The sequence below is a fragment of the Bidens hawaiensis genome, unplaced genomic scaffold, assembly GCF_021521415.1.
Source record: "Bidens hawaiensis isolate Kalapana, Puna unplaced genomic scaffold, B.hawaiensis_p1.1 tig00045298_1, whole genome shotgun sequence".
In the NCBI taxonomy this organism is placed as follows: domain Eukaryota; kingdom Viridiplantae; phylum Streptophyta; class Magnoliopsida; order Asterales; family Asteraceae; genus Bidens; species Bidens hawaiensis.
The window spans coordinates 1-72,089 of NW_027498043.1; the positions used below are offsets into that span (position 1 = coordinate 1).

At 35.0% G+C, this 72,089-nt stretch overlaps 4 protein-coding genes and 1 pseudogene across 4 annotated transcripts; 4 read left to right on the forward strand and 1 right to left on the reverse strand.

Annotated features, from left to right (window-relative positions):
- The first annotated feature begins 22 nt into the window (after nucleotides 1-22).
- Nucleotides 23-1,259, forward strand: LOC143595523 (small ribosomal subunit protein bS16m/bS16c-like; annotated as a pseudogene).
- A 13,203-nt stretch (nucleotides 1,260-14,462) lies between these two features.
- Nucleotides 14,463-18,124, forward strand: LOC143595524 (phosphoserine phosphatase, chloroplastic-like). The gene is made up of 7 exons (XM_077074509.1): nucleotides 14,463-14,478; nucleotides 16,780-17,008; nucleotides 17,101-17,233; nucleotides 17,316-17,423; nucleotides 17,514-17,607; nucleotides 17,676-17,879; nucleotides 17,975-18,124. The coding sequence occupies exons 2-7, from the start codon at nucleotides 16,789-16,791 to the stop codon at nucleotides 18,098-18,100; spliced, it is 885 nt and encodes a 294-aa protein (XP_076930624.1). The 5' UTR covers nucleotides 14,463-14,478; nucleotides 16,780-16,788; the 3' UTR covers nucleotides 18,101-18,124.
- A 984-nt stretch (nucleotides 18,125-19,108) lies between these two features.
- LOC143595527 (uncharacterized) lies at nucleotides 19,109-20,643 on the forward strand. The gene is made up of 3 exons (XM_077074513.1): nucleotides 19,109-19,924; nucleotides 20,059-20,384; nucleotides 20,481-20,643. Exons 1-3 carry the CDS (start codon nucleotides 19,109-19,111, stop codon nucleotides 20,641-20,643), a joined length of 1,305 nt encoding a protein of 434 aa, XP_076930628.1.
- Nucleotides 20,644-21,756: 1,113 nt separating this feature from the next.
- LOC143595525 (uncharacterized) lies at nucleotides 21,757-23,625 on the reverse strand. The gene is made up of 5 exons (XM_077074511.1): nucleotides 23,484-23,625; nucleotides 23,323-23,391; nucleotides 23,071-23,177; nucleotides 22,188-22,548; nucleotides 21,757-22,076 (listed from the first exon to the last, which is right to left on the reverse strand). Exons 1-5 carry the CDS (start codon nucleotides 23,623-23,625, stop codon nucleotides 21,967-21,969), a joined length of 789 nt encoding a protein of 262 aa, XP_076930626.1. The 3' UTR covers nucleotides 21,757-21,966.
- A 3,218-nt stretch (nucleotides 23,626-26,843) lies between these two features.
- On the forward strand, nucleotides 26,844-28,099 carry LOC143595526 (presenilin-like protein At2g29900). Its single transcript, XM_077074512.1, has one exon. It carries the CDS (start codon nucleotides 26,894-26,896, stop codon nucleotides 28,091-28,093), a length of 1,200 nt encoding a protein of 399 aa, XP_076930627.1. The 5' UTR covers nucleotides 26,844-26,893; the 3' UTR covers nucleotides 28,094-28,099.
- Nucleotides 28,100-72,089: the final 43,990 nt, after the last annotated feature.

The window sequence follows — 72,089 nt, forward strand, 5'->3', positions numbered from 1 at the left end:
AGAAAACAGGCGGGGGGTGCAAATGGTGGTGAGGCTGAGATTAGCGAGATTAGGATGCCGGAACCGGCCGTTTTTACCGGGTTATGGCCGCCGATAGCCGGTCACCCAGAGGACGGAAAACACATAGAAGTTTTGGGCTATTATAACCCTTTGCCAGGTAAATTGATTTGTGGTTGTAATATTAAGTCTGTGTTTGATCTATATATATATATATATATATATATGCGACTAATTGTTGGTTGGTTAATATAGGTCAAGATGGTGGTAAAAGAATGGGGCTTAATTTTGAAAGAGGTGAAGTAAGTTGTTTGATTCACACTATTAATATTGATTTGAATGTGATTTGAATGATCTGATACTGTTAGCTTTGCTGTTAATAATTTATGTTGTAGTGTTGTTCATGTTCATTGCTTGTTCTGTTTTGCATATGCATAGCTAGGGCTGTAAACGAACCAAACGCTCAGCTAACAGTTCGCGAACTGTTCAGTGAGAAGTTCGTTTAATAAATGAATGAACATGAACAAGAAAATTTGTTTGATTAGTTAAACAAACGAACATGAACAGAGCCCCCGTTTGGTGAATAATATGAAGATGGTCAACAATAGTTGATGGAAAATGAAGAAAGTAATTGCCTTTATGGAGCAATTAAATTAAATAATTCTTACAGTAAGTTGATAATCCAAGTAAGAAACACTTTAGCATAATCCATCAGGTACAGGCTGACTCTAAGGTCAAATTCATAAATTTCCATCTGTGAAGTCACACGTGTTTTTTTTAGAAAATTCTTGAAAAATTATTATTAAGATAAACTTGTGTAACGAAAATGCCAAAGGACAGGGAAATCATGGTGTTTAAAATTGTTTTGAATAAATATGGATTTGATATTTAAAAAGTTATTTTGACGCCTCTTTTATGTGTTACATTTGTTTTCATTTCTATACAGATATTGGCTCTCAGTTGGTGCACAACCATCGGATCCAGTTCAACGTCTTTTGTTTAGAGCTGGGCTGCTACCACCACCACCAATGGTTGCAATGGGTCAGAAAGGAGGGCCTCGTGACACCCGCCCAGTTGACCCGTTGACTGGACGGGTCATGATCCCCGAGCAACCAGCCAAACCTAGTAATGAATCAGTGGATGCTTAAGAAAATAAACTGCCAACTTTCCCAACTGTCGTTTTTGATGCATGCTGCTTTCGCTTTTGGGTTGGTTATATGGTTATGTTCAGAACTGTTTGCAAGGTTAGAAGAGAAAATTGAGATGGTCGAGTTGTATACCGATGGTTCAATGGGATAGTTGTGTATGGTTGAAGTATGTTTTGTATGTTAATTGGTTTTAACTATGGTTGATGTTTTTTTGCTTAAAAACTATGTTTTGTATGTGAATTGGTTTGATCAATGCATATTTTTGGTTGGAAATTTATGCATCTTTTTATATGTTTTTTGTTTTTTAATAAATATTTGTTATGAAAAAAAATACTTGTGCTAATGATAAAGTTGATATAATTCTCTGTTTATTTCCTATGTACCAAACAAGAGAAATGATTCTCAGCTATATTTCTCTACTGAAATCTCTGTACTACCAAACAGAACAGTCAATTCTCATTCTCCAGACCAATTCCCTTTCTCTGCAATTCCATTTCTCTATTCCATTTCTCTGCAATTCCATTCTCTGTACCAAACACCCCCTTAGTGGAAGTGGTGTATATGGACAACTCTAAACCACATATTGGGTTTTTTTTGAGTTTTTATAACTTGATAGGGTTTTCAATTTATACATACCCTATATATATATATATAAACATTGATAACTAAACGGTTTATTCGTATCAACTTATCGCCGTCACAGCCTGGGACCGACAATGTTACCCGACCGACTTTTACTGACCTTTTTGTTTTGGTTCCAGTACCATAACGAACGTAACGAGAACTGACTGAATATGCCTCATATAGATTAAAAGAGAGGTCTGATGCCGCTAAATCCTCATTGGGCCACTTGGCAGCACCTTATTGGTCAATGACATTCTTTTTCCGTTTTTTTTTTTTACTTTTAGTTCCGGTACCGTAGCGAACATAACAAAGCTTACCAAACGTCAGTTTTGATTTATTTTTTTAGTTTGTTTTAATTTTAGTACTGTAACGAAAGTTACAGAAACCGACCAAATTCGCGTAGACTCACCGCTTCAATGCCAGGATCGCGTAAACTCACCATCTCAACATCTAGGATCGACAACGCTCGGATTTTACCAACGTTTAGGTTCTACCAATGCCCGAGTTTACGGACCGAAACCACCTCATTCGTCGAACTCAATTTTTATATTTTTTTTTCCGTTTTTTAGATACGGTACTTTAACGAGCGTAACCGGAAACCGACCAAATTCGTGTTGAGTTACCGCCTCAATGTCAGAGACCAACAACGCTTGAGTTTACCACCGCCCTGGCTTACCAGCCAAATAAACGTCGTTTTAAACATTTTTTTATATGTTAATTTAGCGAATCTATATTTGGGTTTTAACGCTTATGTTTACCAACATTGTTGATGTTCGGTTTATTTGTACATGTTTTAGTTCGTTAACTTTGTTGTTTTATTCGTTTAGAGTAGGAACTTTGGTACTTCATACGTGTTTATTGTGTTTTAGGTCATAGGTACTTAACGCCTTAATTTGGACCTATACGAGCACAGGATGAAGACCCGTGATGTTCAACACGCGAATCGAGACACAAAACGGATCTGCTGAGTGAAGCCACCCCTCGCGCTACGCAATGGGTGTGGAAGGCAGGGCATCCCGCTATGCGATGCCCATTAAAATATTTAAAAAGGTTGACTTTTGGTCCATCGCGCTACGCGATAGACCAGGGAGGGAGACCATCGCGCTACGCAATGGTCCCCACAGTCGGGAAAGTTAGGTTTTGATTTTATATCACGTTTTGACGACCCTAAACGCTATCATTCAGTTTTAGAGAATGAGAGAAGCCTACCATCACTTCCAATCATCTCAAGGCCTTATATATGTTCCATAACATCATAATCGAAGACCGAAAGATGCCGAGACGCGGCTAGACCCTTCGAGTCATACCCGGGATATATAGTTTGTAATCTTTCAGTTTATTTCTCATGTACTAGAAGAACTAATTGTAGTTGTCTTTGTTTTAATCTATGAGTATTGATGTTTAGTATGTTTGTACATTCAGTTGGTTTAGGTTTTTGTCGATCAGAATGATTAGTTTGTCGGTTGCTATAATAATTGCTCGTATGACTGTTTTGACCAGTTAATTGTTAAAAAGCACACTGGTAGGGACCGTTTGATAACCAATGCCGTGTGTTAGCGATCGTGGATGCCTAAGGTTTAACCGGTTAGTCAGTTTGTAGTTGACACAAGATAGTTAATCTGTTAAGTTGCATGAGATTGCTGTTAGTTTGCTTACTTGAATTCTCGGGTGTGATTTGCTTGTTTTTATTGATTTAATCTTTGTTTACTTGTTGATATAATATTAAACCCATATCTTTTGCTAGTGTGATCAGCACTTTTAATTGAACTACTCCATAATGTTAGGATCAATTTCACCGCACACTGACGACATACTCCTTGTGGTTCGACACCCTACTTACCCTAGCTTACTTAGGTGATTAGGAACACTGATTTACTTGTTTATATAAAAACATGTACACATTCCTTGTAACTAGGGGTGTTCACGGTCCGGTTTTCACGGTTTTTGGGTCAAACTGCGAACCGAACCGTTAGTAACGGTTTTTGATTCTTGTAAACCAAAACCAAACCGTTGAACTTTTAAACCAAACCAAAAAAAAACCGTTAGTTACGGTTTGGTTTCACGGTTTGGGCATGTTGGGCTTTAAATAATTTGCAAAAGTCTGTTATTTAATTACAATTCGTCCATAATGACGATTAAACACAAGCCATCCGAAAACATGAAAATACATCAAGATAACTAGACAAATATATCAAAATAACTAGTTTTCATAATAGTTATGTGACATAGTAGTCCAATACATAAAAAAGGTGCCCATAGGTGTAACATCCTAAAATTTATAATGTTGAATAAAGAAAGTTACGTTTAGTGATTTCCGCGTTATTAATTAATTAATATCGAGTAAAGAACGGATCATGGATTTAGATTAATTGAGATGGGTTAAATGAGAATGGGCTTTAGGTCCATGGGCTTTAAGGGATATAAATATTCCCTAAACCAACCTAAAACCCTAAACCCTCATTTCATTTCCATCATAATCTCTACACACTCCAAAACACACACACACCACACACCGCCATATACGGCCGGCGGCCGAGGGAGAGAAACGAGCAAGATCCGAGAGAGAGTAAACGATTAGTTGTGATTAAACAAGTTAAACGAGATCCAAACGAGCACAAAAGGTATGTTCTTGACCTTTAAAGTTTATGTTTTATTGAATGTCCTTAAGCTTAAAGATCAAAGCTTTATAGTATATACGGGATATATATACGAACGAAATGGTTAGGGAACGTTAGTGGGTGATGTCGAACCATAACAAGGGTATTAAAATCGCCAAAATTCTTGATAAAAACCAAACCCGTAGCTGAACTGGGCAACTTCGCCTGCGAACTGGGCAACTTCGCCTGCAAACTGATAACTTCGCCTGCAAACTGGTAACTTCGCCTTCAAAGCTTAACTTCGCCTTCAAAGCTTAACTTCGCCTACGGCCAAGTTCGCCTAGCTGGTAACTTCGCCTAAAGCTAAGTTCGCCTAAGGTTTAACTTCGCCTAAAGCTAAGTTCGCCTAAGGTTTAACTTCGCCTAAAGCTAAGTTCGCATAAGGTTTAACTTCGCCTAAAGCTAAGTTCGCCTAAGGTTTAACTTCGCCTAAAGTCAAGTTCGATTAGAAAATAAATTAAAAACCTAATGGAAAATGTGTTAAGACAGTTAATATAAATAAAATTTTTCCAAGCTGACCTGGCAGCTCGACCCCAGCCAGGGGCTCTGCCCCTTGGACCCTGCTAGGGGCTGCCGCCCCTAGACCCCGCTGCCAGGGGCGCTGCCCCCGGACCCCCGTTCGTTGTGGGTTGTATAAAGATAGAAATACAACATGAGTAGTAGTAGTTAATTGATACATGTAAATATTATACAGTTAGCCGTGCACAGCTCAAGAAGGGAATAACGATTAACGGAGAGCGTAACAGGATTCAGGTGAGTTTCTATCCCCATTCCTTGTTATGTTTTCGGGGCTGTGTGCATACTCGATGTGTTGTTAATACATTTATCCTAAGTGATAAGTGTATGCCATATGTGATATATGTGATGGATATGAATGATTGCTTGTCGGTACGCGAACGATCTTCGGATATTGCGCGTACTGTCAGGTTAAAAATAAAGGTACGAATATTATATATCGAAGATGTATGAACATTACAAATGAATACTTGTCGGGGCGTGAACGATCTTCGGATATTGCACGTATCGACAAGAGGTATGGTTGTTAAATGAATGATGTAAAGAACGCCTAGAGTGTTCTTATGCTATAATGTAATTATTGTATATGTGAAGTATGTGTATACAGGTACACGAATGGTATGTGAGTTCTACGTTCGACATAGTAAGTTAGGATGACAAATCCCTCTAGCTTTTGTCGGACATAGACTCGGCTTGTGATGGCGTAGTTAAGGACTGCGGGCCTTATACGTAATGTAGATGATAGATGTAAACGTAGATAGGGACGGTGGGCCTTATACGTGTTACAGATAATAGACGACAACGTAGTTAAGGACTGCGGGCCTTATACGTAAAGTAGATGATAGATGTAAACGTAGATAGGGACGGTGGGCCTTATACGTGTTACAGATAATAGACGACAACGTAGTTAAGGACTGCGGACCTTATACGTATTATAGATAGGCATCAGCATAGGAAAGGACTGTGGACCTTATACGTGCTGTATTTGTATTGTGGTAGCATAGGGGAGGATTGCGGACCTCGTACGTGCTATGGTTTAGGTTGCAACATAGGGAAGGACTGTGGACCTTGTACGTGTTGTGGATGTAGGATGGTATAGGGAAGGACTGCGGACCTTGCACGTACCATAAATGGTGAACATAGGTAAGGACTGCGGACCTTTTACGTGTTCACGACCTTGAGTACAGGTATAGACGGCGGACTATGAACGTACTCTCGGTAGACTGAGGTTAGTGATTGTAGATATGTATGTATGTATGGTAGTAAGTATGTATGTAGAACAGAAGGGTAACTAGTTAGGTATGGATATGTATCTTCGGATATGTATGTATGTGTATGTATTGCATGGCGTCCGATTAACTAGAACTCACTCAGCGTAGCTGACTTTTAGTATGCACGCAGGTGAGTAGAATGAGACAACTAGCTTGAGTGGGCACATGGTGGGCGAATAGGAGAATGACATTTGAAGACTCAAGATATTTTAATGTAATTGACGTTTATTTTGAAAGACAAGAATGTTTAATTAAGGCAAGTTTTGGATTGTTGTAACGTTTCATGAAAGTTTTTATATTCCGCTAAAGTTGTAATGAACTCTGATCTGTAAGAACTGTGTTTATGAGTAAATCCGACGCTAAAGTAAGGCTACCGGGTTCGGGGCCTTACAATAGGCATCAAGATAAATGTATTGGCTGCTATCCAAAAAGAATTGTCATCATTTTTACCATATAAAAACAAACCAAAGTTATGCAATAAAAATGTATAGAAATACATGAAAACCAAGTTACCTATCAATCAATATGATCCAGACCGTGAACTTGATTAAGGGTTTAATATTTTATTGAAAAAGTCTATAGACAGATAAGTTACTGTGTTTGGGATTTGGGCTTAGCCCATATTTCAATTACTAATTTGTTATTAATATTAATAATTTAACATGTAATACTCTACCAGTTTATTTAACTTAAATTGATACATATAAAATTAAATTTATAAAATTACTATAATTAAATTTATGGTCCGGTCCGGTTTTATCCGGTTGGTTTTCTATACAAACCGTAAACCAAACCGTTCGCTACGGTTTGGAATTATTGAAACCGACCGACCGAAACTTGAAAAAAAAACCAACCGTGAAACCAATCCGATGACCGATTTGGACGGTCTTACGGTTTCAAACCGAACCACGAACACCCCTACTTGTAACCGTGATAAAGCTTCCATACATCTTGAGGATAGTTGTTAACTTTTACCAATTTTTTTTTCTAATTTTATCACTTACATTCATAGTCACTTTCATTTCCATGTATATCAAACTAGTTTATCCGGTGCAAGCTGGGGCAGCTGGCAAAACGCTAGTGTTGAAACGGACGTTGGTAAAACCTGAGCATTACGACGATGAGTCGACATGAATTCGGTCAGTACGGGCTGCGTTCGTTACGATATAGACACCATTGGTAAAATTTGAGGGTTAAAACTAAAAAAATTAATTCATCAAATTAACATATAAAAACATTAACATATAATAAAACAAAACATTTAGACGATGCTTATTTGGTTGGCAAACCCGGGCAATGGTAAAACCCAAGCGTTATCGGTCCTGAGCATTAAGACTTAACCTAAATTCGGTCGGTTTTGATTACGTACCTTTCGGTACCGAAACTAAAAAATGAGAAAAAAAATATAAAACTTGAGGTGGACCAACGATCAATTGGGGGGGGGGGGGGGTTATTCGGTCGGTAGTGTTGTCGGTCGTGGGCTTTAAATAAGGCCTCGAGTCTGCGTGAACTCGGTCGGTTCCTTTTAAATTTGTTATGGTCCCGAAACTAAAAAGGAAAAAAAAGTTGATGTTTGGTCGATTTCCATTACATTTATTATAGTAACTGAACATAAAAAAATCACTGATCAATGTGGTGTCGTCAAGTGACCAGCCCAATAGGCCACTTGCGGCACCAAACTTCTTAATTATATATTGCAATAACTAGCAATATTATAGTTTTAAGGATGCTATATAAATTATAAAGTATGTATTTTAAGGCTTTTATTTTTTTTTACATTTCAAAAAAGAATAGTTAAACATGAATTTCGAGGATTTCCAAAATAGGTATTTAAACAAAGTCCTAGCTTCAGAGCTTTTGATTTTGTTATGTTTGTTATGTTTTCAACTCTATATGAAGATAATTTTGTGTGTACTCATCGAAAATTATTATTGTTATTACTATTTTTATTGGTAAAGTTTCAGTTTAAAACGGAAAAAAGGAAATTCACAGGTCAAACAATATATTAAAAAAAATGGTGTATTTAATATAAACATGACAATTAAATTTTGGGTAATAAATAAAAAGTGATTGCATTTAATGTAAAGTTTTTATTATTAAGTATAATAATTAATGCATGGTAGTGTTAGAATATTTATAGACTATGGTACAAATAAAACACTTTTAAAAGTATACAAAGATTCAGACTTCTAGGTCTACAATTTATCTTTGTTGGCTACAACATTTTAGCTACCGATCCATATGGCCTCCAACCAAACGGTAAATTGTTTCTCTGTTTAGTAGTTTCCTATGTTACATTTTTTATGTAAACCTTTGATTGTTAATTCGTAAATTGTGGTTGTACTAGCTCACCAGATTTTCTAAGTTACATTATTTTGGATCTTGTTTATTTTAATTTAGGTTATGTGATTAATACTTTTTTTTAATTTACATACATTATCAAAAACCTGTACAAACCCTATAATTGTTTGCTTTTGCTAGACAAATCTATTTTATGTTGTGCTTGGCTTAATTATAAATATTGAAACAAACAATAATCATTTTTTTAGCAGTTTTGATATTAATCTGGCTGTTTTTATTTTACTTACGTTACGTAATCTTGTTTTAACACACCCGACGATGCATGGATTGATATATAACTTGCTTCATATGCGCCATCTTATTTATTGTGGTGGTCGATCTATGAAAGATGTAGAGATGAAGGTCGAGGGTGGCGAAGATGTCATATAAGATATCAAAACTGTTTTCAGTCGAAAAAACTCGTATGTGACAAATTGGAACGCTTTAAGAGTATTTATTTCGTGTAACAAGAAAAACCAATATCATAATATTAACTAATAAATGTTTTAAACTTTGTTCTAACATATTATTCATTGATTTATTAGTCATCTAGTTATAAAACTATTAATTTTTACTTATTATATATATATATATGTATGTATATCGCTTATTGTTTTCCCACCCTTTCTCTAACCACGTTTCGATTAAAATATGGCAACGGCAACTAAGATGGAGAAGGTCATAATCAAATATGACATATCATACAACATTATGCATCCAAACGACATACATTGTTATAAGTTGAACCGCACATAGTAAATCCTTAATTTCTAATGCTTTTTATGTAATCACCATTAAGTAGCTAACTGCAAATGCGAGCTCAAATCTTAGACACTTTAACTAGCTAATACAAGCTTTGCTTACACATTAGACCACGTCTTCTGTGATTCATGATGTTGTGATCTTATATAATCAGTGTATACACTATAGACAGTTTATTGGGACATTCTAATATGTATCTAGTTTTATAATGACATGCCATTGTATTTGTTTTAGTTGTTACATGCTTTGTTTTATAACAAAAATGCATATGCTATTGTCAACACATGTAAGATTTGTTTTAACTGTCACATGAATATCCAAATTTGAACTTATTGTTTTGGTAGGACAAAGTTTGTGAAATATGCGGTGATATTGGTGTCGTTGAAGCTATAATAACCTGTTGTGAATGTGAATGTCCACCTACTCGCCAACATATGTAAGATTTCTTTGTTTCTCTCTTCTATGTGCTTTCGCCTACCACACTACATATTTTGTGGTTTGTAATTACATTGCATCCAAATACAACATTAACGTGTCAAATGATAACTGTAGAAGAAGCTTAGTGAGAAGTATGAATAATATTGTTTTGAGAAATAAATATTCCACCACACTTCCTAGGAACCTCATATTCGCCTTTAGCAACATGCCATCTCATTTTCGGTGGTAGAAAAAAAATCTTAAATAAGATAGCATACAATTTACAACTGGATTATGATTTTCCCGAAGAAGCAAACATGTTATTAATCAGACGAGGTATTGCACGACTGTTAATTACAAGGAAGTAGAGTGAAGCTAACTCTTGGATCATTCCTAATTTGTTACAAAGAAAGATATGCATTACACGTGAAGGAAAAAAAAATCAATGATATAATTTGAGAACGTGAAGCATGTTGTGTTGAACGGTAATCTCAAAACGAGTTAAAGGAGTTAAGTGCAAGTTTAGTTTAGTTAATTAGTATTTTAATTGTTGGGAGTTAGAGATAAAGTTTGTTTTATTATGTGTTTCAATATTATTATATTATTAGGAGTTAAGAGTTGGAGTAGGAAGCAAGTTAATGTTAGTATAAATATAGCTGTAAAGTCATATTATTTTGTGTGGTTTTCGTTCTTTAAAGTATTGAAAGAGTCGTAGTGAGTTATCAAAAAAATATCAGTATTGTTCGTGTTGCTCGATCCAATTAAGTCCAACAAAAGCACTTGAAAAGTTCAGCATAGGAGATGATAGGTTAGAGATGGTCTTAGAGACTTATCATTCATATCATTACATAAGCAGCTTAGGATCAAATTCTCATATGTAACAACCTTAAATCTTAGTTTAACACTTACAATTAGCAGCCAACAACATAGAACTGATTTTGATAGACTAGCAACGTTTTATGTGACCTTTGAACCCACATAGCGTTCTACCTGTTGGATCTTATAGGATCGTCGCACACATATCACATGAATATTGTTAAGAAATTATAATATCGTTAATACCATGACGCAATTAATGATTTTGATTTAGAGAGAATATCTAGTGAGTAAACTTGTAGTTACACATAGCCTTGCATTGCAACTTATTTAAGAAGTAGTTAAAGCATAAACACATGCATTAAACTCCAGTTGTCATTACTCTTGTTCTTGCTTGACAAAAATAATATTTTTTCCACAGTTCCACATTCATCTTCCATGGCCTCCATCATCTTTAGTTAAGTCTCAGTTGCCATGGTTTAGTGTAACATGTCAAATTACATATGCTCGCAATATGAAGCATCTAAGTAACACTTTTTTTGATGCTGACCATAACTTTTCATTCTAAAATATCGACATGCCTTGAATTGATCGATTGGCATGCAACGTTTGATATTTAAAATCTCCCTCTCTTTTCAGGTACTGCATGAAAGATCTCATGATGGAAGCACCACTGTTTTGGTCCTGCGAAGAATGTTTGCTTAAAAAGCTGCCTGTTAAAAAGAGAAGTAATTTACTAACATATATGCATCTTCTTTTTAATACTTCTGTTTTGCCATTTGTGCATGATTCATGAAGTTTTAGTGACTATAATAATATGCATAATATGATTTTGTCTGCTGTTGTTCTAATTTTCTTTTCAAACTAGTTCTCAAGAAGCTAGAAAATAAGGAAGACTTGGAGCAACAGGAGAAGAGATGAAAGAGTGTATCAAGTCCCTAAAGAGTATGGAATTTTAAGATAATTTTAATTTTTCATGTTCTTATTGGTGTGTCTTTTGTGTTGAATATTGATACTATCTGGTTACTAGATACCATTTTGTATTTCTAGTTGTTGTTTTGGATTTTACTCTTTAATTTGTTCTACTTTAGTATTTTGATTGAATTTAGGCGGTAATGAACTTAAAAAATTTATATGCTTTAGTAAATTTATTTCTAACACTTAGAGGTGGGCAAAACACCCGGTTCCAGACCCGACCCGTGGGTATGGATCAGGTTTCGATTCCTAAAAAAAATCATACCTGACCCAGACCCGCTGTAACCGGTTAGACCTCTGCCCGGTCAAAAGCCCAACCATACTTGGAATCGGTTCTTACCTGACCCGGTTCTTGACTTTTGTTATTCATACTCGGAACTTGTTCCTACTCGGTTCCGATTTCTACAAATACATGATTTGTCCACCTCTACAATTACAAATAACTTAAAAGGTTTGGCTTACAAAATTTAGTGTAAGCTACATTTTTCTCCTTGTGCTTTAGTTGCCTTTGTCAATTTCATGACTTTCATCTATTTTTCTTTTCTGCCCCATATATATGTGGTTTAATTATTTTTGTTCACTTTGGTCCAACTCACTACCGTCGTTAGTTATGTTTTTGTTAAGTTAGAGATTTCACGTGGTGGGCCTTTGATGTTGCTGTATAGTGTGACTGTTCACGAGCCGAGCCAAACCGAGCGAAGGCTTGCTCGTTGCTTGGCTCGTTTACAACTGAACCGAACCGAACAGCTAAAAATTCAAACCGAGCAAAAAACGAAACGAGCCAAAATCGAACCAAGCATTTTTTGATCGAACATCGAGCGATTTCGAGCATTTTTTATTTCCTTTCACTTTAAAATTTTCAATAAGAAACAAGTTTGAAGACTGTAAATACTATATTTTGTAAACAAATTAGTAATTTTTAAAAACACGTATAGCAGGTTGTGAATTTTTAGGAGAAAGAAGTTTGAAGTGAGATATAATGAACATGTAAACAAACTTTTAGTATTCTGAAAACTTGAATCGAACTAATAAGGCTATAAAATTGACGGAATAGGAAAAATTTTAAAGGGTTTAAAAAATTGTATACTTATATTTTATGTGTTTTGTCTATATATTTATATATTTGTTCATATATAATTATACATAAAATAAATTACAAAATTTTCGAGCCGAACCGAACCGAGCAGACCTTTGCTCGTTGCTTGGCTTGTTATGTTTATCAACAGGGTTACTTTGGTCATTTAACAAAAAAAGTTAACTAAAAAATGTATAATGTTAATAATCAGGACTTGAGTGATTAACCATTGCAAATACTTAACCCAAAAACTTGTTCTAATTTTCGTTCTTTATGTTGATATCAGCTTACACGAATAGTCGTTAACTATGAAAATTACATAAACCACCTTTTGCATTTAGGGTTTTGTATGAATTTCGTTTATTCCACTGGTTAAAATCCATGATAACTACACCTGCTATAAAAAAAATAATAAAATAAAACATAGTAATTCTAACCTGTTTCGACTCCAAATAGACCTTCAATCATACACTACCGGAGTACGCATCAACACGAAATTAGAAATCATAAACCTTAGGGGCCCGTTCGTTTCATAGAATTCGTGGGAATTCAAAGGAATGAGAATTAAAATCCGATGACATGGTGTGTTCGTTTCGTTGGAATTGGAATCTTAATTTTTTTTGATGCATTCGGTTGTCAAGGAATTGGGATCCTAAATCCTTCCAAGATGTGAAGGATTTCAAATGAATTCGTTGGAATCTTTTCTCGAGGGTTTTTTTTCTTTTTTTTTTGTTTTTTAACGAGAACAACGAATAAAATAGTTTGGTTTTTTTACTTTTTTTGTTTTCGATTTATATTTTGAGTTATAATTTTTTAATTATTATTTTTGAATATTTTTTTGAGGGGTTTTTTATCTTAATAGAAAACCCCTAAAAAAATCATAACACGAAATATAAATAAAAAATAAAAAATCTAAAAAAACTAAAATGTTTCCGCCGTTATTCTCGTTAAAAAAAAACTTTATTCCAATTCCTTTGTCAAACGAACACACCAAGAATGGAATTGGATTTCAATTCCTTCAAATTCCAAATCCTATTGGAATGTTCGGATTCTAAATCATATTCCCTGCAATTCCAAATCTTATGCAAATTCCAATTCCAATTCCTTTCCATTTCGTAAAACGAACGCGCCCTAAAGGTATTTTGAGCACTTGCTGAGCAACCCAACCAAATTCGTATGCCACCTAATAAAATATGCAAACCAAATGGCCAGGTTACACCTTCACAATCGGTTTCCCACACTCGAATCTCCTACTAGATTCGCCGCAACCGTGTAGCCGATGAAACCGAGCAACCCGTGGGCTTACACGATGAACACCCCTCGGTACCCTAATACTTATTATTACCTTACGTACGACATTTGTTAAAATTTGGAAGGCTTTGGCCGGTTTTAGGTTTGCACTCAAATTGGTGACGAGGAGAGCGCAGGCTAGGCTTAAATTGGCCGGTTGTGGGTTTGAGCTAAAATTTATCTCTACATATATCACGGCATGTAATTGTAATATTTGGTCCACTATTAATAAGAAAAACTCAAGCTGCAGCCCGTAAATATAGGTTCCCTGCTATGATCGATCCACGTTAAAATTCTCATTTCGTTGACATTTTCGTTTCTGTGTGCTTATCGGTAACAACATTTTATATCATCATTAATTAATTAATATTAATATCACATGATATTTACTTCACCAACCAGGCCCTGCGGTCGGTGAGATCCAACAAATTCTCAAACTTTAAATACCAAAAAGATTAACATTTGAATCTTATGCAATTATAATAATAATCTTGGCGTTATATCAGAGCCTCAAAGATTCTACAAGTCTTTTAACTTTACAACGATTCTTTAGCACACAATTTCTTACTGAAACATCTTCAAATTTTCAGGTAAAGAGTTTTCTGTTCTCAAGCTTTGATTTTGATTCTTAGGGTATTGGTTTCAAGTTATATATTGTGTGCCCACCAAGTGTTTGATGAAATGACTGTGTATCCAAAATGGTCTTTAATAATGATCAAATGTGCATTAACACCCATTTAGGGATATGGCTTCTTATTCTAGCCAACTTGGGCATTACTGTGTGTGAATCGTGTGCTGTGTGTGGGTGTTTCTTTATATAATTACTTTTTTTTATATTGTTGTTTGTATTTCAAAGTTGTTAGTTTGAGTCTTCTAGTTTTCCACAATTGGTTGGTGTATTTTGAGCCATGAATCGGTCGGTCATCCTCTGCTCTTCCTCGTCTCTCTCTAGTTTGAGGCTGCGTCGGTTTGCTGCACTTTTTCTTCATCAGCTTGAGGTTTGAGTTTAATAAGTCGACATATTTTTGTTTCTTAGGTTTGATTTTGGTTTCTTTTTGTATCTTTCCACGGCTGCTATAATTAGCCAGAACATGAACACTTTTGTTTAATTAAATTTAACAACTCAAATAAGATATCTACAAATTATGTTTTTATCCCCTTAATTTATGCATTATATTTGCACAAATTGTGTGAAACGGTGCTGATTTCAACATCAGGGATAATCTTGAGGCATGCTAGTTTGTTCAGTTGAATTTCTCATTGGGTCTTAATTTGCTTGTTTCTAAGGTCCAACTTAGTATTATGGAATTTTTTTGACGTTATAATGTTGTTTTCATTCTATATTCCCAGTCACAAAATCCTTCTATTGAGGCTAAAAAATGAGCCCAGGTTTTGAAGTATTTTAGGAATCTGAGGTTGTGTCATGGGACTTCTTGCCTGAATTCTGCTTTTTGACTAATGTTAAGTATTTTAGGAATCTGAGGTTGTGTAATGTGAGTTCTGCTTCTTGTCATTGTGAATTATTTTTGGAATCTGAGTTTGTGATGAATGTAAAAGGGTTGACTTGAAGCAAATTAAACATTTTTTTAAAAACAGCCCGTTTTTAAAAGCGCTATTGAAACTTAGATCTAGGAGAGGTCAAAGGAATTACATTCAACATTTTGTTATTCAAGTTTTGGAATTACATTTGAATCTTGCCTATTTTAGAGCTTTCGGTGCTAATTAGATGATATTAAATGTTATATAAAAGCTTTTATTTATTTTAATTGAAGAATAATTTTTTTTTCATATCTATAATATATTTTTAATTTTTTGGTTTACGTGTGCTGTTTTTTTGTCAGACTCTCTCTTTTTTTGTGCCTTGCACCTAGGCCCTAGGCGAGGCCTATATGCCTTGAGTGAGCCTATCGCATTTAATAACTATGGGTGTATACAAAAATCAGGTGGCAACTTTACGGTGTAACTGCTTTTCAAAAAAAAAAAAAAAAAACTTTAGGGTGTAACTATTTATGAATCATAGTATTTAGTAGTTAGCTTCTGACTTATATAGTATGTTCAAATGTCCAACAGATGTTTGAAAAGATCATCCTAATGTATGCTTATCACAAACTATTTCATTCTATTTTGTGCCCTTTTCGGATGAAATTTACTCATTTAAGAGCTTGAATGGCAGATTCTCTAGCAGATAAACTTCTATCCACTACTACTTTACTTTCGCCAGTGAGATAGAGCAGGTGTGTAGGACTGAAGGAGGCCTCCCTTACATAATTTCGTAGTGAGTACACATGTACTGTTATTTCAATAGGAGTGATACTTGTACTAGTATTCTGCTTTAGGTAATTAGGTTATTCAATTGTAGTATGGTACATACGCCTCGGATATCCCTCCAAGCACCTGCCCCATACACTTTTCAATGTCTGTCAGACTGTATTTGATAAGACCTAGTTAGTTTTGCTTTACTCTTTGCAGTAATAATAATTCCTGCCAAAAACTGATAGCAAAATTGTTATTTTTGTCAGATAACTGTTAGTAACAATAAGTTATCTGGTTGATTTTGTTTTGTGCAATATATGACTTTCCGTAGAAGTACATAGAATAGAACATGAAATGGATTTCCTTTACATGCATCGGACCAAAGCGTGAAAGAGATACTACACAGTACAAGTTCTTGCCAAAGACTTAAGTATTATGTTGAATTTCAGTTATAATTAAATCCTTTAAGTTAATCGTTGTGCATCGCCTATGATGTTAAATTTTAGTGGAAAATTTTGCCGCGTAAAGATAATTTAAGTTATTAATGATGTTGCAATAAGATTATTCAGCTTGTATTATGATGTTACATTTAACAGTTATTTGTTTGGGGTTAAAATGGTAATTTTTCTTGATGATAGGTAAATTTGATGGAAGGGCTGATCAGTTCCCGAACAATTCCTATTCGTGGTTACGGTACCCAGGGAAACACAGCTCTCTTCCCAACACATACATCAAACAGAAGAAGAGTGTTTTATGGTCCAATCAAGATGATGGCACCTACCAACTCATCCAACTCAAAAGCTGGTTCTGTTAAGCCATTAACAGCCTCATCATTGGGCCGATTAGACAACACATTACCTTCAAAAGGTATTTCATATTTTCATATAACACTTTTCCTTATTTAAATTGAAAAAAAATCGAATAAATATGTTTTAACTGGATTCTTGTTAAACATTCAGAGGTTCTTGATTTATGGCAAAAGGCTGATGCTGTATGCTTTGATGTGGATAGTACCGTGTGTGTGGATGAAGGCATTGATGAACTTGCTGAATTTTGTGGAGCTGGAAAAGCTGTTGCTGAGTGGACTGCCAGGTGTGCTCAGTATCAAGATCGATTTTCTCATTTCTGTTTTCAGTTTGTTTTTATATTAACTAATATAATTGTGTGTGGGTAGAGCAATGGGTGGTTCGGTCCCTTTTGAGGAAGCATTAGCTGCCCGACTTGATCTTTTCAAACCTTCATTATCAACCATCCAAGACTTCCTTGAAAAGAGGCCCCCAAGGTATGCTGCTGTTTTGTTAATGCCTGCATAACGGTTGACTTTAAGTTGAAATTTTTTTTATTATTATTATTTTAAATTTGATTTTCGTAGACTTTCTCCTGGCATAAATGAGTTGGTTCAGAAGCTAAAGGAAAGTGGTAAGACTGTTTATTTGATATCAGGAGGTTTTCGCCAAATGATCAACGTAAGTTATAGAGAATTAGTAGTTATTTAAGAAAATTGGCATTTGTTGACTTATTGACTTGTTTGTAGCCAGTGGCATCAATCCTTGGGGTACCAACTGGAAATATATTTGCTAATCAACTATTATTCCATAATTCTGGTGAATTTGCTGGATTTGATGTAAACGAACCGACTTCAAGAAGTGGAGGGAAACCAGCTGCAGTTGAATTAATAAGAAAGGTTCGTGGATACAAGACAGTTGTAATGATAGGTGATGGTGCTACTGATCGCGAGGTAATGATAATAAAATCACTTGTTGTAGAAGGATTGTTTTGTTCGTAGACCCAAGTGGTTGACTTGCAAAAATACATTTTTTTGTTTTTGTGTAGGCTCGAAAACCAGGCTGCGCTGACCTGTTTATCTGCTATGGTGGTGTCCAGCTTCGGGAGCCCGTTGCTGAAAAAGCGGACTGGCTTGTGTTTAACTTCAAAGACTTGATAAACTCTTTGGAATAACAAGCACTATTCTCTAATTTTTTTGGAAGGATTATTCATGAGTGCGTTTCTTATTGTTAAATGTACATCATGCTTTTATTTAAATGAATTAAATTAGTCCTTTTATTTTGAAATTTACAATAATAAAAAAAAAAAGAGTGTTGATTGTTTCTATTTTGGTAGGTTTCCTGTAATTTTGCTTTTCTTGAAATGAACAATTATGAATTTTATTTTATTTAATGTTCTAACTTAATTTACAACTATACAAAAGGAGGTTAAATTATTATTTATAGTCCACACGTTTAAATACCAAAAATAAGTAATTTATAGTAAATAAAAGATCAATATCCTTTTTTTTTCTATAAATATTAGTTCGTAATTATTAAAAGTTTTTAGTGAAATTGACTGGCTTTAATTTTTTTTATTTTGTCCTCACACAAGTAATATTTCAAATTGAAATACTTTTTTATATTATTATGAAATTATTTGTTGCATTTAACATAGTAAGTATTTTAAATTAAAAAAAAAGATTATCATGAAGAAAGTTCTTCTAAAGTTACTACATGCTTCAAGAAAACCTAGAGTGGTATATTGTAACAAAAATATATATAAATTTTATAAACAAAACATAATTCACCTTTAATCTGAGGTAATTTTTTTCTTATATGTAAGAATAACAGAATTGATAATTAATTTTTAAAAACATGAGGTAGTTTCAAATAAATTTGGAAATAGCTAAAAAGTCGAAATCATGTCTCATCATTTCAATCAAACATAGAAAACCCCTAGAATAATTTCAGGGTGACAAATACAAAAGGATCCACTCAAATCCAGTCATCTTGTGTTCTTTTGCATCTGTTGAAGAATATTACAATATCATCATCATCATCATCGTACTCAGTATATCCCACCAATAGCAAAGCTATGGTAGGGTCTGAGGAGGGTAAGATGTAGACAGCCTTACCTCTACCCCATGGGGATAGAGAGGCTGCTTCCGGTTGAAGAATATTACAATCAGATTAAAAAAAAATGGATAAATGGATGGCAGCAGTTGCTGCTGGTGCAGGCTCTATAGCCCACCATTTCAAAAAGTTTAAGCAGCCCAGTGAACAAATATCATCAGACTCATCTAACCATGGTTCAGTTAGAAACACACCCAACTCCCCAAAACCACCATCTGACAAGAAATGGAAGAAATGGTCATTTGGTAAGTCATCAAGGAGACAAAGTTTAAAACAAGATGATTCTCAAGTTGAAAATGAGGGTGATTTAGTAAGTGAAGTTTCGACTCGAAGAAGTAGAATGTCGTTTAGACGTAGAATAATAAACAGGCAAGCGTTTAGATCGTTAAGTTCGTTAGAAAGTTGCGCTATGGCTCATGTTGAACCTACCATGCAGACTGTGACGCCATTTTTCGTGACTGATGGTAGTAATGCAATTTTTGACAAGGCATGTGCAGAATCTTGTAATGTGCATAACGGTTCTGTTGTAAAGAACGAAAGAGGGTCACTAAATGCGACATTACTTGTGTGTCTTGGGATGTCATTTGGTATATTATATGCGTGTGTTGAAAATAAACGTGAGGTGGAAAGACTGAATCGGTTGGTGAAGCAGAAAGAGAATTTGATTCAAGATCTTGAAGAGGAGATTGAGATGAAAGATTCATTAATTATGCAGGAGCTTACGGTTGATGATCATGAATCACAAAAAACAGATTCTGTTATTATGAAAGAAGACAGTTATTCTATTAGTGAAATTGAAGCAGAGCTTGAAGCTGAACTCGAGATGCTTGAACTTAGCATGACTTCATCTAGTTTAGAAAGAAAGATTTCCAATCTTGTGGAGGTAATTAAACTTAACTAATAATCATAGTGATTTATTATTATTATTATTAATTTATTATTATTATTATTATTATTATTATTATTTTGTATTGTATAGTTATAAGTTTATAACTGGTCAATGTGAATCATGTGCAGCTTGATCCAGATTTTGAGGCAGGTGTAGCCGAGGGTGAATCAAGGTGTGAGATGGTGGATAATATTAAAGAAGATGAAACAGCTTATTATGCTAATTATGCGGTTTGTCCAAGAGAATTGAGCTTACGGTTACATGAGGTGATTCAATTCCGACTTGAAGAACGGATTAGAGAATTAGAAACACAAATTGAAGTTCAAAATCAGAAGTCTTGGAATGATTTTTCAAGCAGTAATGCAGGAGATGAAAGCTATGAAGACGAGCCTGTTTTAAATCGATCAGTTGAAGCTTTAGATGCTTATAGTGAGGCTTGCAGTGAGTGTGCAAAGTTTGATTAGTTGGATAAAAATTTTGATGATGATGCTGCTGCTGCTGCTGCTGATGATGATGATGATGATGATGATGGAACTCCACCATTTGGCAGTATGAGTGGAGATGAGCGGAATCTTGATGACGACGACGATGAGATGGAGATGATGTTGATAAAACATATAGTGGAAAAAGCAAGACAAGGGTCTCCTGCAGTTTTGAATGCCCAAAGGGCTCTCTTTTCTGAGTATAGCTTGGAAAGTTGGAAGTTTAGATAAGGTCAACAGGTCATAATTTTATTTGTAAACATTTTATTTATATAATCTAGATTAATGATACTATTGTTTTTTGGCATGAACTACAGCTAATTAGCAGTTATTTCAAGCTAGTGTTAATTGGCATTGGTATAATACCACCATATGGTAATAGTATATAGATTATTATGTTAACTGTCATTCCAGCCATTATCATTTAAAAGGAATTATTTTTAATTTTAGTGTATTGAGTCCCTGTTGTATGATCAAAATCTGGTTTCTAATCTAATAGGTCTTTTACACTGTATTTTTGAGTTTTTTATTTAAGGGTTTAGAAAAGAAAAGACAAGAAAATTTTTCTTGTTTCATTCTTGAGTTTTTTTATTAAAGGAAAAGAAAGAGAATGGAAAGAAAAGTTAGGCATTTTTTCTTTCAAAACTTTCCTGCCAAATATGACCGGATTGTGAAGGAAAAGTTTATTTATTACTAACTTACCCATCTTTTCCTTCCTATTTAACTCAAGAATGAGGGCATAATTGTAAAATTACAATTTTTTTTCTTATCTTTTCCTTTCTATCTAACTCAAGATGTAATTAACACTTTCTTTTCTTTTTTTTTCTGTTAACTTGAAAATGCCTTTTAAGCATATAATTTCTTTTCTTTTCTTTCCTTATCCAGTCTTATCATTTCTTTTCCTTGTAGTTTAAACCCGAGAATGCAGTGTTAAGTTAGGCCGCTCTCTGTTTCGGTTTGTTGTCATTTTAGTTCCGTCGCTTTCTGGTTTTGGTTTCTTTCTGGTTTTGGTTTCCTTGTCATTATATCAGCATCAACACTCTGCTGAACTTTAGGTAAATAAGTATTCTAGGTTTCCATGAGAGAAATTTGGTAGGCCCTTTTGTTACTATTTCTTATTGAATAATAATTTTGAAAAACCACAATAAAGGTCATTGCTTAAAATAAAACACAAGATGATTTAAAATTTACAGTCTTGTTAGGCCTGGTTGAGTGGTTTCTAAGCTCTTAAAGGACATAATCAGACCATACAAACATGTTTTGTTAGCAAAGATTGATCGTAGAAGTCACTCAGTTAACATAAAATGGTGTTGAAAAGCAAGATCTATAAACAAGATGCCTAGATCAAAAACAGGAATCAATCTTTATATCCTATTAACCCCAAGAACACTAGCTGTTCTTACAAGCATGAATGAAGTTTTAACCGACTGAGACCGTAAAATTCAAAGTTTTTACATATTGCAGATTCAACACTAACAAATAAACACTTGAAAATGACAGAACATAATAAGCTGCAAACAGCAGTCCGCTTGAAAGTAAACTCGGGTGCAAAGGTCAAGCCCTTTTGGCATCGTCATCAGCGATGTCATCATAGTCCCCGTAGTTTACCTCCCCTGTACCATGAGTATCAGCAGCATCACTAGCAAAGTTATCACCACCACTGAAGTTTTGGTTTTCCTCACCACCAAAAGTGTTTCCACCAAAGCCACCACTTTCAGCCACATCACCACCAGAAGCATAAGTGTTTCCACCAAAACCACCAGTTTCGGCCACATCACCACCAGAAGCATAAGTGTTTCCACCAAAACCACCACTTTCAGCCACATCACCACCAGAAGCATAAGTGTTTCCACGAAAACCACCACTTTCAGCCACATCACCACCAGAAGCATAAGTGTTTCCACCAAAACCACCAGTTTCGGCCACATCACCTCCACCTCCAGGACCATAACTGTTTCCACCATAGCCGCCTACACCATAGCTGCCACTGTCACCGCCTCCGCCGTATCCGCCGCCGCCATAGCCATCACCTCCTCCATAGCCACCTCCACCGTAACCACCGCCTCCACGGAAACCACCACCACCCTGCGGTCTGTCATTGGCATAGTTCACTCTCACCCTACGACCATGCAACTCCTGCAAATTTTGTTCGTGAATATCGTTTCTTAACACGTAATGATTGTAACATAGGCAAACATTTATCCCAAAAAATAGAATGAAAAAAAGATTTCTATTTCAAAATGTCTTTGTTAAAATTACTTGTTTATCCATTATCATTACAATAGTTTAATGTCATGGTTTGAATCCAATAGTCTCGTGAAATCTATCTTTACCGAAGTCTAGAATGTATTTTGGTTGTTTAGTACAATCAACTTCTTTGATGATATATATATAGTTAACGTACAAATGAAATTAACGTGCTAAACGTGAGAATCAAGTAGAGTAATTATAAATACAAGAGTAATTATGTAATTACATCATTACTCTACTTGTATTTATAATTACTCTACTTGATTCTCACGTTTAGCACGTTAATTTCATTTGTATCTAATCCAAAACCTATATATATATATATATGACAATGCAGGCACTGCAGTCTCCAATTTCCATGGGACAAATGTGCATCATTAACCAAGTAACAAAAAAAGACAAAAATACCCTTTGATCCATCGCCTGGATTGCAGCGGAAGCAGCCTCAGAGTCAGCAAAAGTAACAAATCCAAAACCTCTGGACCTGCCAGTTTCTCTATCCGCGATTACTCTAGCTGTTGCACATCATAAACAATTATGAGAAATTTATCACAAAATATAACTTTAATCTAGAATCAAGTAATACAAGCATATAAAAAATTTTAAATCTAATATGCAAAATTAATGTACAAATTCAAAATGTGGTCTTTTTCTTCGTACCTTCATAGACTTCCCCATACGCGCTAAAAGCTTCTCTCAGACTCATATCGTCAGTAGCCCATGCCAATCCTGTAACAGCAAGAATCAAGAACATCAATATAACTACACAAACTTTTAAAAACGCAGTGATCCAACACAACTTCTATTTGATTTAAGATTACCTCCCACAAAGACTTTGGAACTCGACATGCATCGTATCATTTGAAAGAGAGACGGACTGGCCACAGGCATTTCATTGTTGATGTGCTTACTCATTGTCACAGTTTGTCTCAATATGCTACCAGCTCTGTTGAAGAACGCCATGGTTGTATCTTACAACCTAAAATACAGCAATATAATAAATTAAATCAGAGAGCTTTACTGCTAGAACCTAAAAACTCAAAATAACATGACACGTAATGTAATAAACTTCCTAAGCCAATCGCAAGCTACTTGAAAATTTTTGTTAAAAACTCAATCGAGCCGATCTTAAACAAGATTGAGCATTAATTAAAGCACAATTAATAAACGAGCTCGAGCTCAAGCTTCACATTTCAATCTCGAGCAGGCTCGGGGAAGACTAAACGAGCTTTTTGTAATTTTATTTATATAAATAAATTTTATATGCTTATTATATAATAACTGCTTTTAAATATAAACATATAATAAAATAATTAAATAATATGCATTATATATAAAACTTATACTTACAAAAAAATATGTGACTAGTCATAAAAATATAATAAAATTATTAAATAAACTAATAAATAATAAATAAGCCGAGCTCGAGCCCTCTCAAATTAAAACGAGCCAAGCTCAAGCCCTCTAAAGTTAAAACGAGCCGGGCTCAGGTTCAGCTCGTTAACACTCCTACCAGTTTCAATAGCAAGCAATAAACAAACCAACCTACATGAAATTAAAATAGCGAAATGAAAAAGCACATAGCTTCATCAAGCCCTAATTTTAAATCGACAATATTTGTGATCACAAAGATATACAAATCACAGCAATATATGATAAATTAAGATCGGAAAACTGATTAATTGCACAGAATGAGTGTAAAAATGCAAACTTTATACCTCCGATACACTGATCTTTCGCCGGTGAATAAAACCCTAGCGGAGGGCTTTTGTTTTGTGGCTGATAAGAATGAGGGTTTATGAGGTTTATAAGGGGGTGATTTTATTTTGTGTGTTGGGAGTTTGAATTAGTATTGGCCGTTGGATTTAACTTGGGGTGATCTAGACCGTACGTGTAGAGTGTGGGCACCACGCCACCATAAATTGCCCCCCCATGTTCTTTTTTTCTCATTTTCACTCAATTTTGCACTTTTTTTTTTTATGTTATTTAACAAAGAAATCATTGCAATTATGTTATAGTATAATAATTAACTTATTGTTTGATCAAAGTTATGAGAATGAGTATGACTTTCTATAGAGTGGTTGAATGATATGTATGAGATCAAAATTTGAAACGAGGCATAAGAATTTAATGTGCTTTCTATCGTCTCAAGGTAACATTTGATTAACGGGTTTTTATAACTAGTCATAATCTAACTTAACCTAACCTCGTTAGGTAATCATGTTAAAACTTTTTTCAATGACCTGAAGTAATATGAGATATCCCTACATACTTCTTGTTTGATTATCATTCTAACAATATGAGTATCTTTGTAAAATGTAAAGAGTAACAGAAATAATAAATAATTATGAACGTTTGACGTCGTATAATTGAAAACGTATGAACATATGCTATCATACATGATATACATATCATCGAATTTCGCTAATGAACCCTTGGTTTAAACATAAAAAGGAAAGTTATTTAACAAACATACATACCCAAGTATAATGATGGGCTAATCATAAACTTTGAAGGCAACCTCGATTCCTTTTGTTAATTTGGGATTATTGATTGGTGCCAACTTAATTATGTCAAAAATGGACAACTATTGTTGTCGTTCAAGGCAAGCATAAACGGGTGGAAGGCAAAAAAATTTATCGTTTAGAGGTCAATTTTTGAATGGTGAAATCGCTCCACTCCTTTTTATAGCCTTTTATGTTCAAAGCATCAGAATTTGTTTTGAAGAAATTCGAGCATGTTAGAAGAAACTTTTTGTGGGGCAAAATGAGAACTTGAAGAAAATTTAGCCGATGGCAAGACATAACGTAATAAATTTCGAAAATCTTGGAGGTCTCAGTGTTGGAAATCTACGAGCCTTAAACTTGACTCTAATTGGCAAGGGGAAGCGGGGAAGCAAAACCAAACAAAATATTTTGGCTAGAAAGCAACTCATGGTTTCAATCAACATGACTTTGAACACTTTACAGTGTATATTGCATAAATGGTCCATGCTTAAAACTTGTCAAGGTTGGAAATTACGTGTAAGTCGAAAGCATAAAGATAAAAAGACATTCTAAAAAGCGATTTTTGCATATATCCCCTTATTAAGCCTCTTAATTACATATTTTCCCAATGTTAAAACCTTAATTACATATTTTCCATTTTAGCATGTGATTACCCTTTACCCTTATTATGTGACAAAATTTGTTCACATGCCACCCATGTTAGGAATATTAACTATGTAAAAAATATTTTTGATATTTACTAACGATTAAAAAATTGATTCCAATAATATATTATTATTAAAGGGATTAAAAGTTTTATAAAAGTTTACAAACATTTTAGATGAATTTCAACTTGTATCATTTAAACTTCAGTGCGTCGAGTAATGTTTCGGAGATAATATCCATAAATTTAAATTATTAAATCTAGACATATGTCCATTTGAGTAAGTCCAAATAAATACTCAGACTACTATTTATATTAAATAATATTCATTTCACTTTTGTAACATTAGCTACACAAAAGTACTAACAATAACAATAACAATAACAATAACAATAACAATAACAATAACAACAACAATAATAATAATAAAAGAAACTTTTACATATATCTACTTCTTAAGCCTCTTGATAGCTTCGATATATTTGTCTTAGTATGGTCTCACTTTGGGTTAAATTGGGGGATATATGTAATTATTGTTGTTAGAAAGGTGATATATGTAAATAAGTCTTTAACTAGTTCATTAAGGGTAAAATAGTCATTTTTTAGTTAATTTTAATGAAAAGGGGAAATATGTAATATATGTGGTTTAGGGAGGGAAAATGTGTAATTGATTTTTAAGAGTTGGATAAATTTGTATAAAGAACTTACGAAGGGGATACATGTAAATGTCCCTTCTAAAAAAGATGGGTTCCAGTAAACAAAAAATCATTTCAAGAGGATACATGGTTTTAGAATCACGCATTCAATCATACATTTGGGTTTCTTGCCTCGTAGGCTGTGAATTTTCTAAGCAGGGAGTTCAGCGTGTCGTACATGTACTTCTTCGACTCCTATGTCCCAAAGCTTCGTTTTTAGTAGGATTGGCTTTGTTATTCAAAAGGGGGTTGCAGCGAAGCTTGTTGCCCGTTTGTCTGCCACTTTATTGTAAACAATTATTTCAGGTGTCTCTAATCAAACTCCAATCCAATCCCAATTTGAAAACCCTAAAAGCCCCAATTTTTACCACAACCCAGATCAACTCATGGACCAAAACCAATCAAACACCACCATTCTCCACACCTTAGGCGAAGAAATCATCAGAATCATAACCCCAGTCTCAATCTGCATGCTCTCAGTAGTCATCCTAGTCTCCATATTAAACACCGACTCATCACTCTCATCTTCAATCTCCACCATCGCCACTGTAGCCTACACCGAACCCACATCCGATTCATCATGGGACAAGTTCAAAGGTGCAATCTTGAACTCACTTGTGTTCGTTGCTGTCGTGACAGCTGTCACTTTCCTATTGGTTGCCTTGTTCTACTTCAGGTGCACCAAGTTCTTGAAGTATTACATGGGTTTCTCAGCTTTTCTTGTTTTAGGGTTCATGGGTGGTGAGATTGGTGTTTTCTTGATTCAAGTGTTTAGAATTGGGATTGATTGTTTTACATATCTTGTATTGTTGTTTAATTTTACTGTTGTCGGGGTTTTGGCGGTTTTCATGTCAAAAATCCCGATATTTGTGACGCAATCGTATATGGTGGTTATTGGTGTTTTGACTGCTTATTGGTTTACCATGTTACCCGAATGGACCACGTGGGTGCTTTTGGTTGCCATGGCTTTGTATGATCTTGCTGCGGTTTTGTTACCCGTTGGCCCATTAAGGTTATTAGTCGAGCTTGCGATATCGAGGGACGAAGATATTCCCGCCCTTGTTTATGAAGCCCGGCCCGTTGTTGATTCTAGAAGTAATAACACCACGGGTCAAAGACGGGTGTGGAGAGAGAGACCGGTTAACCCTGAATCACAAACCGGGCCACGAATTGACACGGAAAGTCGTGGAAGTTCCAGTTCGCAAAATGTTGAAGAGGGGCGTGCTCATGAGCTGGCGGTTCCGTTGATTGAGCGGATGAGGGAACATGGGGTTGAGCCAGAGAATTTGGGGGTTGAGGGGATTGGGTTGGGTTCGTCGGGTGCGATCAAGCTTGGTTTGGGGGACTTTATCTTTTACAGTGTGTTGGTGGGGCGGGCTGCAATGTATGATTTCATGACAGTTTATGCATGTTATCTTGCAATTATAGCTGGGCTTGGTATTTCACTTATTCTTCTTGCATTTTATCAAAAAGCTTTGCCTGCGCTTCCTGTATCTGTCATGCTTGGAGTATTGTTCTACGTTTTGACTCGGGTGTTTCTTGAAGAGTTTATTGTACAATGTTCGTCAAATCTTTTGATGTTTTAGTATGTATTGTAGATTGTAGATGTACACGGCTTGATTCTTTAAAGATCATAGCAACTTTTGATGTGTTATGTGTGTATCATTCATTTGAACTTTTTGGCTGCATGATTATTAAATATGAACAGGAAATTTTCATGCTTTCACATTTATGCTTGTTTCTTATTTGTTACATCGTACATGTGTTCCATGAGTTACCTTGCTTATAATTAGACCACCTGCCCAGTGTAAACCGCACTTTACCTGGTTTCACTGGTTAAGTGGGTATGGAGTTTTTACTTTGAGTTCTTTGTGCTGCATCACTACCGACTCTTGTTTGTTTAACAGTAGGCGCTTCATATCATAATAACACTGCCTACAACATGATTAAAATGACTGAATTTATGCATAACTTTTTAGTGCAATTTAGTATCATCAAGATTCAATCATTCCCAAGCAAGATATGGGGTAAATGTGCGTCATCTTATTAGATTATTACTTATCCAGTTGTCAACAAACCTTCAACTCTTAGTAACTTTGGTTTTAAAAAGCGCGCTTGAGGCACACGTAGGCGGCTAGGCACTATTATCCCTTCTTAGTGGTCAAAAAGCAAATCTAGATTGTGAACTTAAGGTAATCATATAATTATTCAAATGAAGCATGTTTATATTTTTGATATCAGCGTCTATAATTCTATATTGTACACGTAGAGGGAAAAAAAGATTTTTAGAGTTGGGGATTTTATCTGGTATACTGTAGTAGGGCTGTTCAAAAAGTCTGAGGCTCGCGACTCTCTCGAAGCTCGCTCGAAAATAGCCGAAAAAAGCTCAGCTCGAAAAAGCTCAATTCTAAATGAGCTAGGCTTGACTCAGCTCGATTTCTAAACGAGCCTAGCTTGAGCTAGGGTCAGGTCAGCTTGGTTGGTGGCTCGGTGTGACATTCGTCAATTTTGGGTCTTGTTTGTATTCGTTTTTGTATTTGTTTATTATGTAAACCGATCCGACTTGTAAATCGAAGCTTATGTTATAATCAAAATGATGGATTTATGTTACAATATTGTTTCACACTTGTTGGGTCTTGAAAACATCATATTCTTATTTTTATTTATTTATTATTTATTTATTTATTTTTTTGTTGTTTTGTGTTTTTGTCTTGATCCATTTTGCATGAAAACTCTTGTGTCTCACACCCATATTTGACCACCAACATTACCCTATATATACACCACCTTTCCTCTTCATTTTCCCTTGCTACAACTCCAAAAAAAAAAAAAAAAAACTCTCTCAAACATCAAAGATTCAAGGTTATCTTCTTAAGTGTTCTTGAAGGATTTTGGTCTTTCATCTTAATTAGTTTATGTAGCTTTATTAATACTTGTTTATGGTTGTGCAACATATATATAATATACACCCCTTGTTTACCTTTGGTAGTTACTTCTCCGATTCCGGTCGGTGAGGTTTCGGACCCCATAAGGCAAGGCTTAATGGAGGACTTCGTGTCCTTGATATATATACATCTATATAACTTGTTCATACATATTAATCTTGCTTATTTTAGTTTGTTGGTCATGTTTACAAGTTCCATGGTTATGGGTTTTTAAGAGTCTATGCTTCGGTTTAACCGTAAATAGCTCTAAACCGTAAACCGAGCTTTGTTACTAGTTTTGTTTGTTTAAACATACTTAGTGTTAGATCTAAGTTTCTAAAATCATTTTTACAAATTCTATGGTTATGGGTTTGTAGAATCTTACCTCGGTCTTAACCCGAAACACGATCCGAACCGAAAACCTAACTTTTGTTTAAAGACTTTATTGTTAACTTTTGAATTTTTTTATTTGTACATTATTATACAAGTTATTTAGTGTTTGGACATGTGGAAACCATCTATGAACTTGTTGTGAGATGGAAACCGAACCAAACCGATTCTTGCTCGCTTAAGACACACAAGTGTGTTTTTTTTTAGCCATCAAGACTTGTATATTTCTTTAAAAATAGTTACAAATTGATTTTTAAATATTTTCTTAAGTACTTGGAAATGTTGGATCCAACTTGATCTCATAACAAAGTTTGGACCGACAAAACCGAACACTCGCTTAACGTGCGTTGTTAGTTCTAAAACAATGGAACTACATACTTGGTTAAGTCTTATTAAATTTTATTGAGTTATCTCATAACATTCAATATTTTGGAAAGTTGACTTTGGGTTTGACCAATTATCAAGACCCGAACCGACAACCCGAACACTCGATAAAAAAAAACCCGTTTTAGTATCTTTATTCCAAAGGGATTTGCATTCTTGCATTTTACCCACCTTATTACTTAACATAGGTTGAGTAAATATTAAGGTTAGATACTTTAACCCGGTTTCGAGCAAACTTACATTTTTAAAGGGTTATTATTATAAATTCTTAAATAGTCACATTTTAAACCTTGAACTTTAATTATTTACATTTCTCAACATTTATTTTGTTTAAAGACCTTCAAGACAACCTTTCTAAATTCAAGACTTCTTTTCTTTTTAGGCATTGTGCGTTAAACTCGTCGTTCCGACAAATCTCCAAATTATCATCTTTCAAGTTTACTACTTGAAGGTGAGTACTTCATACCCCATTTTCCATCTTTTATTTTGGGGGTGACATTTCATACTTATTCAACAAAATGCTTTATATTTGAATCTTAAACCACAAACGTAGTTGTATACTTTACCTAAATAATTGCTCGATTTGGTGTTCTATGCTTATATGCCTATGTGTTTATCGCTTTTGGTTGGTGGAACTATAAAATCCTAGACTATTTGGCATCCCCTTATAGCAAGGTGTCGTTAACGTAATGCAATTAACGATAACTATAAGATCCTAGACTATTTGGCATCCCCTTATAGCTAGGTGTCGCTAATGTGTTTAGCGATATCTATTTATCCAAATTACCACTTTTATTTATCGTTTCGTATGCAAGTTTTGTGGCTATTTTTATTATATACTAATATGATTAAACTTATGAATTGCTCACCAACCTTTGTGTTGACAAACTTTATTTTATGAAATGTTGCAGGTTTGCATCTTGGTTGATTTATGATTGTGAAGAAAACGATATCAAAGACCTTAGGATATTAGTAAAAATGAACAATATCAATTTGCCATATTTTGTGATATCTTGTTTATGGTTATTTATGGATAATTGTTATGTGACATTTTCGATGTTGTGAAATGAAATGAGTTTATTAAATACTGTCACTTTAATTAGTGTCATGTGCTTATGGACAATCGTTACACCTCGGCATGTTCCGCCGCCTTTGGTCGGGGTGTGACACTCGGTCTTGGATCGATTCGTTGGCTCGTTTAGGTTAAACCCTAAATTTTAATATCTATATATAATAATAGCATACCAAGAAATAAATAAATAAAAATTAGACAACAAAACTCATCCTTTACGTTTACATTATTTTTTCAGAGGATGTCCTTTGCAAAGATAAATGCCATAAACCATCCTTTCCGTTTTAAAACCTTATCACGTCAGGTCCTTTTGCCTAGGTCCTTTTGCCTTAACCCGGTTAACTTTTTTCGTTAAATCTGGTCATGTGCATCACACATGAGGACATATGAGGGTATTTTTGTAAATTTAGTCATGTACAAGACATATGAGGGTATTTTTTGTAATTTTACAAATTTATCAAATAATTAAAATAAAATAATAAATATATTATAAATAGAAAAAAAAAACTCTCTCCCTATCTCAGTCTCTCTTAAACTCTCCTCCCCCCCCCCCCCCCTCTCTCTCTCTCTTTTAGTCTGCCACCATCACCACCCACCCTGACCAAACACCCACAAGTCCCCACCACCTGTTGCCGGCGCCACCACCACTTGCCCTAACCACCACCAACGATGAACACGCAAAACTTTCTGGATTCGATTTCAGTTTATTCGCATAAACAGATTCCGATGAATCTTAAACTCATTAACATAATTTCATATCCAAATCCGATTTCAGTTTCAAAACATAAACCAATTCCAATCATCTTAAGCACACTGGTTACAGTTTTGCTGATCTAGATTTAGCTTCGATATCGGATTCATCCCACAAATCAATTATATTGGTGTTTAAAGCATTGATTCTCGCTGCAATTATAGTGCGTACCAGTACATATATAATCTCAATCAGAATGTAATTTAAGGTTTTTATTGATAGAAAATTTTGGGTATTTTTGGTCAGATCTAGGTTTGAAAACCAATAAAAAACGATGGTAATGATTGACGGAGAAGTTCGCCCACGGGAAGGTGCGGGTGTCGGAGCCGGTGGTGGCGAGAACGGCGGGATTGGTTGAGTTGGTGGTGGATCTCCATGACGTGGCGTTTGTGAATCTGATTTGAGGGAAGGTGTGAGTGTCGGAGTCGTCACCATTGCTACATCCTATCTTCAAGCTCAAGGACAACTGCAGGCATTGGCTGGTGGTTGTGGTGTTTAGCGGGAGGTGGTGGTGGCACCAGAATTTAGAGAGGCGGGGAGAAAGTTAAGGAGAGAGTGAGTTATGTGTGTGTGTGTGTGAGAGAGAGAGAGAGAGGGTGTTAATGGTTTTTTATATTTCTTTATTAAATATGGTAAAAAGACCAGTTTATCCTCATGTGCGATGCACATGACCAAATTTAACGAAAAAAGTTAACCGGGTTAGGGACAAAGAACCTAACGTGATAAGGTTTCAAAACAGAAAGGATGGTTTATGGTATTTATCTTTGCAAAGGACATCTACTGAAAAATCATGTAAACGTAAAGGACGGAGTTTTGTTATTTTGTCTAAAAGTTATACATATATAATGCAACTCGATCTCTAAAACCTTATAAAAAAATAAAAAAGTAAAGCATATAAAGCTATACATTCTCTAGTTTATAGATTTATATAATATGTATGTTAAAATTATAATTTTTGTCTTTTATATATCAAAATTTGTAATAAAAAATAAAAATATATATAAATAAAAAATTAAAAATTAAAGGAGCCCGGCTCGACGAGCCAAGCTCGAGCTTGGTTTTTCAGCTTGATTAAGAAAACGAGCCGAGCTCGAGTCAGCTCGATTAAGTTCCAGCTCGAGCTCACCGATGCTCGACTCGACTCGGCTCGATTACAACCCTACACTAGAGCAGCCTCTCGAGGAAAGGCTTAACAACTTCCTTGACCGCCTGACCCTACTAATAGCTAAACTATGAGTGGGATTATGCTGATGATATTAGTTTGTATATATACAATCATATATAAAATTTATTTATAACTAAATTTTGGATAGGTGGTGCAATTTAAATTAAGAGGGGTTGATTACAACAATAGTTAAAAGTTGAAGGGTATGAATAGAAAATAATATTAACGTTAATACATGGTCGGAATGAGTTATGATGCGCACGAATTGATTGATTCATACAGAAAGAAAGATTTCATCGTCATCGGTGTTCGCTGGGGGAAAGGCCGACGCCGGAGACCTGGCCGTTCCTCCGGCCTGCAACCATCATTATCATCTCTCTCCTGCCGTTTCCTTTTTCTGATATTATTAGCAACAATTTTACGACAGCATTTCGTCGTAAGTCGACCGATCTCACAAGGTGATCTATAATTCTAGATTTCATAATTCATGTTATTTGATCATTGATTATCGGAATATTCAATAATAATGATAATAATCCAAACTATGACCATAATAATCCATATTAGTGGCGAAGCATGGACGAGGTCTTCGAGGGGCGGGGGACCCAAAATGTATTAAAAGAAATCATAAACGATGGGTTCGGGCTCAAATTTTCGGTCAAAAACAGGTAAATTTATACTATGTATACAAATTTTCGGGAGAAAAAAAGAGTCAATTTACATTACTAGGCAAAAAAACGGGGGGGGGGGGGGGGGTGGGGGGGGTGGGGCCACCCCGGCTATAAAGAAGCTTCGCCCCTGATCCATACCATAAATATACGATCGATTTATATTAGATTTCCACTTGCCTGTTTTCGCATTTAGTTCATTATCATTGTTGTGAGCGGAAGTAATCGAGTTAAAATCAAATGTAAATCAATGACAATTATGCTACTAGGATTGCCATTTGCTATGGAAATGAGCCTTAGGACTACCGGTAGTCACAGCTAAAATTGCAATGAAATCGCAAGAGCATGTTCGTGTTCAGTCATTTAACTTTTAATGAACATGGACACTACATTGGACAAATATTTGTGTTCATTTTCGTTGGTTTAAGAAATGAACATGTTTGTGTTCCCGTTCATTCATTAAAAATCTATAGACGAATAGTTTATGAACATAATTGAACAAATATAAACGAACATATATGAACAAATGTAAACAACATAAATAAACAAATCTATTTGAACGAGTGTAAACGAGCGTTCACGAACATAAATGACGAATGAAACATGGTGTTCATGTTCTTACGTTTAATTAAATGAACAAAAAGTTTTGGTCATGTTCGGTCGTATATTAAATAAACAAACTTCTCATCAAGCAGTTCACTAAATGTTCGGTTTTTTAAAGGCCTAGATAGTATGGATTGTTATCGGCCAAGGTGTCATAGAATGGATTATTAAAATCCAATTTTCCTTGATTATGCTGATTAGTGTAATAGTGTGTACATTGGTTTTAAAATTTTTCATTTTTTTTACAAAGTAATGCAATAAAAAAGAGGGAAATACTAAGAAAGTTCATTGTCGGGAGTCGATTTTCGACAATTGCTTCTCTGTTTTCAGGTTTGCTTTTTTTGTTGAATTTGCAACAGAATTGTTATATGATGTTCCAAATTGCAGTTGAAATTACATTTGTGCTTGCAGATACGTCATTCGTCTGGTATTATGGGGCATTTGGATGAATTAAACCAGATATCTAATAACATGGAATCAGAGAATGCAACCATAAACAATGACAATGAATCTATTAAAACTCAGTTCAAACCGGAACTCGATTTCATCCTCTGCCTCATCTGGTTTCTCACTGGAAGAGCTTCAAGTTCTAGATAATCATCCTTCAGCTACTAAACATGATGAACGTCACAATGAGAATTTGAGTGATCTGGAAACAATCCCATCTCATGCAAACAAGATACTCACCGGTCCAGGTTACTGGAGCATGGCTTCTGATGTGTTGTAAAACACTCGTATTTTCCGCACGTTTTATCTACGTATTATATTATATTTTATATGTTTTAACTCGTTTTAGATAGGTTTTACATACATTTATTAATCTTGTAGGTTTTGGGTGAAAGAAAGAAGAAAACCGGGACTTTTCGAGCATTCTACGAGCCTTTTACGCATACAAGTTCAAGACAAAGCTCAAGGCCCGACCCGTATGCATCATGGAGGCCCAAGACCATATTATATTATATTATATAAAAAAAATAAAACCCTAATCAGCCAAGAGAGCTGCTGATCGGATTTAGCAGCACAACAGCAGCCAACAGCAGCACAACAGCAGCCAACAGCAGCAACCAACAGCAGCAGGAAGAAAAGAAAAGAAAAAAAAGTGTTGTTCGGCTAGGGTTTGATCGTGTGACGGCTAGGGAAGGAAGAATACACAAGAATCTAGCCTCGGGAAGGTTTGACATCAGTTTACTCAGCAAGGAACGGCCGGGAATTCATCATATATCCTTCATTTTTTCACATTGTTCATTACTTTGATTATCTTGTTCAATTGTTTACTAGTTTTTGCAATTGATTGATAGATTGAATTGTTTATGAGTATTGTTGATTGTTGAATGATATTTGAGATGATTAGTAGGAGTTTTATGATGTTTTATTTGATCATTAGCTGCTGTCCAAAAACTATGTTCGGCTAAACTTGTTAGTTCTACCTAGGGAAGAAGAAAATTGTTGAGTTTTGATGAGTTTAATGGATTGTTTGATTAATGGACTTGAATTGCTATTGTAAAGTTTGATTTAGACATGAAATAGGTTGTGTTTAGTGGCTGGAAATTTTAGTGATTCATTGCATAAACCCCGTGTGTTGATTGATTAGTTTTGTATTGATTGATCGGTGCATTGTTTGATTCTAGACTTTGTGTTTAGGGTTTGTTTGCGGTAGGTACCACCGTAGGGTTTTGTTGCGTGAATTTGTGATTAAAGTACAGCGGTTAAACATCTTTCTTGAGACCGAGAGGTGATAGGAAGTAGGGTCGTCTCATTGCCTTTGCATGCTAGAATAGGGATTGCGCGAGAGCGAGTTCGTTTCTTGTCAGGTTTAGGTATTTGAGCGACTAGTTGATCTATTTTGGTTTAAGTTGAATTGTTCCTCTATCCTTGGTTGTGTAGTATTCATTACCATTAGGGTCGAGTCTTGGTGAGACCGAGAGGTGATCCTTCATTAGAACACGTTAGCAATTATTTCCCGGTTTGGTCGTTTTAGGCGATTTTGAGTAGTTTAGTCTTGTTGAGTGAGACCGAGAGGTGATCCAGTGAGCCCGAGCGATCCTTAGTCGTGTCATCTTTAGGGACCGGTGTCTTGAAGTTATTCAATCCATTAGCTTGTTAGACCTAAAATTTGATTCAGACCTAGGTAGACGTTTTCTCCATCCTAAGTTAACACAGTTAGTTTTCCGTTAAGTTTTCTATTTTTGGTAAGTTTTGTTAGTTAATCCAGTTAGTTCAGTTAAGTTAAAATGAAATCAAAAATCAATATAATATTATTTTAAGGTAGGTCTTGTCTAGGGTTAGTGATCTTTAGCGTTCTGACGTGTCCACGTGTTTGATACTCGGACTTCCTAAGTCTATACTACTTGCGATCAGTACACTTGCCGGTTGTGTGTGGTTTTAGGATTTTCGTTTTAATATTAAAGCTTAGTTGTGAGGGTCATTTTTATAGGGTCATTAGACACACATCAGCTTCAAACGAGTCGCTATTCAGCATTCGTATGGGCGGGGCCAGCTTCTGCCACCTGGACAGTTTCAGCCTGTTATTCGATGGGAAAATTCTTGAAACAGACGAGGAAAACGATAAAAAAATCAAGCGTTGTTGATGAACCCGTGTACGAAGATGATAAAGGAAATCGGGTTTCTGCAACTAGCAGCACCAGTTCAAACTCTTTGGTGTTTCCAGTGTAAGCTGTTTCGGATTCAAAACAATCTTATTAATGAAAAACTAATCTTTTTTTTATTTTTTTTTTCGAAACTTGTAGTTTAACAGGAGAGAGGGAGAATGACGGTTCACCTAACCCCCGCGGTGCACTTATAGGACCAATGCCACTGTTACCACCACAGGCCGAGCCAGCACCAGAGCCATGGTCACAACCTAAAGCATCCGAGGCCGAGGCAGAAGTGAAAGAAGCAAACGCATTTATAGCTTGGACTGTATGGTTTCCATGTTTTAGATATTGTGCATGCTGTTCAATTGCCCTGCTGGCGGTGCACGCATATAATGTATATATGTGTGAACTCTCGGGTGGGCAAAAGTAAAATTGCACTAATTTTGACGTTATTTTACTAATCTCGTGAAAATAACGTTAAAAGTGGGGGAAGGTTATTCAGGCATCATGTGGTGGCGTTGATAGCCGAAAGACAAGGGCACATGCACCAATCAGCCGGTGTCCCGATGATTGAGTGCTATGTGCCTTATGTCCAAGGCTTGATGCAAAACTACTATCGAGCCGGGGGTCTCATCGGAAGCAGCCTCTCTATCCCTATGGGGTAGAGGTAAGGTTGTCTACATCTTACCCTCCTCAGACCCTACCATAGCATTGCTATTGGTGGGATATACTGAGTACGATGATGATGATGATGTTCTTGAGTCCAGTCACCATATTGGTTCATGTGTAAGTTTTGCTGATAGCTAACAGAATCAGAAAAAAAGACAGATAGGGAAAATCATCAACTCTTAGCTGGTTTATTATGTTATGCCAGTTTGTTACTTATACAGACACAACTAACTAACCCACTAACCAACTACTAACATGACACAACAGTCCTCACGCTTACAACTATTACAGAAATGACCCAAACTATAGAATCAGTACTTGACACATTAAGTCCCTGTAGTTATACTTATAACATAACTTCCCCTCCTGAAGAATTGAATTGGGGAAATCGTAGTTTGAATTCAGCAGCATCTTCCCATGTAGCCTCAGCCAACGGTAAAGACTAACAGTTGAGCTACCATCTTGTTCTGCTTACGAATCACACGACGATCCACAATTGCCCTTGGTTGATACAACAATCTTGAATCTTCTGGAATGGGGTTGACGGTTAAAATGGATCCCTGAGCACGTTTCAACAGTGACACATGAAAGACCAGATGAATTTGGGAGTTCGCCGGAAGGTCCAATTTGTAAGCAACACTACCCATCTTTTCAACAACCATGTATGGACCATAATAACGTGGATCCAATTTAGAATATTTATGTTTCCTGATTGATGATTGCACATAGGGTTGCAGCTTCAAATAAACATAATCACCCAATTTGAACTGTCTTTCCGACCTGTTAGTATCCGCATATTGTTTCATTCGGTTTCTTGCAGCTTGTAGGCTCACTTTTAACTTTTGAATCATAAGCTCTCTATCTTTATGCATAGTCTCCACATCTGCTACTTGGGTGTCATTAGGTATAAAAGGAATGTGAATAAGTGGTGGATACCCATATAAAGCTTCAAAAGGAGTCATTTTTATGGCTGAATGAAAAGTGGTGTTGTACCACCACTCAGCCAGTGGTAGCCACTTTACCCAATTCATAGTCATACTTCTCAAATAGGATTCCAAACACCTATTTAGGACTTCTGTTTGTCCATCACTCTGGGGATGATAGGCAGTAGACAGTGACAATTTTATCCCTTGCAGCCTCATAAATTCTTGCCAAAACTTACTTAAGAAAATAGGATCTCTATCAGATACTATATTCACTGGGCTTCCATGTAACTTGAAGATCTGATCTAAGAAAACCTGAGCCAATTGAGATGCTGAGAATGGGTGTGTGAGTGGAATAAAATGACCATATTTGGTCAATCTATCTACCACAACAAAGATAGTGTCTTTACCCTGGAATTTAGGCAAACCACTTATGAAATCCATAGAAATATCACTGAAGACATGATCAGGAATGGGCAGTGGTTGTAATAGACCAGGATATGATATGGTTTCATATTTACTTCTTTGACAAACTGCACACTCTTTCACAAAAGTGTGAACATCCTTAGAACACCCTTTCCAATAGCATAAAGTAGTGAGCTTTTTAAGAGTAGGATAAGAACCTGAATGTCCTCCTACTGCCGAAGCATGACATAATTGCATAATGTCATTTCTTAGTGAAGTATCTTTTCCCACATACAGTTTTCCTTTTCTTGTTAAAAGCTGATTCTGCCATTGATAATGAGGAACTACAATACCTTGTTCTATCTTTTGTACTATTTCTTGCATTTTAGGATCAGAAACCCATGTAGCTTTAATTCTATCTAATAACAATGGATCAATAGAACTCATCCCCATAGTAAACAAAGCCATACCACTGACCCTTGATAAACCATCTGCAACCACATTTTCTGCCCCTTTCTTGTAAAATATTTCATAGGTATAACCCATGAGTTTAGCCAGCCATGTTTGTTGTAAAGGAGTAGTTATCTTTTGGGTGAGTAGGTACTTTAAGCTTTTCTGATCTGTCTTGATCACAAACTTCTTAGGCAACAAATAATGATGCCACTGTTTGACCGCCATCAAAATAGCTAGTAGCTCTTTCTCATAAACAAACATCTTAATCTGTTTAGTAGACAAAGCCTTACTGATATACGCAATGGGATGATTGTCTTGCATAAGGACAGCTCCTAGCCCTTTAGATGAAGCATCAGTCTCCACCACAAATTCTTTATCAAAGTCTGGTAATGCTAACACAGGTGCAGTGGTCAAAGCATGCTTGAGCTGTTCAAATGAATATTGTGCTGACTCATTCCATTGGAAGGAATCCTTCTTTAAAAGATCAGTTAGAGGTTTGGCTAAAACCCTAAAAGATCTTATAAACCTCCTGTAATACCCCACAAGACCCAAGCATCCCCTTAGTTGTTTAAGGGTTTGGGACATGGCCATTGTTGGACTGCTAATATTTTGTTAGGATCTGTGGCTACCCCTCTACCAGAAATAATATGCCCAAGATATTCTACCGTTAACCCTCCAAATGAACACTTTGACTTCTTAGCAAAGAGGGAATTGGCTCTAAGCAGTGATAGGACTTCTTCCAGGTGTTTTAAATGTTGAATTGCATCAGTACTATAAACAAGAATGTCGTCAAAAAATACTAGAGTAAATTTCCTCATAGTACTTTTGAAGGTATCATTCATAAGTGACTGGAATGTGGCTGGAGCATTGGTGAGCCCAAAGGGCATCACCACAAACTCAAAGAGCCCCTGATGTGTTCGGAATGCAGTCTTGTGTATATCAGTCTCAGCCATTCTTATCTGGTGATAACCGGCTCTGAGATCCAATTTTGAAAAGATAGTAGCATGCCCTAGTTCATCTAATAGTTCTTCAATGAGTGGAATAGAGTATCGGTTCTTAATAGTAGCTGCATTTAACTGCCTATAGTCAACACAAAACCTCCAAGATCCATCTTTTTTTTAACCAAAACAACAGGAGAGGCAAAAGCACTCTGACTGTTTCTCACCACTCCTGAATCCACTAATTCCTGAGTCAAGGATTCAATAATATCTTTTTGTAGTACAGGGTACCTATAAGTCTTCAAATTAATAGTTGCAGCCTCATCCTTAAGAGTAATCTTATAGTCACAAGGTCTCTTAGGAGGTAATGTAGTGGGAATATCAAACACATCTTCATATTTATGAAGTAAAGACAAAAGGGCAGGATTGTCTTTTACCTCAGAAACAGTAGTTTCGTGTTGAAAAATACCAATGTGATGTGTTTGTAGGCTAAACAACTGAGCACTGGCTAAGCTGGCAGATTGGTTAAGCAACCCCTGTAACTTTTTTGTAGAGCATCTAGTCATTGTATTTGAGTCAATGGCTTTTAATTCAAAAAGTATGTCCCCCACTTTAAACTTCATAAGTAAATCTTTAAAATTCCAAACAATATCATTTAAAGTCTGCAGCCATTGAACTCCTAATACCATATCATAACTACTAAGTGGTATTAGCATCACTTCCGTCTTGAACCAATTACCCTGCATAACCCATTCAAAATTCTTGCACAGTTTGGTACATGACATCTTATTACCATCCGCAATGGTAATGTTCAAGGAAGAAACTTGAACAATTGGACATTTAAGTTTTAATGCCAGATTCAGGTCTAAAAAATTATGAGTAGAACCTGAATCAATTAAGATGTGTAAAATTTTTGTACCAATTGACCCTTTTACCCTCATGGTAGAGTAAGAAGACACACCCATAATAGCATGTAAAGAAATCTTTGGATTGTAATCGTTTTTTGGCTCATAAACTATTTCTTCTACCTCATTTTCTTCCACCTTCTCAGAATCATGCAACTCAATTACAAACATCTGTTTGTTTTTACACACATGCCCAGGTGTAAATTTTTCACTACACCCAAAGCATTCCCCTTTAGATCTTTTTTCTTCATAGTCTTTGGGTGATAATCTTTTATAATTCTTTGTATTAGCATGAGGAGTGGGTAACAATGAAACTTTATTAGTGCTAGGATTAGTAAATCCTTTAGATGCACTAGAAAAAGAACTAATAGTAGGCTTGTTATATCTAGGGGTCGAATGAAATTGAATGGCATGATTTGCTTCATCTTGCATTCTTGCCAACAAATATGCCTCAGGTAAATCCCTGGGTCTAAGAAGTCTTACCGGATAACCTATTTCAGGCTCAACTGCTCTCAAGAAAAGACTGATAGCATAATCTGTAGGTAAAGAAACTCTAGTCAGCCACAAATCAAATTCCTGACACAGATCTTGTAAACTCCCAGTCTGCTTCAAAGATACTAAAGCTCCTATAGCATCATACTTCAATGGATCAGCAAATCTTGTCGTCAAGGCTCTGACATAATCTGCCCATTGTATATCTCTAATAGTTCCTCCTCTTCATCTGACAAATGTCTGATGCCACTGTAGTGCAGGACCCGCAAGATTAATGACAGCAAACCTAACTTTCAGTCTCTCAGGGGTTTCATCCACATCAAAATATTGTTCCACTTTACACAACCAGCCCTCCAAATTCTCACCAAAAAATTTCGAAAACTCAAGTTTGGTCAAACGATTGTGACTTCGGTAATGACCCCCATCATCTTGCTCTTCACGGTAGAAATTACCATCAGTACGTTGGAATTGTTCATTATGAACATGGTGATTGCTGGTGCTGCCATTGTTGTTATTGTTTTGAACGATCTTCAATATTTCAGTCAATTGCAAGGAATTTTTCTCAATCATGGATTCTAAATTGAGCAAGGATGCATCATGATCTTTAAGCCTTCCTTCAATTTCTTGTATCTTATTGGACTCTTGACTTCTGGTATTAGTCATTTTGAATAAATCTGATCAACGAAGATCTGATTCACGAATCGGAAAGAAAACGGAAAGAAATTAACCGAACAATTGGTTAATTTCAAGATTTCGAAAATGAATTTGAACACAACTTGATCGAAAGAATGATCAATTTCAGAAAATTGAAGCGAAAGGAAAGAAAATGGACGGAATTTCGAGACGAATTAACGGAATTAGTCACCGGAAATTGATCGGTGATTGAACGGAATTAGTCACCGGAGCGTGTTCCGATAGAATTAACGGAATTAGTCACCGGAAATTGATCGGTGATAGAACCGAATTGCTCTGATACCACTGATAGCTAACAGAATCAGAAAAGAAGACATATTGGGAAAATCATCAACTCTTAGCTGGTTTATTCTGTTATGCCAGTTTGTTACTTATACAGACACAACTAACTAACCCACTAACCAACTACTAACATGACACAACAGTCCTCACACTTACAACTATTACAGAAATGACCCAAACTATAGAATCAGTACTTGACACATTAAGTCCATGTAGTTATACTTGTAACATTTGCACAATTGGTATTTGGTTATATCATGTGGACTTAATGATAAAAGAGTTTTTCTAAATTTTTGAAATCGATTAACCAACAGCGCAAAACAACTTAAACCTTGTCACGATTATTTTACAACCATGTAATACTAGTTTAGACATTTTTCATGATAACTTCGAGGTTTCTCTAGACGCGATGAAGCATTAAACCTGCATATTATCTTATAATACAAATATACCATACATAATTATGCGTAAACATGTATAAACGAAAAAATATTCATAAAATGCTAAAGTATTGCTGAAGATCAACTATGGAATTTGGAAATATGAATTAGATAGGTACTGTACCCGTGCTAAAAATACTAAAACCAAAAATGAGTAGAAACACAAACCGAATACCATATGAATTATGGAGGTACGCACGACATTGATTCGAAACCGGCAATGAAAAATACTAAAACCGAAAACCATAAATACGAATACCAATACCAACACCGATGTTCAATCGGTTCTCGAGTCGGGTCCGGTTCCAGAAGCAGGTTTGAAGAAAGATCCGCAAAACCCGATTCTAATTTGTAAAAGTAGTTTTTTTAAGATTAGCATGAAGATATGAACATCAATTAGAAATCACGTGTTAGATTACTAATTTAGCTATAAGATATGACCATAAGCAACAAACATGAAAACATGGTGACTGCTCTCCACATAAACCGTGTTGATTTTTTCGCTTAAACCACACATCATGAATCATTAACATCAATGATTAACAAAAGAAGCCCAAATCAAAATATAATCTATTCATCATGAATATGGTTGTTTGACCGGATGGGTTTGAGTGGGCCGTCAATTTTTTTTAACAATTCATCAAAATATAGGTTTTTTCAAAAGGAAAAATAATTAAGCTAACAAAAAGACACGATGATTAAAATAAACAAAAAAACATAATTATGAAAAAAACAGACACGATAGATCGTAAAATATAACACAATGTCGGACAAAATATAACACAATGTTGAGTAATATAAGTGTTTTAAATACCGGCTCATACCGGTCGGTTGAACCGGTAATACCGGGTTTCGCATATCAGGCAGGTATTTTGAGCCCGGTATTTTTGGACGGTTTGCTAGAACATCGAACCGGCGGTTTTTTCTAAAATACCGGTTTAAACTGGCAAACCGGTTTAAAAGACCACACGATTTTTGATATTTTGTGGCCTATATTTTAAAAAAAAATACTTTTAACCTAGCGATTAACATTGAAACGAGTATACTTTTGGATTATTATTTTAAAAAACGAGTAGTACTGTATTACTTTTTAATTATGGTTTAACTTTTGGATTATATTTTATTATGGAATCATATGTTTTTGAGTTATTTTTTAGTTAAAGTTGCAATTATATCAAACTAGTTTTGCACCCGTCGCGTTGCGGCGGTGCATTAGTATGCACTTGGTTGTTATGGGCTAAGTTCGTTATGATACTTACACTAATTTATAAAGAAATAAGGCATAAAACATTAGCGACACACTTAGCTTCGTTACAGTACTAAAAAATTAAATTAGTAAACGCCCAGAATTTGGTTACGGCACCGGAACTAAAACAAAAGAAACTCGTGTAGCTTATGAGAAAAATATAGCATACTTAAAATGATGTTTATTCGGTCAGTAACACCCAAGTCTTACGGTGCGAGTTGATACGAATTCAATCGGTTTTGGTTACCTTTGTTTCAGTATATGATACAAAAAAGTAGCATATCTAAAATGACGTTTGTTAGGTCTGTAAAACCTTTGTGTTGCGGCGGAAAGTCGACGCAAATTTGATCGGTTTTGGTTATGTTCACTACGGACTATGATAAAAAAAACATATTTAAAATGGCGTTTATTCAGTCAGTATAACTCGAGGGTTGCAACGGCGAGTCAACGTGAATTCGTTTGATTTTGATTACATTCGTTACGGTAACAGAACTAAACAAACTACATATTTAAAGATATATATATATATATATAACACTAAAACAATAAAAAATTGCCAAAAAATAAATTAAAACCATTAAAAAAAACATGTATGTACAAGTAAATAGAGAAATACATGGTACAACTTAAGAAGCATATGATACAACCCTTAAAGCGCCATATCTTCCGAAATTGTATATGTATAAATTACAAGGTAACTACATAATCCAGTTGAATCTTCCGGTATAACCCGGTTCAATTGGTTGTACCGTTTGTTAGCCCAATCCGGTATGAATAAAAAACCGGTTTTTAAACATTGAATATAACACAACATCAAGAAGAGAAACATGTCAAGGGAAAAAAACACAATCAATGACGAAAAAAAATAAAATGATAAATAAAAAAACACAATGATATTTTTTTCCTCAATATTTTGTTTTTTTAGAACGAGAAAGACGCTGAAACCATTTTTATGTTTTTACCTTTTCTATTTTTTTATTAACGTTTGAATTATGGGTTTTTTATTATTTTTGTAAGAGGAATTGTTGGTAGCTATAAATTCTTCTAATTTGTATAATAAATTGACCTTACAAGAATATAAATTTGAAAAAAAAAAGACAAAAACAAAGAAGGTAACAAATCATGAAATAAATAAAGCGTACAATAATTTATTATAATAAAAGATCAAACATTTTGCAAAATAAATCAAATCATATAAAAAGAAACTTACAAATTCAAACTTAAGGTTTAGTCAAATAGGTTGACTAGTTGATGAGAAATCCCTTAGAGAATTAATGAAAGAGAATTAATGTAATGTTTCAAGGATAAACTTACGTCTCTTGTGGGTTGGGAGTAGAGAAATGTATTCATAACGAGATTGGATAACGAACCGGGCAGGTAACCGGTTGAACTCATTCGACCGGTCGAACAACTTTCGTCTAAAAAATGATGGTTATGGTTGAAAATAAAAGTTTTTTGAAAAATATTTTTATAGTAAAACCGGTTTAACTGGCCTAGTTTCTGGTCAGACCAATCTGACCAGTTCGGACCTACTGGTTCTCTGAAAACCCATGCAGTCGATATCGCCGATATATCACTGATATATCGGTGATATATCGGTTATCGGTCCCTTGGCGATATATAAGTCAAAATATCGGTACTGATAATATCACCGATATTGACCGATATTGGACTAATATTTGACTGATATATCACCAATATTCCCGATATCAGTAGTTTAAGTCTTAATTATCAACTTTTAGTGTTTAATGTTATTGTTTTAAGTCTTAACAAATTCTTACCTGCTACAATTGTTAGTCCTTTGCAATTTGCAAAAGGTTAATTTGTTAATGGTAGGAGACTATACTGAATTATCAGTGTTAAATTGCTATATATATAAATTTTACATGATATCAAAATTACCGATATCCCACCGATATCTCACTGCAATAACCAATATCTTAGATATCGGTCCTTGACCGATATCCGATATTTTTCCGCATTAACTGCATAGCTGAAAACCAAGCGAATTGTATACAACCGGCCGGTCCGGTCCATCCTCAACAACATTGGAATAGAGGGAACAAACACCAACTTTGATTTGAAAAACTTATTGACTAGTTTTTTATAAACAATAATTTATTATAATCAATTTTTCCCACCATTTTATTTATTTTATTTTAATTTTTAGTTTTATAAATGTTGATTCTTTTTTTTCCTAATAGTTATTTTTTTCTTTCATAAATCAGAAAAAGTTTATATATATATATAGTTAGGTTAAAATAAAAACTCAATTGAATTGTGAAAACTTTAGAAACCTATTCTCAACCATATGTTTTTAATTAAAGATTAGATCTTGTGGTCCACAATTAAAGTTAATAAAAAATGTTAACATAAATATAACTTTTTCTCTCTCCTAAAAACATATAAAAAAATTAGTAAAAAAATGTTAAAAAATAGCAAAACAATTTTTTTTAATGTTTCGATGTTTTGTATCAAGTGTTACAACATATATTACATGTAACAAAAAAAAACGATGTTACATAGGTTTTCGCGGGTTTTCACAACTCAAGTGGGTTTTCATTCTATACTTTGCCTATATATATATATATATATATAGGATTGGGTTCATTTCAGAAGTGTTTTTAGTATGAAAAGTGCGAGAAGAGATTCTGGCCAATCAAAAGTTTTCTTTTTAATTTTGGATTATTTAATTTTAGAAATATATTAGTAAAATGTTTAGGAATTTATTTTAGTAATTAATACTGATTAATGTTAAGTTACAAATGATTATACATTTATTTTTATTTTTTAATTTGATTTAATCTTTAAACAATTCATAAAACAAAACCATCATACTTATACTATAAAATATATAAATATATTAACCATCATAAAAACAAATACTCTACACAAATCATAATATTAACCTACACATACAAAAACTAAGTTCATGTTATCACCTACACAGATCACAATATTTATATACGTGCACATAACTAGTTCATGTTAACATAAACAAATCACAATAATAACTTACATATACAAACTTACTTCATGTTATAGCTTATCCATTTGTATTTACCTACACATATCAGAATATTAACCTACACAAACAAACCTTGTTCATGATATCACATACAATTAATAGTATTAACCTAAACTTGTAAAATATTCGCAATGTAGGAACACGTCATATTTTTTTATAATCTATCTTTTATGTGTAGACAAATACGAGTTATGTGTAGATAAATATTATTTATATGTAGGTGAAAACAAAATGAACTAGCAAGCTGTGTAGGTGAATACGATATATGTGTAGGTAAATATTAGTTATGTGTTGATGAAAAATAAAAGAAACAAAATTAGTGTAGGAGAAAATAAGTTGTGTTGGTAAATACGAGTTACATTTTGATAAAAATAAAAATAACTAACAATTTGTATAATTGAATATGACCTATGTGTAGATTATTATGTTACTTGTGTAGGTGATCAGTTTAATACAATTCACCTACATATACCATTTTTTTATATGTAGGTAATAGATAATTCAAATGTGTAACTTTCTACTAGAATTAATGTGGAGAATATTTTAGGAGTAATTAAAGGAATTAATGCATTGAACAAATTAGAAATAATCAATGGTTGAGATCGACTTCTCGCACTTCTCGCTATAATATCACTTCTCGCATGACCATCCCCTTTATATATATATATATATATATATATATATATATATATATATATATATATATTAAAGTAGAGCCTCATTAGTAGTAACTAAAAAATCTTAATTGATCATTAACGGAAAAGATGGTATTACTAGTTTACCCTTTTCTTAATATCAGTATAAGTCCATGTGGTTTAAGTAATTGCTCAATTTTAATTCCTCATTAAAAATTCCTTTTAAATGCAAAAATTAATCACCAAACTATAACCAATCAAGCAATACCGACCAAAAATCAACTAACCAAGCCATAATCAACCAAAAATAAACGAACCGAATTTTAGTTTAGCAAAAATAAACGAAAAAAACTTTTTTTTCAACAAAAATAAACGGGGCGAGCTACTTTCTTTTAACAAAAATAAACGAACCAAACCTTTTTTATACAAAATAAACGAACCGAAATACTTTAAAAAACAAATAAACGAACCAGACTACTTTTGTAATAAAAATAAACGAACAAAACTGCTTTTTATTTTAACAAAATAAACGAACCGAACACTTTTTCACAAAAATAAACTAAGCGAACTATTTTTTAACAAAAATAAAGAAACCGAACATTTTTTTTTAACAAAAATAAATGAAGCGGACTTATTTTTTAACTGTAAGGCCCCGTTCCCGGGTGCCCTATAACAACTCGGGTTTTCCAATGAACGAATTTATACTTATTAGCCGACCCGTTTGAGGTTTGGGAAATTTTAAACATTTAAAAAATATTACGTCTATCGAGGAATTATTATACAAATTGTATTTATTTATTATCTCTATTTAACGCATGTTAAACTTTGGAAAATATGCGTTATTAACTCAAAACTAAAACCTTAACTATTGTTGTATCCACATCAATTCTCTAGGGACTAACATGCAATTTCTATATAATCTTTATGACCCATTTTCCCAAACCCGTAAACCATGACCCGTAACCCAATTTCGTGACCCGTTTAGCTTACTTAAGCCACAATTAACGATCTAAACTTGGAATTAGATCATGTTTGTGATTTCCCCTACTGTATTCGGCCTACACAACTCATGTAATTAAAATTCGAGATTCAATTTGATGCGTATTGACATTAATAATAAACCCGTATTAAGGCCAACTCGTGAATCATTACCTAATCATAATAACAATTCAATTAAACGCGTATGCATCTTCTATATAAACCAACGATCAAAAGCCCTAACCCTAATTGCATTAGTTATGGCTGTAACCTCCTGTTCAAACTTGTCCTAGCCGCGACGTTTGTATTGGTAGATCTCTTGTTTCTATCATCGTTTGAGGTAATTGAAGCATGCATTATACTCGTAAAACATCTGTAAACAATAGCCCTAACATTAATTAAACAAAGGTTGAACAGATTGAGCGATTGATGATTCTAGGGTTCTTGATCTTGTGTTCTGTTGCTGTTCATAAACAAGTTGTTCAAGTTGTTAACCAACAGGAGCCCTTAGTCCAGTGGCTAGAGCTGTGTGTGTGTGTTCAGCCCTTCAGGCCGGCCATGTCGCGGGTTTGAGTCCCGGCTAGGCCCTATTTTTTGGTATTTTATTGTTTTTAACTTATTTTAATTATTTATAATATATTATAATTAATATTAAATATTCAATAAACAATATTTTATTAAAACCGACATCATGAGTTAATGTTTCGTGTCAATTGGGCTCGTGACGAGTTTTGGTGTGTCTATGTGTGTGTGTATATATGTATATTATTAATAATAAATCATCATTACTTTATTTAAAACCCGACACTAATATTAAGGATTTTCGTTGTTAAGTTGTTTTTATAAATTTACTCATATTTATATATATACACACACACACACATATTATTATTATTCGTTTTGAACAAACCATAATTAACGTATTGACCGTATCAAAGATATTAATTATATTTTTACCATCGATTTTCGTTAAGGATTATGAGATATAAATTTTATGATAATATTATATTTAAACGTTTATAGTAGATCTCATATCATACTTATTTAAACTACTTGTACGTGAATTCGATTTTATAACGAACAATGATTTTTATAATTAAATAATAATAACAATAATTAGTAGAGATCAATCGTTCAATCTATAAAGTACCCGACCATAAATATAACTTCAATCATATCGCAATCCTAAAATCATCATACGTATTACATCCTTTATAATTCATTCATAATATTATTTAATTAGGATTCTTGTCGGTAATTCTCGAAGAGCGTGATTTCCGCTTTCTTGTTGTATAGGGTATGGTCCTTTCTGTCTCAGATATTATTAGGGTCTGGTTCCTTCTGTCTCATATATTATTAGGGTCTGGTCCCTCCCTCTCGAATAACCATACAACCATACCTGTCTCGTCCATCGTTCATACATTCATCCTATACGTACGTATCATATGTGCATACTTTTCATACCTTCTTGTTATGTATATAATATATATATATATATACATAAAATTTCATACATATAAGCATTGTATATTAATAACATTCGATACATAATCATACACATATTGTACACTTATCACTTAGGACAAATGTAATAGGAATATGCACACAGCCCTGAAAAACATCATAGAGTAAAGGGGCTAGAACTCACCTGTAGTCGATTCTGCTCGGAGTTAATCGTAATGTCTTTCTTCAATGGAGCTCGACTAACTTTTTAATATTCACACATATTAATTCTTTATTCTAAGTGTTTTATAATATTCCTAAGTTAACGGGGTTAACTTTTTTTATTATTGAACCGAACTTTATAAGTTAAGAAACCGGTTAACGAAACGAACTTGTAGCTTTAGCGAAGCTTAACTTTATTATGTTAACGAATCGTCTTTATTAGTTTAACGTTTCATAACGATTTTATTGGTTAATGGTTCCTTAAGCGAGTTGGGTTCGTTTCGGGTTTATGTTTGTATCGAGTTCGTTTTAAGTTTCCATATTTCTTAAGTTAATTTCTTATTAATGAACTTATATGTTAAGGTTTTCTTAACTAGTTGGTTCTTGGGTTTGGTTTCCATTTTCACTTGGTTGCCAAGTTCGGGTTAAGTTCATACTTCCATTTAAATCGGATGAGGGATTAGACTCTCTTGAACTGTAATTGAGCCGATTCGAACTGTGTAAGTATCTATGTATTCCACTCGAATGATCTAATCGAGCCGACCTTCCCACTCGACTTGTTTGATTGAGTCGAGCCTCGGTTTTCAATCGAGTCTACCATTTGAGTTGAGTCAGTAGTTGGGCTGAGTCCCCTAGAACCATTCGAGCTGATCATGTGACTTCAATTCGAGTCGATCAAGAGATTCCAATCAAGTCGCATATAAGGCTTTCACTCGAGTCGTGTAACACCGTGAAAATTTCGATTTAAGTTTATGCCCAAAAATGCCATTTATCAAAGTTCAGGGACTTAAAATGAAAATTTTGGAAAATTTGAATCTTCACGCGACGCGAAGAAACTAGGTAATACACTTCGCTCGATGCGAAGGTGCTGGTACACAATTCAAAGCAGAGCAGGTTCGCGCTATGCGAAGTGAATGATTTAGGTAACTTCGTGCGACGCAAAACCACGTTAAGTAATCAGAAACACGTGTCCAACCACGTGTCAACAAGCGGCATCATGAGATGCGCCACGTGTAAAATGGCGGCTAAAGGCGGTTTACGCGACGCGAAGATGCTCAGATTTCACCTATAAATAAGTGGTGACGGGCTTGAAGCATTTCACACCAATTTCATCTTCACTTTCACATACTTAGTATTGGGAAGCGTGCCCGCTCGCCATGAAGTTCTGAGGTCCTGTTTTTTCGTGATTCATGCAAGTAGAGGAGCCCTGACGCCCTGTAGTTCAGTTAAGCAAGTTAGAAGCAAGATTCTGCCAATCAAGCAATCACCCTGCCTTAGTATGTAAGGCCCCGAACCCGGTAGCCCTACTTTAGCGTCGGATTTACTCATAAACACAGTCCTTCAAATCAGAGTTTATTAAAACTTTTCGCGGAATATAAAACATCAATCATTTGTTACAAAACATTAAATCTTTTCTTTGATACCATAACACAAAACTTTATATTTAAAACATCTTTACTTCTTTCTTCAGATGCCAGCTGTTCAATCCATGCCGTGTGTCATCCTCATGCTAACTCTATAATCAGCTCACCTGCGTGCATACTAAAAGTCAGCTATGCTGAGTGAGTTCTAGTTAATCAGGCAACATACGATTTTATTCTCATATATTTCTTAACGTATCCGAAGACACATATTTCTACCTTAACCTCGTATAAATATCCATAGGAGGATCATCACGTAATATCTATTAAAAGAACCTTTACCAATACCATACTATATAGAATTTCCATAGGAGGAACACTCTGTATACTTTCCATAGAAGGAACACTTTACTATCCATTGAAGAAACACTATACTTTCCATAGAAGGAACCCTATACTTTCCATAAAAGGAACACTATACTTTCCATAGAAGGAACCCTATACTTTCCATAAAAGGAACACTATACTTTCCATAGAAGGAACCCTATACTTTCCATAAAAGGAACACTATACTTTCCATAAAAGGAACATTTTACTTTCCATAAAAGGAACATTATACTATCCATGTAAGGAACTCTATATATATCCATGTAAGGAGCTAGTCACTTCCCTTGACGATACGTGCAATATCCGAAGATCGTTCACGTACCGTCAAGCAATCAATCGTCTATTTCACATTATCCATATAAGGCATACACATAACATTTATATCCTTTCGTTCATACTTTCTTACTTCCTTTAGTATTATCTCACTTTCATATCTTACGTTATAAAGAGCATTACGCCTTGCATTCCTCGAGTATTACTAGGGCTCGGTACCCTCTTCGTAACCATACAACCATACGTTATCATTTCATTCTTCTATTATCTCTATCATGTTCATACGCATAAACTTACATAACATACTTACCTTATTCTTAGTGCTGCGACCTGATAGTACGTGCAGTATCCGAAGATCGTTCACGTACCGTCAAGCAATCATTCATACATTTCACATTATCCATATAAGGCATACACTTATCTCTTAGGATAAGTGTATTAACAAACATATTGAGTATGCACACAGCCCCGAAAACATAACACATAAATGGGGCTAGAAACTCACCTGAACTCTGCTTCTTTTTCTGATAGCTGTAAATCCCTTATCTATCTGAGCTCGGCTGACTGTATAACAAGTATACATATCAATTTAACTATCACTACTTATAATGTATTTCTATCTTTATATGACCCACAACGAACGGGGGTCCGGGGGCAGCGCCCCTGGCAGCGGGGTCTAGGGGCGGCAGCCCCTAGCAGGGTCCAAGGGGCAGAGCCCCTGGCTGGGGTCGAGCTGCCAGGTCAGCTTGGAAAAATTTTATTTCCATTAACTGTCTTAACACATTTTCCATTAGGTTTTTAATTTATTTTCTAAACGAACTTGGCTTCAGGCGAAGTTAAACCTCGGGCGAACTTGGCTTCAGGCGAAGTTAAACCTTAGGCGAACTTGGCTTCAGGCGAAGTTAAACCTTAGGCGAACTTGGCTTCAGGCGAAGTTAAACCTTAGGCGAACTTGGCTTCAGGCGAAGTTATCCTTAGGCGAACTTGGCCGTAGGCGAAGTTATCCTTAGGCGAAGTTACGCTTGAAGGCGAAGTTACACTTGAAGGCGAAGTTCATCAGGCGAACTTAACCTTGCAGGCGAAGTTATCGCGCTGCAGATCTGTTTGCCCATAAATCCCTCGTTTCTTAGCCAAATAACTCGATTTTGGTACCCACGGAATCGTATGATCGGCGCCTACAAATCCCAACCATCAAATCGGCCTAAAATCGACGTTTTAGGGGTCCGATTTGGGCAGTTTGGGTTTCGGGTCCGGTTTACCCATCCAATCCTAACCATTTTCAGTAATATTAGCTTTGTTGGATTTGTTCTTACCTTACCAACTCAGATCTATCAACAAAATCTCGGGTCTCGGCTTCGAATCTTGATCGGTTAGAATGTGTGTGTTTTGAGTGTGTAAGGAAATAGATGTAAATGAAGATATTCTTGGGATTTTGGGGGTATTTATATCCCTGAAATCCCATTCTCATTTAACCCATCTCAATTAATCCAAATCCATAACCGACGTCCATTACCCGACATTAGCCCGACCCATACCAACCTCTATTCTTTTATTTATTTCCTGATAACCCGAGTAACTTTCCGTCTATTATTAAATAATATAATTAATATTTTTTTGGGATTTTCGGGATGTTACAAGTGTTCCCTCCTTAAAGAGGTTTCGTCCCCGAAACCTAACTTATTCCCTATAAAAGGAAAACTTCTTATATTTACACGCTTTATTGAATCGCCTTCGTTTCTGAGTTACCCTTCTTACCTCTGACTTTGCAGTCATCGAATGGTGGTCATGTGTATTAGCTATTTAAGGTAGCTTGTCCATGAGGCCCTCAATGTACCAAGTCTCGTTTCGATCTTTAAGAGGCTTTGTCTTATATAATATTAATGCTAAAGCCTAAGTCGACACTCTATCACAACACGTCAATTTATCATGACTAACATGCATTCAGACAATTTGTACCATAATTAATAAACACCAGTCTAAATTTCAACATAAAACAACACGCATCGAGTCATCAATAAGTTACACTATAGATTAATACTTATGGCTAGCATCTAGCCTTCTTGAATGTCTTCTCTAAGCATACGGAGGAATCTGTTAAACCTCAAGCACTCTTTTCTCCTTCATGTCTTCCCTTTGGCTTCTTGCAATCCCTTGCTAGGTGCCCACGTCCTCCACAGTTGTGACACCTATGGTAATCATCACATTCCCAAGAGGAATGTCCTGCTCTTCCACACCTGTAGCAAACACCTAATCCCTTTCTGCACTCTCCGGGGTGTCTCTTCCCACATTTTTCACAAGCAGTGAACCCCTCTTTCCTTGCCTTCTTTTTGCGTGGATCCACTTCATTGGCTTCCTCTGGTTCTGGGGTTGGGTTCTTTTTCTTCGGTTCCATCTTCTCCCCTTCACAGTTGGCAAGGTCCTCATAAATCATCTCGGCCAATTCCACGGCCGAGTCAAATGTTGCGGGCTTACTGGACTTAACCAAAGTGCGAACATTCCGTGGAAGTCCCCTTACGTATCACTTGATCCTTTTAGCTTCGGTGTTCACCATGTCAGGTACCAACCTAGACATGCGGTTGAATTCAGTAGTATACTCCCGTTGTGTCATCTCTCCCGCTTTCAAATTCAGAAACTTCATCTCCACTCTTTCAACTTCTGTATCAGCGCAGAACCTCTTCATCACCATGTCCTTTAGGTCATTCCAACTCATCGCCCTGATCTCTTCACGGGTCTTCCTCTGCTCCACACTCTCCCACCAATACATAGCCTCGTCTTCAAAAGATTGAGTGGCATAACCGACAGCTTGGTCAGGACGGCACTCGCTAATGCGGATAACCTTATCCATGGCGGTTATCCACTGAAGAGTAGCGATTGCGTCTCCCAAACCAGTCAGCTTTGGCGGGTCGCATCCTCTGAATGACTTATAGTTGCATCCACCTTGGCCTCTTCTCCTGTCATCGACTTTCACAGACTTATCCTCACTCGAGGCCCCTCCTTCTCCTTCCCCATCCTTCCTACCATCACCACCCGCCCCTTCAGGAGTTCGTTCACGGCTTCCAGCAGATCCTTCGGGATTCAGGTTCTTCACAGCAACAACTACAGCTTGAATAATGGCTGCCTGAACTGCAGGGCTAAGTTGAACTTCTTCGTTGTTGTTCTGGTCTCCTCCAGCGACGCTCCCTTCATCTTCGGTGTGGGAAACTTCTTCTACCGAGGGTTGCCGGGCAAGACGAGGCCTGCCACGACGTCCAGTGCGACCCCCAGTTCCCACAACTTCTCCAGCTCCAGCCATCAGTATTCTTAAAGGGACAACACAAACATCATCACTCAAGGAACTATTTAGTACAAGGATAGCAAGGCTAACAGGTAATAACAGTGGCCAGCTGTGACTAGCTGATCACGTTGCTTTCCGTGTCCTATTCGCTTCCCTTTATGAGTCTATTTGTGCTGGTTCTACTTAAGCAGTTAGTCAAATCAAACAATCAATTACTTCTATCCTTATCGTTCACGTATCTTTTCTTTCTCATTAACATATATCATTTAATCATGCACTTTACCTTTACTGATCTTGCTTGAGCGACACATGGCATTCTTGAACTGGCATCTTCTTTCTTTTCTTACTTAAATCCCATTCTCTGTTCGAGTCTAAGCATGTAGGATGCTTAAATCTCTCGAACTTATGCTCTGATACCAACTTGTAAGGCCCCGAACCCGGTATCCCTAATTTAGCGTCGGATTTACTCATAAACACAGTCCTTCAAATCAGAGTTTATTAAAACTTTTCGCGGAATATAAAACATCAAAAAAGTGTTCCTTCTATGGAAAGTATATAGAGTGTTCCTCCTATGGAAATTCTATATAGTATGGTATTGGTAAAGGTTCTTTTAATAGATATTACGTGATGATCCTCCTATGGATATTTATACGAGGTTAAGGTAGAAATATGTGTCTTCGGATACGTTAAGAAATATATGAGAATAAAATCGTATGTTGCCTGATTAACTAGAACTCACTCAGCGTAGCTGACTTTTAGTATGCACGCAGGTGAGCTGATTATAGAGTTAGCATGAGGATGACACACGGCATGGATTGAACGGCTGGCATCTGAAGAAAGAAGTAAAGATGTTTTAAATATAAAGTTTTGTGTTATGGTATCAAAGAAAAGAATTAATGTTTTGTAACAAATGATTGATGTTTTATATTCCGCGAAAAGTTTTAATAAACTCTGATTTGAAGGACTGTGTTTATGAGTAAATCCGACGCTAAAGTAGGGCTACCGGGTTCGGGGCCTTACATAGTACTAGCATTCTCATATACTTACTAAGGTAGGACCTAAGTTTAAGTTATTTCAATCATATTATAGATAGCTTAGACTCAGTCAAACCTACGGCCTTTAACCTTGAAAGTATTTTTAAAAGCATTCACAAAAGGTTTTCAATCAAACACTATTTTTACAAAGATAATGTAATACAAAATTATATTTTGACGGGCATGTAGTAACTGTAAGGGGGATATCATTAGCAGAGTCTTCTTACCTAAGGTAAGTAATTCGTACAAATCCCAATCAACCACGGACACGTTTACTTACCTGGAGAAGTTTGCCAACGTGACTGACTCTATTAAGCCAAAGCATGCTATACCAAACGTCACACAAATACAATCATGATTTCAAACATTTATAAACCTAATCAAGGTTAAAAACCAGACTTAAGGTCTGCAGTCTAATCAAGACACACCATCAAGGTGATCATTCAAACCTATTTTTTATAGGTTAATAATCATTCACAATCAAGAAGGTTTATCAATCAATCACACCGACAGTACAGGTGAATACGTTCAATATTTTTATATAACATGAATACGTTAAACCTTTACAAATAGTTAAACATATTTATACTCTGTAAGTTAGACAGGCTGTTTGTCTTAGAGGGTCAATCAAACGTCTACATGAGATTACGTGATATCTATAATGTTGTAATACAAATTAGAAAATAAAAAACTCAGACCGAATACACATGTGTTTAGATCCAAACATAACTGTTCAGCCTAAACAGTCAAAGGCTATGTGGCCGCAGGCTAACAGTCATACATAGTTCTCTTGTATGGGCTACGTGGCTAGGAGAAATTGTGTGTGTGTAGGGCAGTGTTACATATACCAGAAATAGAAATGTTTCTGTTGAGCTTGTCAATAAAACTACATTTGTATTATAATTGTTATTTAAATGATTTTAGAGTCATAATGATTCACCAGCACATAGCTGACGTATTTTATTCCCCAATGCATGTAAGTAAGTATGTTAATGTATGCAAGGATTAGAGTCGTCAAGGAGATAGAAGCTCGCAAATCAAGATAGCTCAATTTTTGAATATAATAATCCTTGTAATAAAAAAAAACAATATTTTGTAAAAACCAACTTGGGTATTTAATTCCCAAGTAAATTGTCCCAATGTAAATTAATATTATATTAACCTTTAAGTCTTCCCCTAAAATTAACCCATAAACTCTAATATATTTACAAAATAGGTTGATCACAAAGTCACACTCCTAGGCCCTAAGTTGAGGTGTGACAAGCCGATCCCTTAAGATCAATCAAGTCGATTCATCCATTCGAGTCTACTTAATTCATCCACTTGACTCAAAATGGAACTCGAGTCCCTGCCAACTCGAGCCGATCCGATTCACACGAGTCAACTCCTTGGCTCTGCTCTACTCTAGTTGAGTTCTTTACTCCAATCGGCCCTATAGAGCCAGTTTTGGGTTCGAGTCGACCTTATCCTCTTTCACTCGACTCGACTAAGGTCGAGTTTACCTATCCCACTCAGCTCGATTCTTGAGTCCAACCACAATCTTTATTCGATCTGATATAAGTCCAGATCTCATAACCCATATGTCACACCCTGACTCAGGGCCTGGGTGCGTCCTGGGTTGGTACCTATTTTGTAAATAGATCAGAGTAACGGGTTCATTTTAGCGGAAGTCTTAAAATATTAATTTACATTATCCAAAATTACTCGGGAATTAAATACCCGAGTTTTAGTTACAAAACAGTGTTATATTATTATTACAAGAATTTTATAATATCAAAAATAGAGCTATCTCGAGCGATATTCTAATGACTCCAAATCTTTGCATATTTATTATCCATCATCACTTAATTACTTGCATGGGTGGGAAAAAAACACGTCAGCTATATGCTAGTGAAACGTTGACTAGATAAAACAATTTATAACAGTCGCTAAATACAAATATAGTTTTCTGTTTCACAAACTCAGCAAGAACGCCTGTCAATCCCGGGATTTGAACCACTTCCCTACATACACAATTCAAAGGTTCCCCGAGTACATAGCCCCTGTTCGGAGACAACTTTCCCCTAGGCTATGTGACCATGTTAGAGAAATGGTTATGACTGGCTTGGTTTTGTATGCTAATTATCAGTTATGTATGGATCCAGAAACATGTGTATTCGCTCTGAGTTGCTTTTTATTATCTATTTTGTATTATAACAATTTTAGAGACAATAATCTCATGCAAACATTTATCAGACTCTTTGCAATAAACAACCTGTCTATTTACAAGAGTTAAATCAGTTCAGACCATAAAAGGTTAACGTGCTCACCTCGTATTATCAGTTGGTGATACTAGAACTTTTCTCCTCAGTATTCTATTGACCTATGATTATAATAGGCATGCATAAGTACCTACTTGATAAGATTCAGTAGACTTTAAGTCTGTTTCAGTTTAGCAGACTCGAGGTCTGATCAGCAGACTCTTAGGTCTGATTTAGTTCAGCAGACTCTTAGGTGTGACCTAACCTTAGTAGAGTTATAGTCATTTTATGAAAATACTTTTGACTTACATATGACGTTTGGAATAGCACGCTTTGCCTAATAAAGGATATCACGTTGGCAAACTTCTCCAGATAAGTAAATGGGTCATGCGGTTGATTGGGATGTGTACGAATTACTTTCCTTAGGCAAGAAGAGTCTACTAATGATATCCCCCTTCCAGTTACTACGTGCCCATCAAAATAATAGTTTTGATAACATTACTTCACGTAGAAGCAACATCTTTGTTTTGTAAAACATTATTTGGAAAACATTTACAGTTTAACGACTATACCCTTAACTAGGTTCTAATGACTATATAGTAATGTAACTTAACCATAATACTACCTTATTCGGCTAGTCGGTGAGTAAGAACTAAGAAAATCGGCAGTGGTTCAGCTCGTGTTTTGCTTACGAGAACAACAGCTCGTTAACAGCACCTCAGCACCTCGTTTCTTCACGGAATCGGACCCTCAGAACCTTGGAACACCCTAGCACACTTCCCTAGGCTAACTATGTGAAAGTGGTGGTGAAATGGATGTGAAATGGTTCAAACCCGAAGCTGCCTATTTATAGCTTTGGCTAGTGCATCTTCGCGTCGCACGAAGTCCTTCGCGTAGCGCGAACCGCCTTATGCGCCGCAATTTTTGCAGGTCAAATCCCAGGATGACACATGTCGGATAAGCTTTGAATTGTGAGCCAGCAACTACGCGTCGCGCGAAGTTGCTCTATGTGGCATCTTCGCGTCGCGCGAAGATGCATGAAAATCAAAATTTTCATTTTCAGTCATTTATCTTTCAGAATTGGCATTTTGTTAGCCCACATTAAATCGGGTATTTCCACGGTGTTACACCATACGAGCCGAATGTGTGTGTGTTGACACACACACACACACACATGCATTTCATCATCCTTTTAAACCGACTTATTTACATGGTTCAATAGGGTTCATTTATGCCGGTTTGGCTCGGTTCATTACGTGTTTAACTTACAACTCCTTTCAGTCATTATCATTATCTTAAGACAAACAAGAATGAGATGAAGGTGAATAAAAAGATGAACCTTTAACCTAACACATACCTTAATAGATTTGTATGGATCTTGAATCACATGAATCCTAAATGATTCCTCTTAGATCGATGAACAAGAAACCAACTTTCTAGTCTCCTTAGATCTTGGATGAAATGGAAAGGAATGTTTGCGTATGTGTGTGTGCGTAGGTTGTTTGATGATTGAAACGATGAAGTAATAATGATAAGGATGATGATTAGGGTTTTAAGTTTCTTTAAATAAGCTAAGCCCAAAGGCTTTAGGCCAATAATCGTTTTCAAGCCCATAATCCATCTTAACTTATCCTTTCATCTCTTTATTATTTAATTAAATTAGTTCACAACACGCGATAAAAAAATAAACCTCGTCTCATTTATTAATTGGTAAAAACACGGATGTTACATTAACAAAAAATAAACGGACCAAACAACCTTTTTAACATAAATAAACGAACGGAATTACTTTTTTAACAAAAATAAATGTAATGAACTATTTTTTTTGTCTCATTTAGTTTAGTAAAAAAGTAGTTCGATTTCGTTTATTTTTGTGAAAAATGTAACGTCCTCGTTCGATAATAAGTAAATAAAGCATTACGGGTTTATTTTAGTTACGTTTTTTTGTTTCGTTATTTAGTTAATTAAATAATAAGAAAGGACAAGATCATTATGGTTAGTGAACTTGAACACCATTATGGGCTTAAAAGTCTTTGGGCTTTCCTGTTTAAACCCCTAAACCCTAATCTTATCCTTATCCTCATCATTCCATCACCATTCTCCTAATCATTATCACACACCCATACACACACAAATCTCCTGTACACCAAACATTCTTAAATCCAATTTCAACCATTCAAGCATCCAAGATCAAGTAATCACAACAAAAAGGTAAAACTTCAATTTATTTCAATTTATTTCTTGTTAACATTATTAACACGTAAACCGAGTCAAACCTATATAAACGAACCGATATAGACAAGCTTCCATCGAATCTAGTAATAATAACAATAACAATAACAATAATGGGGGATTTGGCAACAATAATACAAATTATATAAGTGCATATGTATGTTCAATGGGTTTGGTCCATACGAGCAGAGCTCAAGTGGTCACGGGTTCGGACCCCGTAACACGGACGAATATGGAACCTCGATCCCAAACATCTCAGCAGCCAAGAAAATCGAACCACCGGACCTAAAAGGTTCCTTGTTCTTCACGATGGTTACCGACAGCCCACGTTGTGACCTGGGTTCGAGTTCCAGCAAGAATGGAACTCGGCTCCGGCAATCTGAAGGCAAGCACAGAACTCGAGGAGCGATTTAATTGAACCAGATACCCTACACCCAGATCTTCATTATTATAAAAAAACCTTGAAAATAATCAAAAAGTCTATATATTAAGGTGTATCTGACGTCCTCCACTGTGCATCTCCATATTAAAGTTGATTTTTAGCCGCCGCCAGCCACTTTCAACCAACATTCAGAACCAACCTGCATAGTCTTTCATCACATATCACCATCCATTCATTTTAATCTTAGTGTTCGATTTGTCACTGGAAAAAAGAAGCAAACCTCGAAACCACCAGACCCGGTTCCTGTTTTTAAGCCGCAAACGAGATCTGAACTTGTTGCTGCTTCGGATGATAATAGTAATGCTTAATCATTATATATCGATTTGGGTTAATGTTTGTTGAATACATATTACAACTGTTTTATGAATAACTCTTCTGTATAATTTTCGTTTCAATTTTTTATTCGTAGTATATCTTTTAAATGTATTGTTATATATAAGTTTTTTGGATAATTTTTGTTTGTGACAAATGTCTTTTTATTCACAATATATCGTTTAAAACGTGTGGCAGGGATTCTTTCAAGCAAGCATTATATGTCGATGATGGTTAGGGTCACCGATATTATCACCTCCGTCATCATATACACCCACCGGAAAAATCCGAGCTTGCAAAAACACCGTGTTTAAATTTAATCCAAATTTTAAAACATAAAGTGCAACCAAGCTTTGAGCGTCGGTGATTTTTTTAAAATGAACCGAACAATTGAAAGGGATGTTATTGATAAACAATAAACCATTTGATTGCAACAAGCCGCTACCATATGCGCCGTTGAACGGTCGCCAGAAACGACGGCAAACGACAAGCATACACCCTAACCATCATCGACATATAATGCTTGCTTGAAAGAATCCCTGCCACACGTTTTAAACGATATATTGTGAATAAAAAGACATTTGTCACAAACAAAAATTATCCAAAAAACTTATACATAACAATACATTTAAAAGATATACTACGAATAAAAAATTGAAACGAAAATTATACAGAAGAGTTATTCATAAAACAGTTGTAATATGTATTCAACAAACATTAACCCAAATCGATATATAATGATTAAGCATTACTATTATCATCCGAAGCAGCAACAAGTTCAGATCTCGTTTGCGGCTTAAAAACAGGAACCGGGTCTGGTGGTTTCGAGGTTTGCTTCTTTTTTCCAGTGACAAATCGAACACTAAGATTAAAATGAATGGATGGTGATATGTGATGAAAGACTATGCAGGTTGGTTCTGAATGTTGGTTGAAAGTGGCTGGCGGCGGCTAAAAATCAACTTAATATGGAGATGCACAGTGGAGGACGTCAGATACACCTTAATATATAGACTTTTTGATTATTATCAAGGTTTTTTTATAATAATGAAGATACATAGGATTGTTGAACAAGTCAATACTACAATTAATTATATAAATTAATTCTAAAAATAAAAAAAAAAGATATGGACAACAATACCCTTATGTGTTTTACTTAATCCAAGGGTCAAGATTTTTTCTTACACTTCTTACAAAAGTTTGGCTTCTTATTCTAACCTCACTAATATATATATATATATATATATATATATATATATATATATATATATATATATATATATATCGGTGACGCTGTGTTTTTGTTCTTTGATATATTGCGTTTTTGTTCTTAGACACAGTGTTTTGCTATTGGTATTAAGGATCATATTAAATATTATTGATCTCCATATTTGTATTCTAGATTAAACCCTTTATTTTAGAAAATTCTTTTGTAATCTGCTTATTTAAAAGCCTTCTGATTAATAAAAACACACTAATATTTCTTGTTCATTAATGTTAGTTATGATGTTCAAGCTAGTGTGTTTTAGTTCTAGGTGTTCTTAGTGTTGTGTTTTAATTTTGGATTAAAACCTATTGTTTTTTTTTAATTTTGAGTATTTTGATTCAAAACACACTGTTATATATCTTGTGATGTTCTTGGTGTTGTGTTTTAAATATGGATTAAAAAATGATAAGTATAGATTGATAATGTTTCTATATATAAAATAACACACTGGACGAATATGCCCTTAGAGTGTTATAAAACAAGAACTTAAAAAAACACAACCTAAAAACACACTTTCCATCTAAACCATCAGATCATCAAATGTAACGCACCAGATTACTTCTTACACTTTTTAGACACACTCCACTTCTTATTATAACTCCACCCTATATATATATATATATATATATGGGAGATTTCAAATGAGAACCCCTTTGAGTTTTAAGAACTCGAAAGAACTCAGTGTAGCGATTTTTTTTTACACATGCGTAATATATGTAGGTTACATAGACGTAAAAAAATTACAGAATTTTTTACGCACCGAGTCGACTTTTTACACATGTGTAACGGACGTAAAAGTTAGTATAATCAGTTACATCTTTATTCTCTCTCATACTTTGACTTTTTTGCCAGATTTAATCTCAATCACATATTCCAATCCATTTAATTAAATGTGTGGTCTAAAATGGAGTTCTTAAGTTCTTAAAACTCAATATAGTTCCCAAAAAATCCCTCCCCTATATATATATATATATGTATATGATGAATGCGAAGAGATATTAGACCAATAATGAATGTGAGATTGCCGCATCATCTACATTATTTTATTAGTATAGTTAGATACTTAGATTAGATGACCTGTTGATATGTAGGATAAATAATATGAGGAATTAGAGAATCATAAAGGAAATTATAACTCATTTATCAAAATTATTTTGATCCTTGACCCATTGATAGATATGATGAATGAGATGAAAGATTAGAAAGAAAATTATAACCCATTTGTCAAAACGGTTTTGCCCTATAACCCATGAATAAATAGAATGAATGAGAAAAGAGATTAGACCAATAATGAATGTGAGATTACCACATCACCTTCTTTATTTTCTTAGATTAAATTAGATTAGATAATGCGTCCACTTTTCACGTGAGGAATAAAAAAACGTGAGGGGATATTATTATTATTAGTATTACTATTTTGATAATTATGTCAGTTTTTATTTAAGTGATCTTTTAAATTAATCAAGAAGATTAAGGGTATGTTTGGTTGGAGGTAAAGAAATGAAGGGCGAATGAAATGGGAGAATGAATGGAATGGACAATTGAATGAAATGAATTATTACTTTATGTTGTTTGGTATCCAAAAAAAATTATAGGAATGAAACAGAAATAATAAAAATACTCCTATCACAAAATACGTTTTATAAAAAAAAAACTACAATGACGACGGTGGTAGCTCCAGCGACGAAAATGGTGGTGGTGGTCAGGTGGCAGGGGTGGCGGTGGTAGCATTGGTAGTGATGACAATGGTACAGTGGTGGTGGTCAGACAACGACAGTGGTGGTGGTGGTGATGATCGGGCAGCGGTGGTGGCAGTGATAACGCTGGTGATAAGGTGGTGGTGGTCGTGGCGGCGTCGGTGGAGGCGGCAGAGGTGGTGGTGGTGCCGATGGTTGTTGTGGTTGTTGTTGTTGTTGTTAGGTGGTGGTGTTGTTGAGAAATTAGGGTGAAGGAGGAATGAAATGAAAAAACAGAAGAGGTGGGAAGGAATGGTTTTGATGGAATGGGATTCCATATGTAATGGATGATTCCATTCTATTGAGTAACCAAACATCATTTTTTTCATTCTCACGCAATGAATCATTCCATACCTATTGCACTCCTGCATACAAAAACACCACCTAACTTTACTCAAAAGCAAAATATCAAGGATCTTTCTCATTAATGCACATTTATACTATGAAATAGACCTTGTATATATTGTGAACAAGTTTAGATAGGGATATGTACGTGTATATTTCATGAAAATCAAGATAATGATCGTGACATGTATTGGTTGATGTGGCTCAATAACATTTACACATATTTCAACAAAGAAATCTCATTGTTAGCAAGCTGATAAGTAATTTTTTTTTACATAAATTCGGAACACCGACAGGTCACTACTGTAAAATCTCGGATTTTCTAAACCAGTATTCGTTTGCATTTAACCCGACCCGGAATATTTTAGATCTTTATTGATAATCAAAAATCAAATGTGTATAAGCATTTAAGTTTTCTTATATTCACTTTAGGCCTCATACTTTATATAATGTCTAATTCCTTATTTACAACATAAAAAGTTCAATAATGGACCAAATATCAAACTACAAGGACTAATTATGTCAAAGATTAAAACCTCACCCCCCAGGTGGCCGGAGCGCCGCGTGGCCAGCCTCACCCTCACCATCGCGCGGCGCTACCACCATGCTGCACAGATCGTTTAAGTTATTTCATTTCCTAGTTCGTTTTTTGCCCGAAATCGTTTATTTTTGTACCAAATCAAGTGTTTTAAGATCCAAGAAAACTCATATAGCCTACATACTTGTCCACATACATTACCCCTTCCACAAGGTTGAATTATGTCTGCATATTATGTTGATTTCATCATTAAAAGTTTATTCGGATTCCTAAACGTGTAAATTAGCTATAATTAGATTGTTTTTGCAATTCCTATATAAACAAGCCTCATATTCTCTGTCATAAACTTTCCTTAAACCCTAATACATCATCTCCAGCCGTCCTACCCTCTGTTCATCATCAAACTCTTCTGTTTTTGCTTATTTGGTTGAAGACACAAGCTTTGACGTTTGACTTTGCATACGTGTGGACCTTTGACTCATCATATCTCTTGGTTCTTTCATTTTCCGGGTAAGTTGTAAATCGAGTAATAGTTTATACATATTTTCTAGTCAATAACCTTCAATCAATTTTGGTGGTTGAAGGGTGTTGATTGGCCAATTCATTTAAAACTCGATAAAGGGCAAAACAGTCAACAAGTTTGACTTTACGTGTTCTCATACTTCTGGTCGGATTCAACGTTCACTCCAGAAGACTTTTATTCTCATAACAAAATTTTATGGCTGCTGACTAAAACCTGACTTCTGACTCGCTGTTCGGATTCTGGTTAGTACCAGCTTGCTTAAATCTTAAATTTAACATAACTAGAGTTCTAAACATCCGTTTGGATTGATTCCAGCGGCAACGAGTTTGTGTTTATTTATATTATCATATCTCAAAGTTTTAGGTTATGATTGTTTATATCGTTTGACGTGTAGTGGATGACTCGCTTATTCGTTAACTCGTTTATCCTTAATTGTATTCACTTGCCTTTAATCTAAGGTGAGTTTTATCATTCCCCTATTTTACTAAGGTTTCTAAACGTTTTGGGAACATATGCGTACTATTCGTATTTCATACTATATATATCAAACAATAGCAAACGTGTAATTGTGGGTGAATCAAATATACGTGTTACATGCTTACTTGTGTTAATATTCATTCATTCGTATATTCGGAGGGGTCCAACGTATTCCCTTGTATAGGGTGCTCATATTATTGACCAACGCCCGATTCGCTTGGAAACGGTCTACTTACTTGCTTATGGTTTGATTACATTTACCGCATTTACTACGTTATGCTTATTTATATCATTGCAAAACTGGTGGTAATCTCACTCAACTTTATGTTGACAAACTCTTTCATCTTCTACGCATATGCAGGTTATCATGTAAATTGTAGATTGAAATTTGGACACTTAGACAAGACTTAAGGTTTTTAATGAAGACAATTGCTACTTGCGTTTATGTTTACTTATTTGAATTGTACTGAAATATTTGTAATTTGTGTGTACTCTTTGAAATAACATAATTAAATAGATATTTTCACATTTTATTTATGATAGTATCTTCGAGATGTGAGCAATCGGATCACGCCCCGGTATTTCCGCCTAAGGTTGGGGTGTGACAACTACTCACCAGATCATCTACATTCGCCGTCAAGGGTGAAATTTCACTAAGGGGCTGTTTGTAAATCTTGTGCTGAATCATTATCATGTCTGACTGATTAAAAGGTAGCCTCTGAATTATTAGCATGTCTATGAAACTTAACCATTAAGATGCTTCATGGATTGGTTAATAGGTAGCCATTGAATCATTCATAGTATCTATAAATCAAATCTTGTGTTGAATCATTAAGATGTCTGACGGATTAAAAGGTAGCCTCTGAATCATTTAGCATGCCTATGAAACAGGGACGAACCTAATTAATAACTAGGTGTAGCCTCCGCTCCCATGACATTTGTTATTTTTTTTATTTGTAATTGTATTTGTATTCGCTAAACCGATCCATTTTGTCGTTTCAACGTATCCTTGATTATCGTTCATCATTAATATATTACTCACGATGATTTACGGCTATAGATCGTTCATTTTCTATTCAATGAAACTCTGAGGCTTAAAGTTTTTATTAAATTTAAACAATTTGCAAACTATATGGACATAATATGAAAAATATCCAAGTTTTATAACTTCTTTTTCATTTTTAAACATATAGCAAAGTTCAGGGACCAAAGGTGTAAATTAAATTTAAAATATTAATATTATATTTAACCCAACTCTAACCCCCCTATCTCGTCCGTTTTTCCAGCAACGGCTTCCGGCAAGCTGAAACAACTCCGGCGACGTCCAAAACTCGTTACAACTTGCATTAATTAACAGCTCATAAATTATTTAGACTATAACGGCAACACCTAATCATTGATAATAACTCGTATTAACAACCAATAATGGGTGTTTAAAACCCGTCAACCGCTAGAAATAAAATAAAAACCCAATTATGAGCATTCAAGTCCATACGCTCCAATTGAAGCTATATAAAGCACCCAACACAACATCTAAACTTGTCAATAATATCAATTTCAACTAAAACACCCTCTGTAATCTCGTAATTGTTCGTCCAAGTTCGGATTCCGGCAACCTCCATTAACCATCAATCTATTACATTTCCAGGTAATTGCTATATGAAACATAATCGTTTTCTTCAGTAGAACAAAATCCCTAACTCAAATCCATCGTACATGGGACCAAATTAACGAATTGAAAATCTATGGTTTTAAGATTAAAGATGAACATGAGATATTGTATAAGTAATAATGTTTCTGTTATGATTCAAAATAAGCAGCCTGGTCCAGATGATTTGTTCTCTTGTGTGTGGTCTAAAGGACCCGGGTTTAGACCCGGGTCTGGCCTTTTTGGTGTTTTATTTTTTAAATCATTTTTAATGTATTATACAAACCAAAATAATTTGTTAAATTATTATAAATTAAATAAAATTAAATATAAACTAAATTTTATCAATTTTCATTTAAAAACTAATTTTTCATATTTGTTTCACGACAACCGTTAATATTATTTTATTTTATTTTATTTTTCATCTCGTTAACACTATAATACGCTAAAGTAATTGTACTCGGGATAAATATTATGCCGTTAAATCAGTGTTTCATAAATGATATAATTCTCATATTAGTGTAAACTACTAATTAAATAATATTAATATAATAATAAATCGTTAAATTACCGTTAAGTCTTAAAATATTATAATATAAATGCTCATAGAATAATAAAATATATAATTTCTAAAACTAAATTACTTAACTTTTATAATTCCGTTGGTTAGTTTTTAAATTTGTATTTTTAATTATAGTTCGTTAGGTTCGATCACTTCGATTACTTTAGTGCGCTCTCGGCATTTGTTTCTATGTTATCTCAAATTTCAAATGTGAGTTTCTCACAACCCTTTTTTAATGCTTTACACACTTTGGGGGTAACATATATATTCTACCAAAACAATTGCTTATTGATTCATGTATTCAAACTACAATTCACATCATGGACTTGTGCGTTACTTAATTACTTGCTTATATTTTACTTGCACGTGGTAGCCTCAATAAGTATGATCATACGCCCCCTTTGTACTTAGGACCATTTTGGATGAGTGGAAAATGGCCTCATTATCCGAGTACGTTGGTTATTACCAACTGGAAAGGACCTTCACTTGCACAATTATTACACATGTCACATTGAATTGTATGATTTTGTTATTATATATAAACAAAAATTGTGTGAACTCACCAACTATTTGCTTAGTTGACTTGTATTTTATATATATGCTACAGGGACAGTAGTTAGAAGATGATGCATGGAGAAGACACTATTACTTAGGTTATATTAATAAATGGACACGTTGTTTATTTTTTCTTATAATACAATGTATTTCCTTGTTTACGAACTTGTGTACTTGATGTTTAAATAAATTAATGATAATATTGTCACATGTAGCAATCTGTATGTCACACTCAGGCATTTCAACTTAAGTCGGGGTGTTACAGCTACCCCTCAACTTTTCATCAGTAGTGCAAATTCATTTTTTTGGGGCCGGTTTTGTATTTCGCTACCCCTAACAAAATATAGCGCTACCCTTTTTCGTTTAAAGCCAAACCAAAATAAAAGAAAACCAACTAAAGCCATTGTTCATTGTTCCTCTGGTCATTGGACCTCCATGCTGTAGCCAATTAGTTGACGGCCGTTGTTCCCTCAGTCTCTCTTTCATGGTTCAACTTCTACTTGTTCAATTCAGATATTCTTCTACTTTTATCTAAAGTAGCAATTGTTAATTTGTTTACATAAATTATTAATTTGCAATTGTTTATGGGCAATTGATTATTTAAATGATTGATTATGATTTATTAGATAATCGGATAATGTAAATTGGAAATTTAATTGATCAGAGATTTAGGGTTTATGTCTAAATTGGACTTGATTAGGGATTAAGGGTTTATGCGTAAAATGAAATTGATTATGGGTTTATGGTTTAAATTTTGTTTATTCTAAAATTAGGGAACGTGAAGGATGAAATGGCAAAGTCATATCAACAGTCTTTTAAACAATAATTCCAATAAAATTATGATATTGGTAAAACGCCAAGTTCAAAAAAAATATATATTGTATGAGATACGATAAAAAAAAGTGTCGGTATTGTATGAAATACGGCAATTTTTTTCATTTACATTATATGAAATACGGTAAAAAAAATTACACGTTACCTTTGAGATTTAGTCTAGATCCGTCATTGCTATGAAACTTAACCATTAAGATGCTTCATGGACTGATTAAGAGACAGTCATTGAATCATTCATAATGTCTATGAATCAAATCTTGTGCTGAATCATTAACTTGCTTGTCTGATTAGGAGGTAGCTTCTGAATCATTCTGCATGTCCATGAAAGTTAACCATTAAAATGTTTCATGTATCATTAAGATGTGTATTTTTAGTGAATCAAACACATTATATCTCTGACTGATTTGAAGGGAGCCTCTTATTAAGAGTTACCGACGACCCCTAAGTACGTTTGTTTATTAGGATTTTCTAATATATGTCCTAAGGGCATATGTAGCAAACATTTATTATATTGAATATTCTTATTGAAACTACCATTTTACATTAATTACATTAATTTTTTAATATTTACCATATTTACTCTATTATTCCTTCCTATTATATTGATTTAATAAAGATTAGATGATATAAAACATTACTATTATTTTGCAAATGTACAGACGTATTCTTTTGGATCTGAATGAGCTTCCTGTTGAAGAATCATTTGCTGGTCAATGTTTTCTAAATGAAGAAGAGACTCTTGTTTTTTTTTATCAAAATTATGCGATAAAGAATGGGTTTTCTATTTGAAAAGGGAGGTTTGTGAACAAAAAAGACGTGATTTTTATAAAGGGAATTAAAAATAATTAATTAGAAGTGGAAAGAGCAATTTTAGTGATGATTAGGGTTGTCACTATTACCCGAAACCCTAAACCCAACCCGAACTAACCCTGTCCAAAAAACCCGAACCCGAGAAAAGACTAACCCGAACCAGAACCGAAGTAATTCGGGTTGGTTCTCAGGTTTGATTTATAAGTTTCGGGTCAACCCAAAAAACCCGAATAAACTTTTAGTTTTGCAATTAAATATATTCTTATGTATAATAGGCTTAGTATAAGTCACTAAAGCTATCAGAATCTGAGCCCAATCGACTGTTTTCATTGCAACTACTATGGATCGATTGCTTATTATTAATTTATGTTTTCTGTTTATTACTAATTGCAACCGTAATCGAACAACCAAATCACGTCTGATTGAAGACGA

Coding starts and splice junctions, on each gene's coding strand:
- LOC143595524 (XM_077074509.1), top strand. CDS start 16,789: ATGGAAGGGCTGATCAGTTCCCGAACAATTCCTATTCGTGGTTACGGT. Junction 17,234..17,315: donor GTTGCTGAGTGGACTGCCAG/GTGTGCTCAGTA, acceptor GTGTGTGGGTAG/AGCAATGGGTGGTTCGGTCC. Junction 17,608..17,675: donor GTTTTCGCCAAATGATCAAC/GTAAGTTATAGA, acceptor ACTTGTTTGTAG/CCAGTGGCATCAATCCTTGG.
- LOC143595527 (XM_077074513.1), top strand. CDS start 19,109: ATGGATAAATGGATGGCAGCAGTTGCTGCTGGTGCAGGCTCTATAGCC. Junction 19,925..20,058: donor AGATTTCCAATCTTGTGGAG/GTAATTAAACTT, acceptor AATCATGTGCAG/CTTGATCCAGATTTTGAGGC. Junction 20,385..20,480: donor GCTTGCAGTGAGTGTGCAAA/GTTTGATTAGTT, acceptor ACCATTTGGCAG/TATGAGTGGAGATGAGCGGA.
- LOC143595525 (XM_077074511.1), bottom strand. CDS start 23,625: ATGGCGTTCTTCAACAGAGCTGGTAGCATATTGAGACAAACTGTGACA. Junction 23,178..23,322: donor GTATGGGGAAGTCTATGAAG/GTACGAAGAAAA, acceptor GATGTGCAACAG/CTAGAGTAATCGCGGATAGA. Junction 22,077..22,187: donor CACTTATGCTTCTGGTGGTG/ATGTGGCCGAAA, acceptor AAAACCAAAACT/TCAGTGGTGGTGATAACTTT.
- LOC143595526 (XM_077074512.1), top strand. CDS start 26,894: ATGGACCAAAACCAATCAAACACCACCATTCTCCACACCTTAGGCGAA.